Consider the following 57,985-nt stretch of genomic DNA (forward strand, 5'->3'; position numbering starts at 1 on the left):
ACCCATTAAAATTTACGGGGTGAGTCATTTATGAAATAAAAAGTCCTAATACTCAAAACGACCTAACGGGTCGTTACACATGTCCAGAAATAATTATTTTCTGTGTCTACAACTCCATAAGCTAATGAAATTATGCATCCTAATCATAAAAAAGTACGTTAATAATATTGTATTTTTAATCAATAATTAATAGTTAACCAAATGTATCAAATTTGAATCTTTAAAATAAAATTATTCATCCAATAAAGAATAACTCTAACCAACAAAGAATACTTGCTCCATCAAGTGTGCTTGCTGATACAAGGGTTCCTTTGTAGGCTGCACTAAGATGTGCACCATCAACCACAATTATATATTTGCAGAACTCAAACCATCTGATGAAGGGCCTCAATGCTATGAACAAATACATTTTTTTTTTGTCTTGTGCATCCTTATATAAGAATTTGGATACACAGTATTGAGCATGTGTATGTATCTGGACATATTTTTGTAACCATCTTCGTGTTTGCCCCTTACCATCTCAATCCCATAAAATGCTCTAACATCTTTTATTATATCATTAGAAGTATGAATTCTTCTATGATTGAACAACTTAGGAGCAGTTAAACCACTTAAAAAAACTATCTATAGTTTGAACCTTTGTTAACATCCAATCTCTTAATGGATACGTATGTTCACTATTGAAGTACCTAATCTTGAATATCTCTGAATTTTTTCGACAAGATGCTTTCATATTCCAACTACAGCCATCTGACAAACATACTAACACACTAACACAATTATATATCAATGAATTCAATATTATAATTTCATTATTAAAGCACAAATTAATATTTTATCAATCGCATTAAAAAAGATACGTAAAATTTTAACAATGTATCATAACTTTTTACGTGATAGTTGTTTAATAAAACTTATTGTCTGCATTCCTCCACATCTAATACAATACATAATTAAATTTTCCTGTCCTACATATCTTATATAATGTATCAAATACTAAACCCCACATTAACGATTTTTAATATTATCAAAATTTGACGAATTATAATATATCATATACATGCATCGAATAATACAAGTATCTGATAGTAATTTATACTTTATAATTCAATAATTTTTCATGAATCATTGTCAACAATATACACGCAACGCCACAATCATATCTTCGTATCTTATTAAGTATAAACAAATACTTACATACCTTTTAACATTAGATCACTTAACTTTGAAGTTAAAGTTATTATCAATTTTGTATTTCGCCATTACTAATACAAGCGCTCCTTAACCTCTGTGTTTTGTGTATCAGTAATGTAGTTTGTTGTTTCTAATTCAGGAATATAGCATAAATCACCAATTTTTGATTCAATCACTGCAAGAGCTTGTGTATCAAGTCCGGATCCTTCGACACAAATAATTTCACCCGCAATTGCATCAAAACATTGTATCTGTTCATAATTTTTGTCGGACGTACCAATGCATAGTAGATACATAGAGATTTTAGGCTCTGTTTTTCTCACCTCCAAATACAACCTTAACCCCATGTCGTTCCTAATAACCATTGGAGATGTATTTCCTTCGACCATGTATCGTATTTCGATATTTTTCTTCTTCTCGTCGATCTCCAATTCTGTTGCAATGGCAGATTTGAGATTGTTAAATGAAATCGTTTGTCCAACTACAATTCCATCACTCTTTTATCCCGAATAGTTAACTTCACTCTCCCAATTTTCAGAATGCCTCAACATAATAACAATATTCATTTTGTATCAGCAAGAAATTTTAGATTTGATTCTGTTTTTGAAAAATAATCTCTTCGGGAAGCTTTTTGAGAATACAAATCGAATTTTGAATTTTATTTTGAAAAGAATCATTTACGTTTTGATAGGAGAGAGTTCGATTGTCCATTATGTTCCATAATTTTTGGATTTAATAACTGATTCCCATTTTTTTTTTTAAAAAAAATTAAATGAAAGATTTTCGTATGTATCAACAAGCCTATGTTTTGTATTACGAATGAAAACTTTTTAGGGAATTTTTGTAAAATTGAAAACAATAGGGACAAATGGAGATTTGCTCCGAGTGACTCCAAGGCCCAATATCCTTCTAGGTCACACGAAGCCCAAATCCAACCTAGCCGTGCAACGGAGAATGGCGGTCGAATTCGGACCCAAATTCCGATTGGCCTGTTAAGATGAATTGAAATTGGAGTGTCGATTTCTTCAGCCATTTCCATTGAACACTCTTCCTCGCCTACGAACTTCCTCATCCCCATTCTCCTCCTCCTCCCGATCTCTTTCTCCGGCGAAATTCATCTCCGTACGTTCACCTCCGTTTCTCTATCCTTCTCTGTATCTTCCCAATTTTGTCTATGTGGAACAAAAACCCTAATCCCCCTTTTTCATGTAATTCAAATGTGAAATTGTTGTAATGATTTATCTCTTATCTTCCCACTGCTTAATGAAAGCTAAAGTTCCGATTTGTTAATTGTCATAGCTAATTTTATATGCTTACTAGTCTTTTAACATTAGTTTTTTTTAACCATCTGAAACTGCTTCATTGAGCTGCGATAGTCGACTAATTTGTCTTTGTGTAATGCTAATCAGTTTCTGTTACATTTTATCTGAGAAATGAGATTTTTTTTATCCTTAAAAAAGAAGGCGAAGGCTATAGAAGATGAAATTTATGCATATTTATATTTTGAGCTTACAGTTACCAGGACCCTATTGTTTAATTTGCTTCTAGATTTGGGGTTATAGTTTGTGTTGGAATAGAATGGAGAAATTAAGTTTGGATTCCACATGAAAAGAATTTCATTTAGCTTGGTGTGCGGATTTTATGTTTCATACTGCATACAAAATGAATGGAGAGGCGAACGGATCCCGTCTTGTTTTTGTATTTGTGTGATAGGGAGAGAAAGATGCCCTTTAGGGACAAAACAAGAGCATATAATGAGAAATAAACTTACTCTTTGGAAAGAGAGAAAGATAAACTAAATTTACAAGAAACTTGAACTGGATTTTAAAGAACACTGGTATTGTGTTGGCATGAAAGGTCATAATACCTATACTCATTGTAAAACTGGACTAGCTGTGAGATGTAGAAATTAGATTTATGTTTTCTTGCTGTCTGTACGGGTTATAAATTCGTTTCTCCCTTATGGCTTTCTCTTACAGCCTTGTTGAAATGATATACTTCATTTTTTGTTCTCTAGACGTCCTTTGTTTTTTTCTTTTTATTGCATTTAAATCCTTGTGGCCTTATAATTATGAAAAATCGTTTACAGATAAGGAGAGCATTATATGACAGTATAGCATAGAGAAAGGTCATGACTGTAGAGGCTTTTGCCAAAACAAATTTGATGGAAGATATTGATGATGATGACGACATGCCTTTAGTTTTCAAACGAAGTAGTACCACATCAAAGCAGAATCAGTCAAATTCATCATCTCATAAGCAAGATGGACGATCGGGGCGACAAGTTTCTGATGTACGTTCTCCTAATGGCCAGAGCTCTAGTACTCATAAAGTTAAGACGACTGCCTCTTCTAAGGCTTCTCCAGCATTTTCACCTTTAACTAGTCCGAAAGCGTCGCCTTCGTCAAGCAGGACATCTCCTGCACCAAACTCAAGGCCATCATCTTCTGCAGGTAATCAGGCAAAAAATGTTAATCAACAATCCAATATTGCTCCTAAGGAGTCGAAGCAAGCTGTTGAACCAAAATCTGAACCTAATGATGAAGCTGAAGATTCTGAAGACGATAAACCATTGAGTGCTAGGGTCCCTTCTGGGTTATCTAAGAGCAAATCTATTCACGCCAACAAAGTGCCTGGTACTTCAACATCAGTTCAAAAGTTTAGATCTCCCAAAAAAGAGGATTCAGATGATGAAATTCCCTTAGCATCAAGGTTTCAAATGAAATCCACTGCAGGGGCTTCCACTAGCAAGTTTTCTAATTCTGAAGAAGTTAAGCCTAAGATTCGTCAAAATGGTTTGCCATCTGCGACAGTTTTAAGTAAGAGACCCCCTGGTGAGGTCAAGTCTGCTGCCCAGGCTTCAGTTAAAAAGCCTAGACTTTCTGATGCATCTACACCTGTTTCTAGCAAGCAACCGTCTGTTAAAACTGAAAAGAAGACAGAGGACGACGATGACGACGTTCCTATATCTCAGAGGTTAAAAAAGGCAGTTGCTTCAGCTAGTAAAGTGTCATCTGTAAAGAAAGTAACTAAAGTTGTTTCGTCATCGATGAAGAAAACAAAGAAGAAAATGAAAAATAAGTACTCTAGGTCGTCAAAACTGCAGCCAAACTCTGGTGAAGGGCAAAAATGGACTACATTGGAACACAATGGTGTGATTTTTCCACCTCCATACAAACCTCATGGGGTTAATATGCTCTACAAGGGAAAGCCTGTGGATCTTACTCCAGAGCAGGAAGAGGTCTCAATCTGTCTCTGGTTGTATGTGTCTCATTCATGTCTTTGTGAATTTATTCTCAGTACAGCAATTTCTTTCTGCCTGCAGGTCGCAACAATGTATGCCGTGATGTTAGACACTGAGTACTTGACTAAACAGCAGTTCAAAGAGAATTTCATGAATGACTGGAGAAAAATACTTGGAAAAAACCATGTCATTCAAAAGTTAGAAGAGTGTGATTTTACCCCAATATATGAGTGGCATCAGAGGGAGAAGGAGAAGAAGAAGCAAATGAGTACAGAAGTAAGTGAATTAATAAATAATTAAGTTACAAAAAATGGGAATTTGTAGTTATTCTGTGACTTATTCCATCGTTCATTTTGCTTATACTTTTCCATCTTCTAATCGCTGGTTAGCTTTCTTTATGAGTTGCCGAATTGTTAACTTTTAATTTCTGGTCTTTCACTTTGACAAACTTCTGAATTTGTTTGGCAGTTGTATGATCTCACTTGGTAGAGGCCAACATATCCCAGTCACCTTTGGACTAAAAAAACATCTCTGCTTATAGTGTAGAAATGCATAGATTTCCTGTGTGGTGGATTCATGACTTGCTTATCTTATGGTAGTACGTTGTTTGGCGGGTGATCTTTTGTGTAGGCATTTGTTGCATACGTTTGTCTGACAAGCATGAAACTGGCATTTCTATCAACCTTATTAAAATGTTTTAGCTACATTTGTTTAATTGAGTAGATTTGCAGAGACTATGCTTCATAGTATATATTCTACACCATCCTTACAAATGCAAGAGATCCGATCACATTATTGTTATATATATAATCTCTACTTCTTAATGTATGTTGCTCGTACTCTGCAATAATGTTGCTGCACGCGTGTCCGATCCTTCAAATATGTACTGCTTTTGAAGGATCCGACATGTACCTGGCGACATTTTTGATGAGTCCGAGTGACATAGCTCTTCATTGATGTTAATGCTGGATAATCATAGCATTTCATTTTCCATAGCAAGTGGATTTGACCACTACCTTTACTAGAAATCTAATTAGTAATTCTATGAGGGACCAAGTTCCCTTCATTTTGATATTGTAAGTGTTTTCTAGCTCACTTAAAAATGACTCATTTGGCAAAAGGTTTATCTTAAGTTTTGCTTTCTCTGGCTGCTTGTCCCTTTCTCCTTTTGATTTGTTTTTTAATTCTTTTTTCTTCGTGGGTGGGTGGGTGGGGGGCACTTTCCAGAATATTGGTTTTGTTTTCCCCTGCTACATTTGAAAATAAAATAATTAGTGTGTCTTCCACTTCTACTATCACAGACTGATCACTCAAAAGATATGTGACATTTTGTCGAATTGGCTATTATGTTACTAAGTCTGTGACATTTTTGCTTCTCAGTCTGATCAAGGTGGTACCTATGTTTGTGGTTAATCTAATAGCCAAGTACATAAAGCTCATAGATGTTTTAAAGGTTTTCATCTAAAACATTGCCTTGCCTATTTTGCAGGAAAAGAAGGCATTGAGAGAAGAGAAACTTAAGCAAGAAGAGAAATACATGTGGGCTATTGTGGATGGTGTTAAAGAGAAGGTTTGGTTCTGTTCAAATTTAGCTTTTAGCATTGTCTTGCTTTCACACATGGTATTTAAGAGAAATGATGTCGTATTATCTTTTAAATTTATCAAAATGGGATTGTAAGATGGTTTTACATCTTCTTTCTCTTTAAAAAGGTCTTATGTCTTCTTTTTCTGGGGGATTTTTTTTTTTTTATCCAACATCATCTGCTGTTATTCTGGCAATTTCATCTTATATTAGCAATGCATTTATCCAGCTTGCACAATTTTTTTGGTTGGAGGTGTGAAGCAACCAAAATTCTCTTAATGTTTCATTTTTCTGCTCTGGTGCTGTTCCAGTAATAATTTCCCCTTGACTGATCTTAAACAACATTAGGGAGCTTTATTTCCTTTATGTGTTGTGTATAATTCTGAGTAAAGGTTCTTTTTCTTATTAATAAAGTTCTTTTTTAAATTTCATTTAAATGGAGTTTGCAGGGTTTCAAAGTAGATTTTTATGAATGCCTAAATGTTTCCCGTCACATTTCCCTTCAAAGAACATTTCATTTTCAGTTTCTATAATTCTGTTGAGATTTTGGGTAGGGCCTGATGTGTTTTTTACTCCTTGATGTGAAAATAGTGATTGTTTGAATTGATCCATACGTCCTGCTCTTATTTGATGTTTGGTTTGCATGGGATGACTATTCTAGACAGGATTCCTCAGCTCTGTCATGACCCGATTTCTCAGATCATGATGACACCTACTATTAACCCACCAGTAGGTAAGCCTAACCCCATAGTCCGGAACCATATGCAATGGACCATCACAAGCGGAAGAAAAGAACCAAATAATGATAATAATAATAATGAGAAAAGAAGGATAATAACAATACAACAAAATAACCTCCAAGACCTGATATCAGTCGGTAGTCGAGCTACTAAACTAAATGAAGGAGTACAAGATTTATACATATACAATAATAGTAATAATAATACAAACTGTCTTCGAATACCAAATAAAGATTAGTCCAAGCTAAAGTAGAAGGAGATAGACAACTCCGAAGGCCAAGAGCTTACCCAAGTCTCCAAAAATTCAAGAGCTGCTCCGCACGATACCTTAATTAGTAGTGAAAACTCGTACTATGATCTGCAGGCTGTAGAAGTGTAGTATGAGTACCAACAAGTGGCACTCAGTAGGCATCGACCGATTGAGCTCCAAAGATAAAGCAAGTATAAATAACATGTAGTCAAGGAGTATATATCACAAGTAACTAACAAGAATAATACAGAAGCCTGCAATAAGAAACACCTGATATAAGAAAGAGAGAAGATAGGAAACAACGAGGAAATCGAGGACGTACCTGGTGGCGCCAGCCCAAGACCTAAACACGACTACACACTATGAAGGAGGAAAACTAAGCAACAACCTACTAATAGAACTAAACATAGATGTCACATAAAGGCCCAAAGGATCGTATCAACTAAATCCTTGCATAGAAAGTTGGATAAATAAGAACAAGAGCAGTAACTACCTTCAAACAAGAGACCACCCTTTATACCGCCACAGGTTCGCAAATAGTAAGTCAATACCTCCCGAGCCCCTGTGTGCCCAGGAAGTTCACTCACAATCGGGTAAACCCGTACGGCATCCCATACTACCGACAGGTACAAACAACTATGATGGTGATAGGCAATGCATATATGAATGAAAATAATGCAGAAAAACCAGTAGTACCATCTGTGTCAAATGCCTCATACCAAGATATATACATCTACTTCTAGTCCCGACTAGGAAGTAGGACCCATGTGCCTTTATGGGATCGCCATGGGGGGCTCGGGAATGCCCCTATATACCTGCCTGATCCCAATTCAGGTCTTATCTCAATCTGTAAAATGAGCGCATCGTCTCTGTCTCGAATCAATATCATAAGATGAGCGCATCCTCGATGCCTCGAATCAATATAATAAAATGAGCGCATCCTCTATGTCTCAAATTAATATCATAAAATGAGCTCATCCTCGATGCCTCGAATCAATATCATAAAATGAGCGCATCCTCGATACCTCCAGCCCACTGAAAATAGTAGTAGTAAAGGTAGTATGACCCCCTTTCGAAAATCAGTATAAAATAGTTTTGGTTACAACCCAGCTTTCTCAAATCAATGCCAAGAACCAATGCATGCACTGGAGTCGACTACATCCGTGAGAAAACAATGTTCCAATGCAATGCATGCCATCACCAGCACCCAAACAACACACAATCAAATACAATAATAACACCACAAACACTTTACCCTCTAGAGCATGCAAACAGGGCTCACAAATACAATCGACCTCTAATCAAGGCCTAAAGCTCAAATCTACTCCTCTAACTCAACCACAAGGCCCAAAAGGAAACTCAACCCTAACTGGATAATAAGGAGGAGGATATGAGAAACAGGTGCTCCTCTAGTCAATCAAAACCTCCAGATCTAACTGGGAATACAACCTCGAGATTTCAAACACAGCTAGCCCACAAAACGGCAAAAAGAGAATATAGAGGATTCTAGCTCTAAATCCATGAATGGGACCCAATAGTAATTCACAAACCTAATCGGGTGGAAATCACTACACCGAGGCTCCAAGATAGGTGTTATAATGGTAAAGGACACTAAGTCTCATAACTTCAGGCTAACAATGGCTACATCAACTAAGTTTCATTCCAAAATCAATCCTAAGGCGCAACTCCGCCAATCATCATAAACACCGAACAAGCCACCTAAAATAGGCTAACCAAGGCAAAACTAAGGCATAATCATTAATCTTACCAACTAGACTATAAGTCTCATAAGGCAACCTAGCCTAAGGTCCACATTGGGACAAAGAACCAAAAATCTAGGAATCAAGCCTAACCTGTCACATACAATCCAAACTACAAGCTATTTATACTAAACAATACCTAATTAAGCTCAATCAAAAGAAAGGAGACCATAGCCTACCTCGAAACTGAACACGCGCGCTTCAAGTCCACTTTTCGATATCTTTTCGCTCCAAAAACAACTCCAATTGCCTCCACGCTTCAAAATATTGATCACCTCGTCAATACAAATGTTTTTACACTAAAATCATATTTTTCAGAGAGACTAACCCAAAATTGGGTCTAAAATGGGATTGTGGGACCTACGATGGAAATTCCCGAAAACAACTCCATGGAAATCTTCTAAACGCATTGTTGAACTTGTACCCCAAAATGGGGCACAAATCAATGCTCAAAACGTCCTAAATCAACCCAACAATTAAAAACACTATTAAAGCCCTAACTAAGCTTGGGCAGCCCCCTTTGGAGCAAAATTTACCTCAAACGAAGAGCCCCCGATGATCCCCGAACATTTCAATGTGTCGCCACGAACTTCCCGAACATGCTGGGCTTTGAATCACCCAAAACGGAGGTCTAGAGCTCTCACAATCGCATTTTGACAATGGAGAAGAAATCTGAAATCGCAAGGGATTAAGCTTAAAAGGCCTAAATTTGTTCATCGGTATCGCGATGAAGAAAAAGTGATTTTTTCAGAATTTGTTCATCGCTATCGTGAGGCCAAGGGTCGCGATCGCAATGAACAAAATGCTAGGCACCAGCAAAGCCAAAAAAATCAACTAAGGCTCTGATGTTCGATTAGGTGCTTCGGATTCATCTGGGACCCTGTGAACACAAACCATATATGAAATCTGATTGTAAACGACATTCGGACTCTACGGCGCACTTAGAATTTCCATCCGAGGTCATCTCGATAAAAAATTGGGTCCTACACTCATGCACCATTTTTGCCAATTCTACAAAGAGGCTCGAAATGAGACCGAAAGCCTCGACGAAGGGTTGTTCCAGACCAAAATCAACATTTTGGAGCTAACCGCGCTGATGGAATTTCAATCCGAGTACGTTTTCTAAGAATGTTGACCAAAGTCAATCTTAGGCTAAAGCTTAAAGGCTGAAATGTCTAATTGCTCAAACTCGCACCGAAAGGGTTGGGACTCAAGCCGAGCATGCTTCTAGCCTAAAATGACCATTCCGGAGTTGACCGCGCTGACGGAATTTCAATCTGAGCGTGTTTACCAAGCATGTTGACTAAAATCAACCTTAGGCCAAATTTCAAAAACTAAAGCGCCAACTACCCCAAACTCATACTGATTGTCTCGATACTCGTGCCATCCATGCTACTAACCTAATTTGACCATTCTGGAGCTGATAGAATCATCAGAATTCTGATCTGAGGTCGTTTTCTAGATTTTTGATCGAAGTCAATCATTCAAACTCCAAGAGCTCCAAAACAGGGAATCGGGCATAAAACCCAAACAACGATCAGGTGACTGAACTGTCAGTGCCGGCAGGTCATAAATGACTTGGGATCGCTATAGCAAAGCTCTAAACGCTCAAAATATCGGAAAGGACGAAAATGACTGGAGGGTTATTACAGAAAGAGAATAAGAATGCCTTCCCATTGGCATGTATTGCTAAGGTACACAGATTACACTTAAGAAAGAAAAGAGAAGTGGAAAGACATGCAAAAAGAGTCCGAATGTTCATTCCTTGAGTAAGAACAAGGAATGAGGTTCTTTAACTTGGATGAAAGGGCTTTCCCTAGAATGACATGCCCTCTTTTTTACAATTCCAAACTGAAGAATGAATGTACCTGAATGATGGTTTGTTGAATGAGATATCACATTAGAAATATCTCTTCTTTTATATGTATGTGTGGGGGGAGAGAGGATAGTCTTGTTTCTGGAACAGAAGTCTTCTAGCTCTGGTCTGGTGGAGCATGTTTTATTTGTTTCTGTTGGTTAGTGATTTGTGTACCTTTGAGCTCATGGGGAGTTGGATGGAATTTGCAGCCGTGTTGATAGGTGACAATTTCGAAAAATAAATTGATATAAGGAAGAAGTCGTTATCCATTGTTACATATTGTTTTCACACGTTTTTGCCGATTGCTTCATAGTCCTTTTCTGGATGATTCTTTGTTTCCATTGTTGAGCTGTTTCATGTGCCATCAGTACATCCCCTTTTTGCCCCCCCCCCCTTTTTTTTTTTTTTTTGGTTTTCTAGCCCTATGATATTGAGCCCCCTAGCATTATCTAAACGCTCAATCTTGATCTTCTCCTTCCTTTTAGTTTGATGTGCCAACATAGTGTTCTTTTTTCGTTTTTCACCCCATTAGGTATCCACCGTTAAAATCAGAAAGGCCCATGGTATAGGGAGCATAGGAAACTTGCAAACCAACTGCGAATGGTCTGACCATTTAGTTATGTGCAGGTTGGGAACTTTCGGGTTGAGCCACCTGGATTGTTCCGTGGCCGTGGGGAACATCCAAAGGTATGTTGACCTTTTACTTTTTGGATTAAACTGTCAAAAACAATCTACTATGTGCAGAATGGTGTATTTATTTATGTTTAGGTACTTCAATTTTCACTGTGGTATGATGGATGTTGCTTTGAATGGTACAGATGGGAAAGCTAAAGAGACGGATCCGGCCAAATGATATCACAATAAATATAGGAAAGGGTGTTCCAATACCGGAGTGCCCCATCCCTGGCCAAAGGTTCTTTTCGTTCTCTCTCCTGTTATCCTTTTGGAAGAATAGTCTTATCTTTTGGAGGGTGGTAAAGGAAGTAAGAAATATGCTCTTTGCACCATATACAAGGTAGAAAGCTAGAGTTTCACCTTCATTTATTTTTCTTCCCCTTGTTGGCTTGGCAGATGGAAGGAAGTAAGGCATGATAACACAGTAACATGGTTAGCTTTCTGGAATGACCCTATTAATCCAAGAGAATTCAAATATGTTTTCCTGGCAGCCAGTAGTTCCTTGAAAGGGCAAAGCGATAAGGAGAAATATGAGAAAGCAAGGCGTTTGAAGGTACAATGAAGCAGTTGGCAAACTTCTGATCAATGATTTTTTTTTTAAATAAATGGTGACTGGTTGCACATGGATGATTGGTGGCTATAACTGTCTCTCGGTTGCAGGATTACATAGAAGGCATTAGATCTGCATATACAAAAGATTTTACAAGTAAAGATCCTGTGAAGCGCCAGATTGCAGTTGCAACTTATCTTATTGATAAATTAGCTCTGAGGGCAGGGAATGAGAAGGTATCAGGAACACTAGCTTATTATTTTTTCCCAGATATTTAACTAGGGGCAGCATAGATCACACAAGACTCCAAAAATTGCAAAACTGGTTGTCAATGCTGGTTTAGGTCATGTCTCTTTCAGAAGTATTTCCAGTGGTATAGAAGCAGGAACTATAGCAATATATGTTACTCCTCTCTTTCCAATTGACATAAGTTTACCAAGGGGTACTAGCAAACCACATCACTAATAAAACCACAAAGCAAAATAATTAAGCAGAGATCAATTTATCCAAAAAAATGAAGGTGAGAGATCAGTGTTCCAGTTTTTAATATTTTTTTTTATGAAGGACCATGATTTTGCCTGCAGAGGCATGGGACGATGCAAAGGTTGCGTAAGTGTTCTTAGTTATATTTTAATGTGATGCAGGATGACGACGAAGCTGATACAGTTGGTTGCTGTACTTTGAAAGTAGAGAATGTAGAGCCAGTACCTCCAAATATTTTGAAGGTATTGTGGTTTCATTTAACAAAAGCTAAATTGGAAGAGCTCTAGGAAACTTACTCCTCTACAGGTTCTTAGTTTTGTGCAATTGTTGCAATGCATAGAATTGACTTTGCTTTCTTCAGTTCGATTTTCTTGGTAAAGATTCTATCAGGTACCAAAATGAGGTGGCTGTGTATGAGCCTGTTTTTAAAGCAATTCAACAGTTCCGAAGTGGTTAGTAAATGCTGTTTTTGTGCTAGAATGTATTTTTTTCATTTTTTTTCCTTCATGAAATACATGGATACACTTTATTTCAGGAAAAAAAGGCGGTGATGATCTTTTTGACAAGCTTGATACGAGTAAGCTTAATGCCCATCTAAAGGAACTCATGCCAGGCCTCACAGCAAAAGTATTCCGTACATATAATGCATCTTTTACATTGGAGCAGCAAGTAAGTTGCTTTCTGAGACTAGAAGTTTTGTTTGACTACTGTGTTACCCGTGACTAAGCCCCCACACACACAAAAAAAAAGAAGAAGAGAAGAAGTTACTGTTTGTCAACTGGAACTAGTTAGGGTTGTGAAGATTCATCATAAGTTGACGAGTGTTACATTGGCTGTCAACTTACTATAACCCTCTCTCCACATTGGGTATGGGTCCAGCAATCTGAGGCAGAGTTACCCCTCTTCCCCTAAAAAGAGTGAAGGTTGTAGTTCTATATTGGAACTGTCTGGCAGCTTTTTGAATAATATGTTACCTTTTACTGATCAAGAAAAGGGGGAAGGCTGCTTTTTTCCCCATCTTGTTCAGGTAGCACAAATGTTGTAAGAAGGTTGGTCTGAGTTGAATAACTAAGAGAAGAGATCTGCTTATCCATTTATGTTTCTTATATGAGTTTGATTAGATTAGGTTAAAGTAGGATAATGCACTAAGCTAAAGTTGTTTGTGCTTGGTTTAGAATTAACAACCTGCTTGGTTTTCTTAGAAAACATGATGAGCTATACTATGTGATACTCTCTGGCTTTCTTTTAGATATGTTGTCTCGTTTGCCAGGGGAATGGATGATCGATGAAAATGTCACTTAAAGAATTAAATAGGATGGTTGAAATAGGGAAGTGTTTTCGGAGTGATGTGAGTTCTTCTATAGAACTATTGTTAGATGGACCATGTTACGTGAGAGTGAATATTGGAATTGTCTCTAAGGTCAACCTATCTGCGGCATTGGTTTAATATAGTTGCAGATATTAAATGGATGTGTGGTCATACAAGAATAGAGAGAATTAAAAATGATCACATTCGAAGAAAGGTGCAAGTAGCGCATGATAAAATAAGAGGGTCGCTTGAGATGGTTTTGTCATGTCTCAATCTCTAGATGTAGCTGCTTATAGGTTTGAAACAATGGTGATTGAAGGTGTTAAAAAAAGACAAGGTGGGCCTAGAATTAAATTTGAAAGAAGTCCTGAACAACCTACAATCTCTCAGAATTCGTGTAGACTTAGTAAATAATAGGACATAATGGAAAGGAAAAGAAACCCATATAGATGATACCACTTAGTTGGTTGCTAAGTTTTAGTCATGTTGGTATGTTCTTTAGGTCTGAAATGTTTGCTAGGAGTCTTTTGGTCTTGTTAAAATTGTATTTGCCAGTAGGAGTCTTTAAGTCTTGTTAAAATTGTATATGCCAGTAGGAGTCTTTTAGTCATGTTAAAAATGTATATGCCAGTATAAAATGTAAGACATTTCTTTTATAATTATTTTTTAGAGAATTTCTAGTGCTAGAGAACCTACATTGTTGAATATTGGATTGAAACTAATTGCTTGTGGCGACTTGAATAGTGAGAATTCACATAGCCTGACCGAACTAGCTTGGGATTTAGCCATTTAGGTGGTGTTGTTTTGATGTGGCTGCTTTTGAATAGTTTTAGTTAAGTGTAGCAGAAATGGATGTTAAATGTGTGATTTTATACAAAGATTAATATAAGTCAGAAATGATCACATTCATCAATCAGTATAAATAGCATATATAGAGGATAAAAGTTTGTCGGAAATGGTCTGATGGTATTCTATGTAGATCTTCGGATGCATTAGTCATTAGTGGCGAAATCATGATAGTTGAAGGTGTTTAAAGGAGGTAGTCATAAAATCACATGGAAGGAAGTTATTTCAAAGACCCACAATATCTTGGAGTTCATGCAGTGTGAAACAGCAAAAGATAGAGCAAAAATCCATATAAGAAATACCAACTAGTTGAGATTTAGGGTTTAGTCTGGTTGGTTTTCTCAGTCCAATGATTCCTAGAAGCTTTTCTGATCAGTTCGGAGTTTTGTATGTTAGTAGAAAATGCAGAGTACTTCTAGGGCTGGAGGACCACATTCGTTTTTGATGAAGTAAGGAGAATTCGTTCATAGGCATCAAGAAGGTGCAAAAAGTATAGGGTTGGAAACCATTATTGAGTGTTGGAACTAGACAGGTCTGCTTGGAGAGAAATTAATAGTGAGGATTTATATAATTGAGTCTTGGTTGTTGTTGTATGCTTTTGAGTAGTTTTTCATCTTTGATAAATGGATGCTTAGTTTGACTAAAATATTCAGTTTGAGTCTAATGATAGATAATTTCAACTAGAAGTTAAAGAACTAGAAATTAAAGTTTTCTGGATAAGTCATTGTGGTCAATGCAAGGTCCTGCTAAATTCACTAATCAAAGCCCCGAAGACTGGAAAATTTGTTGATGTTGTCTTTTAATAAAATGTACAAAACTATAGATACTGTTCTTGGTTGTCACAAATTAATGGATGTTGTTGCTATTGGTTTTGTGCAAAATTAGAGATTATGTTCAACTCAATGGAGCATTTGTTCAATCTCAACTTGTGAGTTTAATTGGGGGAAAGATGTCTGTCGTCTATTTTTTTTCCTCGTCTTCTGATTGAATTTGAAGAAGTATGCTCTTATCCATGCTTGTTTGCTGGAACTGGAGACGCATTATGCCTTTCACATTACCAATGCACAAAATTTTGTTTTTTTCCTGTGCTGATTTACATTGCTACTGATGGCAGTTGAGTAAGCTCACGCAAGGGGGGGAGCTCGCTGATAAAGTTGCGGTATATAATGTGGCAAATAAAGAGGTAAGACTTCCGTGAAAAATTGTACTAGTTCTTATTGGGACACTGGTAATAAAAATTTCCGTTACTATGTTTATATTTCTTGTTGCAGGTTGCAATAATTTGTAATCACCAGCGTACCGTCTCGAAGTCCCACAGTGTACAAATTTCAAGGTTGAATGAGAAGATAGATGAGTTAAAGGTGATTACTTTTTGTTATCAGTTTTCATTCTCTGTAGTTCCATTTCTTTCTGATAAGTTTCTATAATGTGAGTGGCTAGTTTTTATCATCAAAACAGAAGAGGGTTGCTTATTGATGATATTTTACCTTCAGTTGACTTGTAGCCAAAATATTTGCATTTCCTTAGATTGTGATTGTGTTTTCATCAGGCTATTTTGGAAGAATTCAAAGTAGATTTGGCTCGGGCCAAAAAGGGCAAGCCTCCAGTGAAAGGCGCCGATGGCAAGACGAAGAGGAACTTGACCCCTGAAGCGTACAATTGCTATCCTTAACTCGAGCCTTTCTTCCATTCTTTGTTTTAGTTGTTGACATATAAGAGTAATTGTTTGCAGATTACAGAAAAAAATAGATCAAACGAATGTGAAGATTGAGAACATAGAGAGGCAAATAGAAACGAAAGAAGAGTTGAAAACTGTGGCTTTGGGAACATCAAAAATCAACTATCTGGATCCTAGGATCACTGTGGCATGGTGTAAGCGCCATGAGGTTCCCATTGAAAAGGTAAAATGCCTCTTTTACAATGTCTTATTGGGAAAGTGTACTTCCATGAGTTTCTAATTGACCTCGTGCATTGTGGTTGCCTTTTGATCCTTGTTTATCCATGCAGATGTTCAACAAGTCTCTTCTAGCAAAGTTTGCCTGGGCGATGGATGTTGAACCTTCCTTCACATTCTAAAGTTTTGGTGGCTGATGTAGTGTAGGACATCTCTTCTGAGCCCGTCTCCTTCCTAATACCAATTGTTCCATTTCCCCCTCCCTTCTGGAAAGAGAATAGAAAAAAAAATTCTATTATTTTTTCACTTAAAAAGAAGAAAAAAAGAAAGAGATCTTTGATCGTTGTCTGACAATTTTTTAAACTTGTTTACTGGCTAGCCCCTGACAAATTCCTGTTGTAATTTAAGCTGCTTCTGAATTTATGGGGTAAGTTTTCCTTAATTGCCTCTCTTTTCAGATTTAATTTCCGCTTGTGAATACTTTTACATTCAGCTTTAGATGTTCTAACTTGTTTCAAAATGATCCAAGTGCCATCATGTTCTTCAGGAAGAAATTTCAAGTTTTCTGGGTAAAGTGGGTTCCATCCATGTTTAATGCATCTGCTAAGCATTGACGGATTATTTCTGATAAATTTTTTTTCTGCACCAAGTCTACCAGCTTAAGGGAACACATTTGCTGAAATTCCGAATTTCCATGGACTCTTCACTGAGTAATTGTAGTTGGGTTGATTCTTGAAGATTTTGAATTTGGATCTTAGAGTTGTAACAGTTCCCGTTTAGTGTCAACATCAAAACTTACAATCTATTATTTGCAAATGTTTGTTCCTTTAGATTTATTTTTGCTATCTAGTTAGGTATAAAGCAAGCAGTATGATAGTAGTAGAGTACAAAGAACAAAGCAGGAGTTTGGGGATTTCCATTGATAGTTGAGTGTCAAAAATTGGCAATAAAACTCATCACATGTATGTCGGAGCACGATATCTGTAGTAAGAAAAAACTTAGAAATGGAAGCAAAAGATAACAATGTTATTTACTAAACAATTACCTCGAAAGAAATGCCCAAAAAAATATTACATTTAACTCCTTTGAGGGAGTATTTAAAATATCTCTTTACACTACTTCGAACTTCCTGAACTCGTAAGTGAAGTTTTCTCCATTTTATAGAGAAAATGATAAAAATGGTCCTAGCTTTAGTTCCATTTGATGCTTAAAGCTAATGAAAACGATTCTTAATGTATTGTAGTAAGTGATTTATTTGATCACAATCCAAATAAATAAAGATAATTGTTATTTTTTTATAAAACAACACTATCTTCTAATATCGTTCAATTCGATTATAAAAACCATCTTCCAACCTAACTCGAAGGACACACTTTTTTTGTTTGCGACTGACTTGCATAGATTGATCTTTGATCAGAAAGGGATTTTTGTTAGAAAAGTAATTTTCTCATGCTCTATTTATTTGACTGTAAAAGGATTAGGTGTTAGTTATTGAGTTTTGGATTAAACTAATCGCTACTACTCCCTTCGTCCAATAATACTTGTCCACTATTGACTTTGCACAATTCTTAAAAAACTATAAATAGAAGAGTAATTTTACAATATCACCCTTTGAATATAATAAATACAATGTCTTGAAAAATGTAATAGAAAAATGACCATTAATTAATGATAAGGGTAAATTAAGAACTAAGTTAAAATTATCTCTTAATTTTATAAATTAAACAAGTATTGTTGAATATCTAATTTTTAATATAGTGGACAAGTAAAGATGAAGTATTTTAGAACCATTTTCATTGTATTTACTCCATATATTAAGGACCAAATAAAATCAAAGCCTATTCATTTTGTATCCCGAACTGAAATGACTGGATTACCCCGTTGAAAAGTGAAAATTTCTGAATACTATCCTAAATAATTTGATCACATATTGATCCACCTCAATCCAACTTTGGGATCCAGCTTCTCTCTCTGTTTCTCTCCATAACTGTACGTCTTCCTCTCTATAGTTTTCGTGTATATCAATTTGTGCAGTATATTTACATCTAGTTCATATATTATGTTCAAATTGATTCTTCGATTTAATTTTTTCGAATTTCGGAATTATGTGAATATTGATTAGAGTGCATTGGTGCGCTACCGATCAAAATCCAACATTTTTTTTGGTAATGCAGGGAATTAGAAGAGATTGTTGGTTAGATCGATAGCAAAATGGGATTCCTAGTGACAACTCTAATTTTTGTTGCAATTGGGGTTATTGCATCTCTGTGCGCCAGAATCTGCTGCAATAGAGGGCCTTCTACTAATCTGTATGTGCCTTTTTTGCTTCATAATATTTTCCCAATTTGCTCTGTATGGTATATTAGGCTTTCTCTATCATTTACTATGCCTTGTTCCTCTGTATTGTCTTAATTTTAAACTGCTTGTTATATGTTAGTTGAGCCGAGAGATTTTGGGAAACAACCTCTCTATCTTCACGAGGTAGGGGCAAAGTTTGTGTACTCTCTGCCCTCCCCAAACCCTACCAAAAGGAATACACTGGGTATGTTGTTGTTAACGTTTTCCCAATTAGATTTCAATAGGATGAGGATACTCAACTTTTTCTTCCTCATGGATCTATTTACTTAGAACTACTCATAACAGAATGTTAAACTTTGTTCCCTGATTTTAGTTTTATATGTGTATCTGTAATGGTTGAGCTAATGCTGTTTGGTTGCCTGTCAATTTCTTTGTTACCAATTTATACGTACCTTCTTGAACTGCTAATTCAAAAGGTGAATCGTAATTCTAGATTACTGATTTATTATTTGTATCTGGCTAAAAAATTGTATAAGTAAAGTAGTTTTTCCTTATTCATCAATGGCTTGGGATATTTTGATATTGACTTCTTGGTAAATAATGCTGTGGAAGTATTTGAACTTTTTTCTCCCCTTTAATATGATTGATTGTATTTTATGATGCAGGTTACACCTAACATTGATTATCACGGCGACCGTGTGCTGTTGGATGATGTAAGTGTTATACATAGTTGAATTTTCTGTTACAGCTGCGAAACCAGGTAGAGCAGATTAAAGTAATGTTCCATGAAATTGTTATACTTGAATATGTTTTGATGCCTTTAAGTAGAGTATGAAATTTCACATTTTGTTCCTTTAAAGCTTTGGGTGGATAAAATAGACTGTTTGTTCGAGCCACAGCATGGGCAGAAAGAAAATATTATCTGAACCACTGATCTGTCACTAATGCTAAAAGCTTTCCAAATCTAAAAAAATTATCTGAACCACTGATCTGTCACTAATGCTAAAAGCTTTCCAAATCTAGCAATCAGCGAAGCATGTCAAAGACAATTTGTTTCTAACTCATTGAAATATGTCTAATCCAATGGATCATAATATGAAGCATGGTTAACTGATTCTTTTCTAGAAGAATGAAGTTATCACTTTAGTCTTAGCTTTGGCTGAAGATTCACCTGAGTCTCTCATAGAACAAGGCATGGTAATTTCTAGAGTTAGGCACAATACAAACTAGGACTTTGGATTTCTTAGGTTGTATTTTAGGGAAGATAAGAGGATATTAGGTTGTGCAGCTCAGCAAATTTAATCGACCAGCAGTTTTATAAAAAATTAGGTGAATTTGTGTGACTCTTGGCTTTAGCTTGAAGAGGACAACACCTAAAGGCAAATATAACAGAAAAATGACGTCTTAATCAACAAAACAAGACATTGCAGATGAACACAATATTATGAAGAAATAGAGATAAGTGTCAAAAACATACCTAAACTATCTCCTTTCTTTGAGTTTCATACCGTTTAGTTGGAAGAGTGAGTTTCATACCTAAACTATCACTTATTAGTTTGAGAAACACACCTCAATGGTGTGTGTAATACACTCTCTCTATTTTCTGAAAAAACCTTGCCACATGGCATTCTACATGGATAAAATATTCCACCTTGATAAAAATTAAATAAACTATTAATATTAGTTAAACGTTAAAGACTAAAGTATTTCTATCCCAAAAAAAAAGAAATTATTTTTTTAAAAAATAAAATTTAAAATATTTTGCTCACGCACTCCACCACCTCTCCCCACCACCACAATCCCCGTTCTTTTATTTTTTTAATTTTTTTTATATAATATTTTTTAAAAATTCATACTTCACCCCCTCCCCCACTCCTTCCTAAAACATATTATTTTTATTTTTAAAAAAAATTAATTATACCCACCCATCTAACCCTCCGATCTTACTTTATATATATTTTTTATATTTTTCTTATTTTGTGTTAGATATGTACATATATTTTTAGAAAAATATTTTTTCTACTTGCATATCGAATATAACAGAAATAAAATTTTATTTTAAGAAAAGTCTTGAGGTAAGTAAAAAATACTTTCCTAAAATCATATGTATATATCTAACACAAAACGAGATTTTTTTTTAAAACAGACGAATAGGTGGGGCGGGGTAGAATTTTTCTTAAAAAAATAAAAATAAAAATATCTAAATTATTATTTGATGGGGAAGGGGGGGGGATGAAGTAATAATTTTTTAAAATAAAAATAAAACTAAAAAAATTGGGGTGGCATGGGTGGGTGGGTTGGGGGTATGATGAGAGAAAGTGGTGGAGTGGGTAAGAAAAATATTTATATTTTATTTTATAATTTTTTTGAGCGGAAGATAGTAATACTTTAATCTTTAATTTTAACTAATTTTAATAATTTATTTAATTTTTGTTAAGGTGGAATGTTTTATCCATGTGGAGTGTGATGTGATAATTTTTTTAAATGAAAGAGAGTGTAGTACACACACCATGATGAGAGTGGAATAAAAGAGAGAATTGTGTTTCTCAAACTAATAATAGTTTAGATATGAAACTCACGCTTCCAATAGTTTAGGTATGAAACTCAAAAAAAGAGAATAGTTCAGGTGTGTTTTTGACACTTATCTCTAAGAAATACTGTTTCAAAATGAAGTTATTAATAAGGGATAGGATATTAGAATTTGTTTAAGAAACACTACAACAACAATAACAACAACTATACCTCAATCCCAAGCAAGTTGGGGTTGGCTATAAGAATCCTCATTGTCCATGTCGATCATTGAAACTCATCTCAGTCCAAAAATTTAAAGTACATGTTTGCTTCTGCATTAAGATGTCTGTTAACTCAATTAATGGTTGCTACTCAATATTTTCGTAGTAATTTTTTTTTCAATTATCTATTCATAAAATCGTCGTTTCATTATTATCGTTATTGTTTCTAGCTTTTCATTTTTTCTTCATTATGTGCATTTCTACACTAAAGCATGCATCTTGCTTAAGTTTTTCCTAAAAGCTCCAGCAGACCTGTAACATTTAACAGTTAAAAACTTAATCAGCGTAAACCAAACAACAGTGAGAGAGAGAGAGAGGGAGAGAGCAGATGATATATACCAAGTGAACAATGTCCAACTTGAGCTAAGGCTCAGTTGGAAGAAAATTAATAGATACCTTGATTACATTTTCTTGACTAAGAAGAGACTTCTAGAATTGAGATAGAGAATGCAATATTTCAAGAAGATTCAGGGGTGCTGGATTTTTGATGTTAAGATGCTGTGGAAAGGTTGAAAAAATAGAAGACTCGAGAACTGATGTATAATTTCCCATGAATTTATTTACTTGTAAAGTAACCAAATAAGACAATGTGAAGCAGGGAAAAAGGATCAATAAAACCTTTCTCATGTTAGAAAATGATTTCTCTTAGCAATGTGTTGTAATAATTCAAGGAGAGTAGAGTCAGTAAACTAAGGGAGCTCATCTTCTTGTTACCTAATAGGCCACTAGGTTTGAAGTGCAAGCATGCATCAAATTGAACTAACAATTTAAATTTATGAAATTACTCATTCAACTTTTATCACATGAAATACTCCACAAGTTTTCTGGTGGACTCATAAAGAAAATTACTTGAAAATTTACTTTCAAATAGGAAAAGCCGAATCAGGTTTAACTGCAAACATAAAAAATCCTTCCGACATAGTCTATTTGACGTAATATGACTTTTATGGTCAAATTTCTGATATGATCAGGATGTTTTAACACATTGTGAATAATTATCTCCGATAGGATATTTAATCTACTCTCTAAATATTCACGGTTCAATTTCAAAGTTCGTCTTATCTTTAACTTATTGATAATTTTTACATAATCATATTATAAAGAGAGTGACATAAGTTTGATTAGCAGCTGTCTCCAAGGGGATGGTTGGATTGTAGAGGTACAAGTGTTCAATCTCAGTTGGAACACTCCTTGAGTCTATCTTGTTAGCCATGGTGGCATGTTTACCCAACACATGTGCTTGTAGGTTGTAACAGGTTGCAAAAGTGAATTAGTCAAGGTGTGTGCCAATTGGCCTAGACACTATCATCATGAAGAAAAAGTTTGATTAGAAACTTAAAACACAATTTGAAGCTCGGAACTTTCTTCCCTTGATAGTTGTCTCAGGAAGGAAGAAGGAAATGCAAATAGTATGATTAGAATAGCAAATTCCATCTAACTAGAGGCTTGTGAACCAGATGTATTAGTGAATTTCTAAAAAATGTGGTTTTGACTTTTGTCTCACTTTCCCCACCTTTGCTTTAAGTTGTTCAATCTCTTTTAGGTCCGAATCTTCTGAGTTCTGAACAACTTGAATCCAACTTCTTTGTCTTCTTCCTTCGCTTCTATAATTTTTCTAATTGCTTCATCAAATCTAAGTTTTTTCTGTAGTAATTTCCTTTCGCGAATAGCACAGCTTCATCTTGTGAATTCTTGCCAAAGGAATCTGAAGAATACCACTGTTGGCAAATATTAAGGCCTTCACTCTGATTGATTCACTTGTATTGGGGGAAAAATCCTGTCCATCTATCAATATATTCTGCTAATCTTTCCAAAGGAAACCCTCTCAAATGGTTGGGTAATCTCATAATTAGGGGCTTTCTATGTTAGCAGCCAGGTACATAATATGATAGTTTTCATTAATCCTGAAGATAATTAGGAGTCAATATTCTTTAAGAAGCTACATTTTCGTGTCATTTTACATAGCCATTGGTGGATAATGAAATGCTTTGGTGTTGCTCTCCCATTGAGTTGTATCTTAGTGCACATAGCCTGAGGGGATCATAGAACTCGTGGTGACGAGAAAGTTTGTCTAGGTAATTTGATATCCAATTTAGATCTATAAGCCATTGAGATTTTAATTCTGTTCAGGGGCTGTGATTACTGTCTGAACAGCTGAGAAAAGAGTGAACGTCAAGTAGTGTAGAGTCTAGAAATCCCAAGTATAACTTTTCAGACTCCTAATGCAGCATCCGGCCGGGCAACTGACTTTAACAGTGCGGTAATTGTCTTACTTCCAAATTTGGTCAACTCCTCGGTCTAGAACTATAATGATATATAATAGCTCTTTGTTGTATCTTGACAGACAGCTCTCCCATATTAAACTTTGACAAGTACGGTGGTCTTTTCTTTTACTTCTGCCCTTTTTAAAATGCCTCAACAAGGTTTTTAGAAACATACAGCTTTATTATGCTGCCGACAGATATCTAAATGACTAAATCTTTGAGCTTGCGGATTTTCTGTCCAACTTATGATTGGGCATCTGTTATCCCGGTTAGGGAAGGCAGCAAATTTACTGGAAGGTCTTAGCCCTATATTTTTCCAATCATTGAGGTTTACCTACACGCGCGCACAAGCGTACCTGTCTTATTTATAAATTAGTGCTTGAATGAAATTCATTTTTGTTTTATTAGAACATATGAACATTTCCTTTATTTTCCTTTTTTCTTAAAATAGGTGGGCGATTGTATATCTTGCACAGCTGAAACCACTCATCGTTCCAGTTTTGAGTGAAGGGGAGTGAGTGCATTGTACGTCGAATTTTGGAGGGTGTTGATAGTTACTGGAGATTGCTGGACCCTAAGTATTCTTCTCTCAGGCTCTGTAAACTTTTCATCTGCTGTGAATACCTTGAAAATTTAATTTGTATATTGTTCACCTCTTATAAAATGGTTCTTTAAGAACCACCATTATAATATCCTCAGCCAATTCTGGGCTGAGGGCGAGGAATATGTATTTTCGATTGAACTGAGTGTTGGATCAAGGGTGATAAATAACGAAATGGCTGTATGTTTCTGTATTACTTTTTTTAATGAGTTATGCATTGCTAACATAATGCAATTAGTCATGAAAATTAGTTTTACTTTTGGATAAACCAAGGTTTTAGATAGGACTTCAATAACTGAAGATTTGTTATAATGGTTTCCTGATATGAACGTTTTTTTTAACTACCGATTGCAAATGAAACATCCTATGTAGAAAATAATTGTCTAGAGATTTTTGTGTTCAAGAGAAGCACTACAATTGATACCACTAAAGATTGTGAGAGGTCTCGGTTTGAGATCTAAGCAGTGGCGGATCTAAGATTAAACTTTATTGATTTAATTTTTGGGTTCAAATAAACTCGGTATTGTAACACATGATCTGCCCCAGGCCTTGAGAATTGTTTTGCGTTTGATAGGGAACAAACTAGCTGTAGAAACATACATTTTTTCTGAATCGTCGATCCCAACATACATTTTTTCTGAAGAAAAAATCTTTTGGCCGAAGCCAAAAAGAGGGTGACCCACTTTATAGCAAGAAAATAAAGAGGTTAAGAAATTATTACCTAGTCACAACACTTAAAATAGTGGTGGAGGAAGCATCATCTACAGATCGAACAATGTTAATGAAAAGTCTTTAGATTGAACATGTTAACAACCTTCTAACCCTACGCTTTGCAATCACCTTGGTCACATTTAAGTCTCTATTTAATTGGTCTATTCAGAACGTAAAAAAAAACGATAAAATCAGGAAAAGAGGACTCTTTTTTTCCTTCTCCCTTCCGTCCAATTTGAATCCATCAAAATAATTAATGTAACTTTTGTAACCTCACCGTCACTTTCTTTCCTAGAGCTCACAGACAATATGGCAATAAGGAACTGTTGGTTAAACATCAAAAATCCTGCCAAACTGGTAATTAAAGACATAAATAGCATTTTTATGTTGTAAAATAGTTTGTGGGATTATGACTGTCCATTATCACTTTCCCCTACCCATTAATGTTTCTTCTTCTTTTTTCCTACACAATGATGTTCTCACTTAATGACCATCATTGTGTTTCTATTATTATAGCTTTCTCCTTTAACACATTTGGATATAAATAGTCTTATGTGTTATAAAATTAATACACAGTGATATCTTCTCAACTCTTTCTTTCTCTTACTGTCTCCCTTTCTTATTTTGATAAGTTAATTTATTTTATAACATTTTGAACATTATTTTAATTGCGTAGATTTATCATATTTATAGCTTTTTGCTTCTGGGAATTAAAGGCAAGGTTGGTGGAGAATTAAATTAGTAGCTGTACAGTTGTAATAGTCTAGTGGATTGCATTGTCAACAAACCAGTTGGCAATCCATTGACTAGAAAACAACATTACATTTGATGAGTACTACTTCTTCTTCCGTCCCAATTTTTTGTCAAACTTTAACTAGATACAAAAGCTTAAGAAGTAAATAGAGATTTTTGAATCTTATGGTCTTAAACTTACTTCATAGAATATTGGAATTAAAAAACGTACTAAACATAGAAAGAGACCCTCTTTTTGAGATAGACCAAAATGGAAAGTAAAACACTTAAATTGAGACGTGGGAATTATTTTGTTTGGTTAGGAGAAAATGATTTTATAAGAAAAGTCAAATTGTGTTGGAGGTAGTACTTTATTCATGTGGTTCACCTTCTTGACTGTTTCATGGTTTCATATATTTTTGTCTAATAAAGAAAGAAATTAAAGAAACATAAAACTCAAGAGGAAAAAAGAAAGCAAAGAAACATAAAACTCAAGAGGAAAAAAATGGCTTATGCTGCTCTTTCTTCACTTATACATACACTGCAACAACTCCTTCAACCTAAATCACCTTTGATTTGTACTGAAAACACCTCTATACAACAACAACTTGTTGAATCTCTTTATCAAGATCTATGTGATGTTCAAGTTTTTCTTGAGAACACCACAATGGAAGTCAAAGATATTGAAGATGTCAAGGTTTTAGAAAAGAGGATCAAAGATGTAGTCTACAAAGCAGAAGATAGAATTGATTCAAGCTTGAGAAGCATCATTTTACTAGATAATGGAGACGAAATGGCTTATAAAGCCTTCAATGAAGAATTGCAACAAGTGGAAAAAGAAGTTTGTTTTCTCAAAAAAGAGGTGATGATGATCAAGTTTAACAAGCATATTGGATTTAGCAAATCACCAGAATCAGCAACAACTTTCCCTTCATCACGAAAAAGTACAATCGATGAAAAGACGGTTGTTGGGATGAAGGATGACTACAACACCATACTAAATTGCATCAATGCTCAAACAAAAGAGCTAATAGTCATATCAGTTGTTGGTATGGGTGGCATTGGTAAGACCACTCTTGCCAAAAAAGTTTTTGATGATTCAACGATTCGTTCTCAATTTGATAAACATGCATGGGTCACCATCTCTGGAGATTATGATAAGAGACGAATGCTTCTTGAAGTTGTGTATTTAATTACTGGAATCAATCAAGAAATGAGCAATGATAAGCTAGTAGAGATTGTGTACAGAGGTCTAAAGCGTAAAAGATTTCTAATTGTCATCGATGATCTTTGGAGTACTGAGGCTTGGGATCTAATGCGAAGAATATTTCCAAATGATAACAATAGAAGCCGAATTATATTAACCACTCGTCTCAAAAATGTTGCTGATTATGCTAGCTCCCCTGATTTTCCTCCTCATGATATGTCTTTTCTAAGTTTAGATGATAGTTGGAATCTATTTACCGAAAGATTATTCAGAGAAGATCCTTGTCCACCACAACTAGAAAAAGTAGGGAAGCGTATCATAAAACAATGTCAAGGATTACCTCTATCCATTATTGTCATTGCTGGACTTCTTGGCAACATAATACGGACACACGATAATTGGAAGAAAATTGAGGAAAATTTGAACTCATTCTTTGGTACGGCTTCAGAACAGTGTGAAGCAATTCTTTCTTTGAGCTACAATTGCTTGCCCCAATACTTGAAGGCATGTTTTCTCTATATAGGAAGTTTTCCTGAAGATATGGAGATTCGTGTTTCGAAGTTGATTAGCTCATGGATTGCTGAGCAATTCATAATGGCAAGAAGCAATAAAAGGTTAGAAGTGGTGGCAGAGGAGTATCTACAAGAGTTAAGTGATAGGTGTCTAATTTTGGTTGGTGGACGACGGGCTAATGGAAGGATCAGAACTTGTAAAATTCACGATCTTCTAAGGCAGCTGTGCATAAGAGAAGCTCAAATTGAAAATGTTGTGCATTTCACGAACAATTATGTCTCAGGTGGCATAAATGATCATCGTCGAGTGGTCATTCCATATCCTATTCAGGATTATTTTCGTGATCATCCAGAGCATAGGAATGGTAAGATTACAACCCGCAGCTTGATCTTTATGGGACGTAATTCTTATAGAGTTACTGGAATATATTACTGGCCAAATAGTATTTCAGATTTCAAGCTTCTTAAGGTGTTGGATGCACGTGAACTTCTCTATGATTTCTCTTATATAATAGCTCACCTTGTACATTTGAGATACGTTGATGCAAATATAGAGGATCCTTCTTCACTAGCCAAATTATTCAATCTACAAACCATAATTATTTATTCACGAAAGAAGAATGTGCAGCTCCCACCGGAGATTTGGACAATGTCCGAGATAAAACATGTGGATATTATAAATGTGGATATGCCTAATCCTCCTCTTGGAGAACAGCCTTTGTTTCTGAATAACTTGCAAACACTTTCTGCCAAATCCTCTGATGTTGTGTTGGAAATCTTGAGAAGAATTCCCAATCTGAATAAGTTAAAGATAAACGATGTACGAAGTACTGAGTGGAATGCTTTTCTTGATTGTCTCCTTGTTCTACAGGGGCTTGTGACACTAAATATACAAGCAGCAGCGTCACTCAATAGTCCATTCTTTCTCTCTAGAGATATTTTGTTGCCTAATCTCAACAAGTTGAGTTTAGATTCTACATTTTTTCCATGGGAAGTTATGGCAGTGTTGGCTAATTTACCAAATCTTGAGGTGCTCAAAGCAAGTAATGCATTCTGGGGAACAGATTGGAAACTGGATGAAGATGTTGTGTTTCCTAAATTAAATTGTCTAGCAGTTCGTCACGGAAATCTGGAAAGATGGGAAGCAATAAGTGATAATTTTCCGATGCTTGAGCAACTAAGCCTGTCTTTGTTGCCTTTCTTAGAGGAGATTCCCGAGAGTATTGGAGAAATAATGACGCTAAAATTAATCGTAATAGGAGGTTGCAATGCTGCAGTCATCACTAGTGCAAAGCAAATTCGACAAGATCAAGAAAGCTATGGTAACTATGAGCTTCAAGTTCGATTTGAGAGATATTGAAATTAGGTACGTTAAAGCACTCTTTGATTTTTAGCCAATTCTTAATATGTTCATTATGTGATTTTCTGTTTTCTTTGGTGACTCGAACCCACAACCTTAGTGTTGAAGGTTCACTGAGATTTTATCCTAGGTGCCTCAGTCAATTCTTTTTTTATATGTAGAGGCACTGGGGAAGGAAAGGATGATCAAAGATCTTCATTTTTTGGTTGTTTGTGGTGTTAACAGAGAGTAAATCACATGTAGCTGTATTTTGAATCTTTGATCCAAACAACTGATCTTTGAGAGTTTAAGCATGCTTTTATATATATATAGCCTTGAAAGTGAAATTAAATTTCTATAATTAGAACTTAGATTCATGTTCAACTTTATTTGTATTAAGAGGGATAAGACAATATCAGAAGTCAGAACAGAAAATAAGCACACTCTTGTTGAACTTTTATTGTGAAATTTATATTACAAATACCAATAGGAGGAGAGAAAAAAGGCTCTGATGACTTAATTTCAACATGTCCATCAAGCTGCCACACAGCCCAAAACTCAATTGGCTTTTTTCACAGATGTGAGTGAACCAGATGAGAAACTCACAGAATCATACTTTTGGAAAATGTAAGCCACAATCAAAGAAGCAGTTAGAGTAACAATATCTTTAGCAGCACATTGCTTGTTTGATTCAGTAGGTCTCCCAGTCTGTGGACCATTAGACCAAAACAAATAATTCAGCAATTCTTTCCCTTTTTCCTTTGTAAATCTCTCCAACACAAACTTTTCAGGTTCATCAAACACCTTTGGATCTTTCATCACTAATGGCTGATAACCACAAAGAAGTTCCCCTTTCTTGATTTCATAAACTGAATCATGTGAACTCAGCTTAAAATCTTTTCTTGCCCTTGCATATTGACTTGGCACTGGTGGGCTAAGCCTAAGTGATTCATAAACAAAAGACTGAACAAGTTCCATTTCTTTCACGCTTTCAAAACTCAAATTTTCTGAATTTACGCCAACTTTCTCTCTCACTTCTTTCCTTAGTTTCTCTTGCATCTCTGCATTTTTCTCATCTCCAAGATTTCCCAAAAGGGTTGGCAAGAAAATGGAAAAACCACCAAAAGCATTGAACCCAAGAATGAACAAAAGGTTATGAATGGCTTCTTGTTCTGTGAGCTGAAACTCTGTTTGTGCCCTGTTTAACACTTCCTTAGCTTCAGTTTTGACAAATTGAATGAGTTTTTCATAATTACCTTTGACAAGGAAAAAAGGGTATGAAAAAGAGTGAACAAAGATTTCTTCAAGGGGTTGAAGAACACCAATGCTAATAGTAGGTGCTAATTGAATAGCTAGCCATGAATCAAGAAAGATGTAGCCAGAATTGGCGATTTCCAGGGAGGCTGATGGATCAGCGCCGAGGAGAGTGAGGGAGAAGAAATTGAAGAGGAATTTTTGGAGTGTAGGAAGAAGAGAGGCTGAATTGGATTTTGAAAGATCTGCTTCAAAAGTTGTAAAAATTGCATCAAGCTCTTTAACCAGCGTAGGCACCCATGTTTTTGAGCTTCTTTTTAGGATGTCTAGTGAAAAGTTCTTAATCTGCAAATTAACATTCCACAAATTATATTTTGTGTAAGAATTTCTCATTCCATTTTCTCTATAACAAAAGAAGAAAAGCAATCAGAACAGAGGAGTCACTGATCAAGTTGCTAGTCAAGAATGTAGTCAAGTGCATGAATTGTTTTGCTATCATGCAGGGCTAAGGATGTGATGTACATAACATATATTGAGCCTAGTCTAGGTTGATCCGGTGATTAATTTTATGGTTCGAATCTGTAATGATGTGATCGTATATAAGTTATATTAAGATAAATTTAACTCGATGCATGAGCGTAAGCTTCAAAAATATTTAATTTATAATAGTAAAATTAGTATGTTAAATAGATTACGCTATGAAATTGTAGAAGATACTTTACACTTGTATAAAATTCAAAAGAAATAAAAGTATCAAGATTGTTTAACTACCCATACATAATGCATGTATACTTTTGTTCTAAATCGCCAAATTCTTTATTTATAGGAAGACATACTTTTATTATATAGTACCCCTTTGTTTTAAATTTGTTTGTCGTATTTTTTTTTAGTCTATTTTAAAAAATGTCTATTTTTCATATAATATATTTAAAGCCACAAGATTAAAAGATATTTTGATATATTCTACTTACTTAAATTCCATGTCAAATTAATACAAGGCAATAAAATTGAAACAGAGAGAGTCAATAATAATAGTTACTAAATGAATAAAATAAATGGTAAAGGGTCAAAATACCCTCGAACTATTTGAAATAGACCACATATACCCTTCATTTATTTTTGGTCTGAAATATATCCTCACCATTACCAAAGGAGACTACTGATATCCCTCCACTTAACGATTGGCCATTTAAGCTGATGTAGCAGTGCCACATGAAAAAGAATATCCACATGGACAGCCATGTCAGTCTCTCTCTCTCATCCTCTTTAGTTCAGGGGTATTTTTGACACTATTTTATAATTTTTAATTTTTTTTCTAAATTTTCTACACCACCACATTTTTTTTCTGAATTTTCTAAGTTTTAAAAGTTACTTTTTGGGATTTTTACACCCAATGATCCCCCCTCCCACACCCCAGCACCCCCTCCAAAATTTTTGATTTTTAACCACTCAAAATTTTAATTTTTATAATTTTTTATAAAAAATAAATTAAATATGAAGCAGAATGAAATTGTTTTTACCTCATGACCCCGTCTCTACGATCGACACCTCACCATCCCTCCAAAACAAGTGTTGAAAAGTTTTCTTTTTTGATTCTCTCCACCCCCAACCCTGCACACACCCCTGATCCCTCCCAAATTTTTTATTTCATATTTAATTAATTTTATAAAAAAATTATAAAAATTGAAAGTTAGCGTGGCGTGATTAAATTTTTTTTTTTTTGAGGGGGTTGGTGGGGGGAGGGGGTCATAGGGATGGGTGGTGGATATGGGATCGTGTAGAAAATCTAGTAAAAAATTAAAAACTTTGTGGGGGCGGGGGCGGGGGCGGGGGAGTGGGTTGAGGCGATAGTGGTGGGAGGACGGGGAGTATATGAATAAATTCTCACAATTGGCGTACTAATTAATAGCTTGAGCTACACAATTAAATTTTGAAATTAGGGACCGATGATTTTGCATGTCACCAGATACAGAAAATCCAAGAAAAATTTAAAACTATAAAAGAGGGGAGTGTTGAGGGTATGTGGTGGTGTAGAAAATTCAAAAAAATTATAATTAACAATTACAAGAAAAATATTAGTTGGTGGAGGGAGGGTGTATGTGGTTGTGTAGAAAATTTTAAAAAATAATTAAAAATAAAAAAAAAGTCAAAAATACTACTGAATTAAAAAAAAAGACGAAGAGAGGTTGACACGACCATGTGGATATTTTTTACATGTGACATTGCTACATCAGCTTAAATAGTCAATCATTAAGTGAAGGGGTATTAGTAATCTCCTCTGATAATAGCAAGGATATATTTGAAATCAAAAATAAATAAAAAATATATATGATATATTTGAAATAGTTCAAAAATATTTTAATCCTTTTCCGTAAAATAAAACTTAAAACACAAGATATTCTTAGACAAGTGCTGGTCCTATCAAGGCATAAGCTAGCCACACGAGTCAAATCATGCACAAGTAGCAGTTTTGTTTTTTTAAAACATTAGACATATTCACGTTCTTGAAAAAAATGAAGAATTTTTTTTTTATCTAAATACATATTTTATTTTATTATAATTTTTTTAAAAAATATTATTTAAAAAAAATAATCAAAAATCACCTTTCGAATTATCACTCTCTCTTGCTGATACATCCTATCCTCCTCTAGGATACATCCTTCTCCTCTAGGATACCTTTCTCCCTTATATATTCAAATGTTCTATCCCCTCTGATGCATCTATATCCCCTCTCTGATATATCCCTCTCCTCTAGGATACCTTCCTCCCTTATATATTCAAATGTCTTATCCCTTCTGATACATCTCTATCCCCTCTCTAATACATTCCTAAATGTCATATCCCCTCTGATTTATCTCTATCCCCTTTCTGATAGATCTCTCTCTTCTCGAATATATCCATTTCTTATCTATTCAAATGTCTGCTCATGTATCCGAAAGTCCAGTGATATAATTAAAATAATAAAAAATAAAAAAATAATATAATTAGCTTTTAACACTATAAAATTTATATAAATTATGCTAAAAAAATCTCCTAGTGATATAAGGTGGATATTTTCACATTAATAGCAGCCATGTGTAAAATGTGGATGCCTAGACAGGTTGTTTCAATGAAATGTCAACTCACTTGTCATCTACTCCCCAATAATGTCTGAGGACATATTTAAGATAGATCACCAGACAAATTTGTGAGTTGGCCCAATAAACAATATGCACATGATCCTGTGGTCGATGTAATTTAATAACTACTAAAATGAAAGTGATTTCTCCTAGAGTTACAAAAACAAGGCTTACCCAACTCAGAACCATCGAGGATTATGGTGGATGGCTAAAAAAAAATTACTTTTAATTGGTGATTTTGAATTTGAGCTCTAATCTTGATATGAGCGTTGAGAATAGAAAAATCTTGATAGAAAACGCTTCTCCAATTTTATATGGTGTGAATCTAATATGAAAGTCTGAAAATGGGTAAACATCTGGTGGGAACCAATTCAGACCCCACATTGTAGAATTATACTGAGTTTGTTGTTGTTATTGTATCTGGTGGGAACCAAAAAAACTACCCTAATCCAAACTTTGCATTTAGATTGGCCAATTCAAAAGCTTAATAACTTGCCAAGATTAGGGGTGTCAAATAGGAGGGTTGGATTGAATTTAGAATGATCAAATAGACAGAGCTAATAAATGACCGTCTAATAAATGCCCCAATCAATGAAATGAGTTAAAAAATGGATCATAACTCAACTTATCTAATTTGTACCAAATTTTAATTTGTTTGTTCTTTTATAATTTTTTAAGTATCTAAACTATTTTTTCTTTATTATAAATATATATAACAAGAACAACAACAACAACAACAACAACAACAAACCCAGTATAGTCCCACCATGTGGGGTATGGGGAGGGTAGTGTGTACGCAGACCTAACCCCCACCTTGAAAGGTAGGACGGCTGTTTCCGAAAGACCCTCGGCTTAAGAGAGAAGAACAAGGGAGGAGAAACAAGAAAAACAAGGAAAACAAAGAAAACAAGACATAGGTCAGTAGAACCAAGCATATAGAAAACAATATAAAAATATGAATAATGAGAGCGATAAAGTCAGGGTAGGAAAGATCGGGGATAAAGGAGCATTAACTACTATAGATAAAATAGGATACCCAAAGTAAACTGGGCCAACAAATATAAGCAGTAATCCCATGTAAAAATCAAATGTTAATAAACAAATGAGCTCAACTACGACTACTATGGAGAAAAAATAGGCCACCTAGCGCACTATCTTAGTCTGAATCCTCCACAGCCTCCTATCTAAGGTCATGTCCTCAGTGACCTGCAATTGTGCTATATCATGTCTAATCACCTCTTCCCAATACTTCTTCGGCCTCCCTTTGCCCCTCCTGAAACCGTCCATAGCCAACTTCTCGCACCTCCGCACTGGAGCATTTGTGTCTTTCATCTTCACATGCCCAAACCATCTCAGTCTCACTTTCCGCATCTTGTCCTCTACCGATGCCACTCCCACCTTGTCTCAGATATCTTCATTCCTAATTCTATCCATCCTAGTGTGCCCACACATCCACCGCAGCATTCACATTTCCGCAACTTTCATCTTCTGAACATGAAGTTTCTTGATTGGCCAACACTCCGCCCCGTACAATAGAATCGGTCTAACCACCACTTTGTAGAACTTGCCTTTGAATTTTGGTGGCACTTTCTTGTCACACAGCACTCCGGAGGCGAGCCTCTATTTCATCCACCCTGCACCGATTCGGTGTGAAACATCGTCGTCGATATCCCCATCTTCCTGTATAATAGACCCAAGGTACTTGAAGCTTCTTTTCTTTTGAATGGCCTAGGTACCAAGCCTCACTTCCCCGTCAGCCTCACGCGGCAGGCCACTGAAACTGCACTCCAAGTATTCTGTCTTGGTCCTACTCAATTTAAATCCTTTAGACTCCAACGTCTGTCTCCAGCCCTCTAGCTTGTCGTTAACTCCGTTGTGAGTCTCGTCAATCAGGACTATGTCATCCACGAACAACATACACCAAGGCACCTCACCTTGTATTTGTCTTGTCAATTGATCCATCACCAGGGCGAATATGAACGGGCTAAGAGTCGATCCCTGGTGCAACCCCATCATAACAGGAAAGTTCTCCGAGTCCCCTCCTACCGTCCTTACCCTGGTCTTAGCTCCATCATACATGTCTTTAATCGCTTTAATGTACGCCACAGGTATACATTTCGCCTCCAAGCATCTCCATAGGACCTCTGTTGGAACTTTGTCATAGGCCTTTTCTAGGTCAATGAATATCATGTGTAAGTCCTTTTTTCGCTCCCTATACTGCTCCACCAATCTCCTTACAATATAAATGGCTTCTGTAGTCGAGCGCCCCGGCATGAATCCAAACTGATTCTCTGAAATAGACACACTACTCCTCACCCTCATTTCCATCACCCTTTCCCACACTTTTATAGTGTGACTTAGCAGCTTGATACCTCTATAGTTGGTGCAGCTTTGAATGTCTCCCTTGTTCTTGTACACGGAAATGATTATACTCCACCTCCATTCTTACGGCACCTTCGATGTCCTGAAAATGACATTAAACAGCCCAGTCAGCCACTCCAATCCTACCCTACCTGCATTCTTCCAAAATTTCCTAGGGATCTCATCAGGTCCGATCGTTTTTCCCCTCCTCATCCTACGAACAGCTCCCTTAACCTCCTCAACCTTTATTCTCCTACAATACCCAAAGTCGCGACACCTATCCAAGTGCTCCAAGTCTCCCAACATAAAGTCTCTGTCCCCTCCTTCGTTCAAGAGTTCGTGAAAGTATGACTGTCATCTCTGTCTAATGCGGGATTCCTGTACCAGTACTTGACCATCCTCGTCCTTGATGAACTTCACTTAATCCAAGTCGCGTGCCTTCCTCTCTCTCGCCTTGGCAAGCTTAAATAGCTTTTTATCCCCGCCTTTGTCCTCTAGTTCTGCATAAAGGCGTTCAAATGCTGCCGTTTTAGCCACCGAAACTGCCATCTTCGCCTCCTTATTCGCCATCTTATACTTTTTCCTGTTCGTTCGCTTCTCTTCATCATCCTTGCTATCTACCAACTTTACCTAAGCCTGCTTCTTTGCTTCTACCTTTCCCTGGACTTCTCCATTCCACCACTAATCCCCTTGGTGCCCACCATGGCGGCCTCGTGAGACCCCCAGCACCTCTCTAGCTGTTTCCCTAATGCAGCTGGCCGTCCTATCCCAAATACTGCTCGCATCCCCCCTACTATCCCACGCCCCCATAGCCATCAGCTTCTCCCTCATCTCTAGGGAACTGGACGGAGTCAAACGACCCCACCTAATCCTCGATCGGTCATCCACGACCCTCTTCTTCTTCTTCCTTCTTATCTCCAAGTCCATGACCAATAATTTATGTTGGGTCGTAAGATTCTCACTTGGTATGACCTTGCAGTCCTTACAGAGGCTCTTATCATCTTTTCTAAGGAGCCAGAAGTCTATTTGCGTTGCCGCCCTCGAGCTACGAAAGGTTACCAAGTGCTCCTCCTTCTTTGGGAAACTCGAGTTGGTCACCCTTAAACCAAAAGCTTTTGCGAAATCCAGGAGTGAGGCTCCTCCACTATTCCTGCACCCGAAGCCAAATCCTCCATGCACCTCGTCATAGCTCGTCGAAACAGACCCAATGTGCCCATTGAAATCTCCTCCTATGAATAGCTTCTCAGTATATAATATATCAAAATAAAAAAAATATCTTATAAAATTTATTTTGACAAGGTTTTTATGAATCAATTGTGTTAGATATCAATTCAAATTTTGGGTAGATTAAAATGGATTGACCAAAATTAACTGAGCTAATTAATGTGCGGATTATTTGACCCACCCAAACATAAACAGATTAAAAGGATCATATTTTCATTGACCAATTTTGCCAACCCAACCAAGACATTTTTTCAATTATTATCAGTTGTGATTAGGTTGAGATATTGTATACCTCCTCCTAGCCACTAATAAAAGGGAAAGGGCAACTCTTAAACTGAAGGAACAAGCCAAAATATACATTACTAATAAATAGTAGGCATTTGTTGGCTATAGAAAAGATGTGAAACGTAATGGGCCAAACTGTCGCTGTACCTATATACATGCCAAAATGACGGTAAAGGATTACATAAATCTCGTTAAGAATTAATTATATTTTATTTTTATTTTTTTAAAATTATAAAAAAATTCTTAAATTTGATGAAATTCGAATATATTTTAAAATATATTGATAAATCACATAAAATGATGTATTCGAGAATAGGAGAGATTAGAGATTTTTGTAATTTTTTTAAATGATAAAAAAATTTAAAAAATATGATAAAATAAATTATATATTTAGATAATGATAATGGTCCTTCATCGATAAACGTTCATTCCGAGCCACAAAAGGAAAAAAAAACAAATTATAACTTCCTTCTCTTTTCGTTATTATAATGAAATGCAAAAGATCAGAATTCTAAATTACTTTTATAATGATAACAATTTTTATCTTATGTGAAATTTATGTAAATATATTAAAATTATATATAGGAATAATATGAGCGAAGAAATTTGGTAAGATTATATAAAAATTGAATTCTTTCTTTTTTTTTGGATAGTTTTCACAATTTGTAGGATTATCATGTTTATGAAGAAAAAAAATACAACTTAAGAGATTCAAATTGCATATTCAAAGTCCAAATAAAACTTTAACTTTATATAAATTTAATTTCATAATATAATTTTGTATCGCATGTTCAAACGAGTCCTAAGTCATGCAGATTGAGAGGAAGACAGCGAATTTTATTTAAAAATTTATAAATCTGATATCTAAATTTATAGGCATATTTTAAAAGTGCGTTCAGGAACAAGGGGTGTACTATAGAAACGATGTGAAAGACTGAAAGGAGTTATTTTCAATGTCATGACTAGTAAAATGTTGACACCTGGACTAATATTTTCAAATATTTGATTGTCGCTTGGTTCATAAAGATAAGATCTCACGATTATATTTAAAATCAAATTTATATTTTATTTAATTAAAGATATAATTAAATTCAGAAAAAATTTATACCTCAAAATTGATATTATTTTATCTCATCTGAACGATGAAATAAATTAATCTCAAAATCATAATCTCAAGACTATAATTTCGACTTCTAGATAAATTTGTTTGTGAACCAATCGACTTGGAGTATCGAAGTCAATTGCCATATCGTTCCATTCATGACTGGTCTTTCTACATATACATATGAAATGATATGTTTGGATATAAGTATGTATTTTTACGCACATTTAAAGATTGTTTTTTTTCATTTTAATTTATACATGACCAATAAAATCCTATTTTCTTTCATATTGTAGGACAAAATGTAAAAGGAATGAGTTATTACACTAACTTACAAGAACTGTTGTTTTTATATCTTCTTTTTAATTCTTAAAATATCTTTCACATTTAAATTTTTTAAAAATATTTATCAAATTCTTATTATTAAATAAGAGATAAGTGTCAAAAACACAAATAAATTATTCCTCTTTTTTGAGTTTCATACCTAAACTATTGGGAATGTGAGTTTCATACCTAAACTATCACTTCTCAGTTTGAAAACACAGCTCAGTGGTGTGTGTAATACACTCTCTCTACTTTTTCTACTCTCTCTATTTTTTTAATTTTTTTATCACATGGCTAAAATATTTTATATTGATAAAAATTAAATAAACTATTAATATTAGTTAAAAGTTAAAACTACAGTATTTCTATCCCCAAAAAAGAAATTATTTTTTTTAAAAAGTTTAAAATATTTTTCTCACTCATGTGTACGTATCTAACACAAAACGAGAAAAAAATTGAAAGCGGAAAGTTAGGTGTGGTGAGATAGAATTTTTTTTAAAATATATATATAAAAATAATATTATTTAAATTATTATTTGAAGGGGGGAGGGAAGATGAAGTAAGAAAAAATTAAAAAAACTTTCTTTAAAAAATAAAAATAAAACAAAAAAAATGTGGGGGAGAGGGGGAGGGAGAGTATGGTGAGAAAAAGTGGTGGATTGGGTGATAAAAATATTTTATATTTTATTTTATATTTTTTTTTAGGGTAGGAGAGTAATACTTTAATATTTAATTTAAATTAATTATAAGAATTTATTTAATTTTTGTCTAGGTGAAATACTTTTTTATGTGGAGTATAATGTGACAAATATTTTAAAATGAAAAAGAGAGCGTAGTGCACACACTATGATAAAAATATAATCAAAGAAAGATGTATGTTTCTCGAACTAAAAAGTGATAGTTTATTTGTGTTTTTATCAATTATCTCATTAAATAACAAAATTGTGAAAATAAAAATAAAAAATGATCAAATATACGCCTCTATTTATATCTATTTGCTAAATTTATCCATAATTATACTATAAGATCAAATATACACTTGTCATTACCAAAATATTCAAAAAGCGCCTCTTATTTGGATGGAATCCCCAAATCAACCATAATAACACCATTCAATTTAAATTTATCCATTTTGAATGAATCCTCAAGTCACAAATTTTTCCTTGTAAAAACATTTAGCCTACAGTCGAGGAAATTATAATTTATTTTTGTCACAGAAGCTTTAGTCCCCATTTAAATTATCTAATCATTCATAATACTAGGACTCTCAACTACCAAAAGGGAAACAACTTTTTGGGCTTTGGAATGGATTTGGAATATGCCAAGCCACGATTTTACTCAAGGGGATTCAGAAATATCATATAAATTTAAATTTGTGATCTAAATTAATTTTTAAACGCGGATCACTTTATTAGAATCTTTATTTTTATCATAGAGATTATATTTTATCATAGAGATTAAATAATTTATATATAAATTTTAAAATTTAATTTTTGAGATTCAATTTAACCCCCTTTCTTTAAGTTAACCCACCTTGAGCACGAGGGTTAAAACTTAAAACACTTAATTTTTGGTATGAATTCGAGTAGATTCTTCAAATTCTTTTTTGAACAAAATGAGCCTTTAAACATAAAAATAATAAAATTTGAAAGGAATATATAGTATGTGAAAAAAATTGAAAATGATATTTGGAGATGGAAGTCGTGTTCAGACATGAATACAATTTTTTTGTCAGTGATTTGAAGTGAAACTTTTGAATATATCTTTTTTCCGAATTTCGAAATTCAACTTCCAGAAAATTGTAATAATTCTATGTCCAAACAATTTTCACGGCTAAAAGGAGAAAAAATAAAGAGGGAGATGAAAAAGTGTATGTATGTATGTTTGTATGTACCTGGGTATGTTTAGGTTCAGAAGTATCGAGATAGGCACAAACACGCATATCCCCAGTATAAACAACACTAGGCATGAAATCCCCAACAAGCACATTAGCTTTCTCTACAATCTCCATATCAAACAGATGCGAAAACGATTTCACATCCAGAACCGCAACCACATTCGGATTCACACCGCCGAAAAACGGAAAACAGGGCGGCACGTTCGTTCTGAAAACCGTGCTCTTGTGCTGTTCCATTCTCTTGCTGAAGAAATTTTCGGGTTTTTGGAACCAGAAATAGTCTAATCGATCGACGATCGGACCTAATAATGGCAAGCCGTAGCTTCCCGGAATTGTACGGACGGGCAGAGAAACCGGCGTCGGAGTTGATAGAGGAGCAGAGCTCATTATCGGTATCATTTTTCAATTTCCAAAAGGGAATGGGATTGCACGTTTATGTCTTTGCCGTGTAACGTCTGCTACTTCAGAAATATCATAGCGCAGCGCCAATTTAGGCGTGTGGTAAGTAGGAAAATATTTTTTTCAAAAATAATATGTATTTGATAAATAAATAAAAATATATTATTTTAAAAATATTTATATGAAATCTAATAAAATACTATAAGTGTGAAAAGGAGATTATAAATTTAAAACGTTATTTATAAAAATATATTTTGTTTGCTTTCGTTAGGAGAGATATTTTTCTTTTTTTTCAAAAAATGTATTTCTCCATAGCGCCACACCCTATATTACATATTTATCATGTGTTGTTTTTTTGTAGTGCCCTGCTACTTTTCCCAATATATCTAAAGGGGTCTAAAAGTCAAAGAGTTTTAGGATTAAAAATACTTAAGGGGCTTTGGCCATAAAATTTATGAGCATTTGAGAAATTGAAAAAAAATATATATTTAATTATAAATATAAATTGAAGTTATTTTTGAATTTAATGAGTAGTTTTGAGGGTAAAAGTAAAAACATTTAGAAAAAAGTTCAAAATGTCATGGCCAAAACCTCAACTTCAACCTGAAATATTGATCAATTCCAAGTTTGTGGTTTAATTTTTATAAAAAATCAAACTTGACCCGCAAGTTCATATTTTACAAAAAAAAAATAATATAAAATACCTATAATTTTAAATTTACAAAAAAAAAAAAACTCATATAATTGACATGAAGAGACTGTTTGTACAATGTGAGAGGACCTTATTAAAGAATAACTAGTTACTATTGTTGGTGATTTATTGGACAAGAAGATCTTTATCAAATTATGGATATTTAAAAGTTGGTAATAGCATGAAATCGCATTATAAAATAAACATGCAGATATGTGATTTATTAATGCGACACCTTATGATACTTTGATACCTTCTTATAAACTATGATTTGCTCATTTAGTAAGATTGTATAATAGTTGTAGAAGTTTTGATAGATTTCATAAATTATGAAATTCGTGTTTATGAAAATAAATATAACTTTTAAAATTCAAATCGTATATTCAAACAAAATTTCATCTTTCAAATCAACTTGATTTCAAAGTCAAGTCCAAACATCTACTTAACATGATTATGAATTTGGGTAGAGAATGTTCAAATTTTTTAAAATAAAATTTCATATATTTTGAAAATTATAAAAAAAAAATCACTACAAATCAACCTAATTAAATAACTAATGGTTCAAAATATTTTTTAAAAATTATTTAACTCCTCAAACAGTAATATCTTCGCCTCAAATGGGACGGAGTGAGTATAATTTACAACTCCCTCTTTTTTGTTTGGATGGCTGTTACTTTTATTTTATTATATATTGTATCATCAAATGCATAGTAAGGTAATGAGCAATGATGAATTTGGTGTGATTGGGTCCTTAGCTTATTTTATTATATTATTTTTATTAATTGCCGTTTAATATTAGATTTTGAAAAATAATTTAGAAATAAGTAATTAATATTAAAGGTAAAATGTTAAAAAAAAAATAATATATATATATATATATATATTTTAATATATTAAAAATGATAAGTAAAAATGAAAATTTATTTTTAAAATGACGAACCAGGAAAAATGGATGGAATGGGTGATATATAATCACAACTTTCAAAGATGGTAGGGAGACCTGCTTCTTTTGTGTTCAAATTTCAATACAATGTGCAAAAATTTGCAAATTTTTTTCGGTTCAAACTCTAGACTAATGTGCATTTAAATTCAGTTTTTTTTAGTCAAATCTCAGTACACTTTATCATGAAGTTCAGTTTGTTTGTTTGTTTTTTGCTCAAAAGTTCATGCTAGCTATTGGAGAAGAAAAAAGAGAGGATAAAAAGAAGCAACAAAATAATGTCCAATTTAATGTAATTTGTTTATAAGATGTGAATAAAACTTTAATTTTAATTTCAAATATTTAAAATCGTAAATTCTTTAAAAAGTAGAATTTCAAATTTCAAGTTGTAATTTTAATTTTTTTTTTAAATGTAAAGCTTGATTTATAAATTTATATTTTACCAAAAAAAAAAGACTGTTTGACTTGAATAGATTGTTCATATCATTTGAAAAGATTATATTAAGAATAGTTAGTTATTCCTGTTATTTAAGACATTTAATTTATATATTCATCCAAAATTTCAAGTTCAATTTCAAACCAATCTAATGTTCAAACGGGCCTTGGACGAATTAATTTGGATTTTATCGAATTGATCGATTATGTAATAGTTGTTGTACAAAGGGGCGGAGCCACATTGTGGTTAGGGGATTCGGATGATTTTCGGCAAAAAATTATACTATTTATATATGATTAAAATAATTTTTTATATATAAATAATAAATGTCGAACCCCCTTCAAAGAGTTTATGTGTCTATTTCTTTTAGATTTTAAACGCTCTTATTAAAAATTCTGACTTCGCCATGGATCGGACATATTACACTTCTCATTATGGATTTGACTCAATCCACACCTTACACTTCGAGATCAGCAAGATTTGTCGATTGCAATTATTGGGGTGTGTGTCATGTGTCTCACTGCACTGAATTATTGCACAAATCACAATCATATGCATGTGGTTAAGAATTTACTAAAATATTAAGATTCACTATTAAATTAAGAAATGTAGAAAATTTCATTAGAAAATTCGATATTTTTTCCTTTTTTGTTTTCACACAGCTCAAGGTCTTGAAATCATGCATATATAACTGATTGACTTAATACAAGTTTTACTTAGTACTATATTAACTTTTTTAATTTGTCATTAAATTTTATTTAGATATTTACATTAATGTTTATTTTAATTGAGCACTTGAACATATATACTTTTGGTCTAAATTTTGAAAAATCTTTTGTATGTGTTCTCAAACTTCTATAGTAGACAAGTTAATGACATTTAATATACCATCTTCTTTAATTATATACATCGGTCTCAATTGAAATACACTTAAGATTTTATAGTTTATTGAGACTAATATTTATTATTAAAAGAAGTAACATATTTTAAGTGGTTAACTTAAATACGAAATAAGCACTTGAGAAATGTATGGGGCTAAATGCATGGCTTCATCAACGGTTTGTAATATTTGCTAGTGATTCTTGCTCTATTTGGGCCTATAAAAAATTATATCAAAAGATCAACAAAAATTTATCTGATTTTGCCACATCTACATTGAAAAGATTCGGTTATCTATATTTTATTTAGACTAAATTTCCATGTTGATGCTAATTAGCAAAATGAAAGGAAAATTAAAAAATGTCTCTACGTGACAAGCTGGAAGGTACTATTTAGCAAAAGATTGAAAATTGACAACAATTCTAAAGCTAACGGTTGACAATATCTAATAATTTACACGAATTAACTAACCTATAAAGCAATACAGAAGAAGGGATCCATAAGCAGCATTTGCAATGCTTGAATGGCCAATCTACAAGTGATATACATTACAGTAGAAAACAAAAACATGAAAAGATGACTTAGGCCACAGCATTAGGGAGACCGTTATTGTGAGTTTCGAGCTGTATACTGAGATCATCCAAGCTGAGACAACCTTGTATCTGTAATCCATGTTCATTTGCAAGATGCAACAAGCAAATAAAGCATAGATGAGGAGATATAGCATCAACCGATGCTGATGCTCTGCATTCGTTTGGAAAAGCAGCCAAGATGTGCTTGAAAGATACACCTTCTTCCTGCACATTATAATGTGAATCATTCAGGATATAGATGTCTGATAAACAAGCTAAAAAGTAAATGGATAAAACCCCGTCGATTAGAATGTCATGCTGGTCAATGATAAGAGAACAACCCTGGAGGAACTGCTTAACAAAAGGAGTCTTGAATCACATCTATTAAATAAGATAAGCTAAAGAAATTGTTAGAAAGTCAGACAATTTAGTAGTTCATTTATAATCTCGCATTAATGACTATGCAGTTATATTCATTTGCTTTACACCTTCCCACGCTTCTGAGGGATTTAAGCCGGATCCTGGGGGTAAATCAAGTATGTAAATTTTCTAGATATTTGACCAATCAAAATTTAGGCCTTAGCAGACTTTCTTACTATTTGCTTTAACACACCTTTTATTATTTAAATGATATACAAGTCGATCTAATATCGGATGCTAAATCGATTGCTGCCATATAAAATGTAATCATTTAGTTTCAAACTACATATCCAACTAAGATAAACGAATATCCACTTGTCAACTATATTATACTACAGAAAGAGGGGGGAAAAAAGATGAATCATTTACTCATCTCCTTACAACTTTTTTCACTAGATAACTTAAGAAGAGCAAAAATGTTAAATGTTGAACTTTATGATCCCTGGTAAATACTAAGTAGGCATTTGAACATGATTTGATTTGAGATTATAAAAAAAGTAATATTTGAAATTGAAGTTGAAAAAAGGTATTTGGAAGTTAGAAGTTTTGTTTGGGCATGAAAACAAGTTGTGAGCCAATTTGATAAACAAACAGTTACTTGAAATAATCTCCACATATTATTTTAAATTTTGGAACCAAAATCTATGGAAAAAATAAAATAAAATAATACTCTCCGTATCATTTGATGTGGCATCAACACTCGGCACGGTGATAACTGAGAAGAACAAATTCTAAATTATGTTGTATATTAGAGGATATTCTACATGGGATAAATGCATAAAATCACTACCAGTGAAGTAAGAAGTTTGAACTTACCTCAACTGATGTTTGATTCAATTGGTCCCAAAGTGTTTCCTTAAGCACTTGAACATCTACTTGTTTGGATGTTTTATCATACTGGACTTCAATCTTGTTTACCTGTTAATTCAGAAAAGGTCACTAGACGTTTCAGTTTGCTTCAAAAGAAGCCTTCATCATGCAAATTCTACACAGAGGAACAAACGTAATTTCTCCTAGCAACTGCAAAGAAAGATTTCTGTTGGAATTAAGTTTCCATTAAGCAAGCAAAATAAATATTTGACATTTTTCCTCCCACATATTAAGTGACAGATAACACAATTTGAAGTTTCTTCTCTTACGTTTGCCTAAAAAAATAAAGGAACTAATACTCATTAGTTCTGCAAAAGTACTCAATGAAGTATATTTTCTTTTCAACATAAACAATGACTCATTACAGATAGTACCAAACATCCACAAGAAAAAAGAAAGAAAGAAAGAAAGAAAGAAAGAAAGAAAGAAAGAAACAGGTACAGCAAGACATTAAAAGAACAGCTAAAGTTGCAGAATTCTTAGAAGTAGAAACCAGTGACAGGGTTTTTGAAGTGCCTGGTACTCATAAGATAATATTTGGTAGTAACTAGTTTAGTACAAGTTGATAAAATGTTTAGATCATAGTTCTGCAGGAGATCTCACTCAATCTGTATAAATCATACTTGATCAATTATTGGCCTAAGCATTGAAAGTTACACTTGGAGGAATCTAGATTGCAGAACCACAAACATAAATAGTCAAGATTTGAGAACAGGAACAAACCTGGCGGGGTTGAGAGACAAGTGTACTTGATTCCTCCACATCACTAAATGCGTTGCCATCATCAAAAGCCCCAGGATATCCACCATCATCATCCCAAGATGGCATAGCTCCAAAATCTTCATTTTGTTGACCAGCTTCATCTAACCAAAGAACCAGCCAACTCAAGTCACATAATAACAATTGTTTCATCTGTCACAATAAGTAACACTCCTATTTCTTATGAAAACTAGTAAATATACAGCAACAAGAGTACGCTATTACGATAGGCAGTAGAAGACAGAACCTATGAAATAGTCGAGAATCCAATAGAGAGCATTCATATATAGGGAAGTAGGGTTTACAAAAGACATCATTGCAAGCACACTTCTAGATCCAACTCAAAAGCAGATAAAATCATTTAAAGCATTTAATTGTCAGTTTTGCTAAGCCACACTAGTGTCACTGCTCTAGTAGACAAGATGACCTAGCAAAAAATATATTTGAATCAAAATTCAACATTTGCAGTTAAAAATCAACCACAAAAACAGAATCTTTTTTTTGATGACCTAAAAATCAACTGCAAAAACAGAATCTATCACTCATAAATGTTATACATTTCCATAATTATGTCAAAGTACAAAGTTTTAACAGTTGATGGCCATCAAAATTATCTCACCTGGGATTTGCTTTCCTCTCCTTGCAAGGCACTAAGGCAAGAGAATACAGGCAATCAGAATGTATTTTTAAGGTAGTAAGCAAATTACAAACTCATCAAAGTGACTAGAGTTACCGTGACATTGGGTCGGAGAAACAGTTTCACAAGATTCTCAGGTTGATAATGACAATCTTCTGGAAGTAATCTGTTACACGGTGTTCTATTTGCTGGAAGAAGTAGTAACTTGAGATTCTTTGGAGGAGCAAAGACATGCGATAGATCAGTGTCCAATGCTTTTGTGAAATCAATTTCAGGTTCTGCTTTTCTGTTCTTCGTTTTCTTAGTCTTTACTGGTGATCCATCTTCATTGGAAGGCTCCTCTGAGACTGTGAATGTTGATGAGACATCAAACACCAAAGAAACTTCAAACTGCTACAGATTTCTCCCATGACTGGAGAGAAGAGGATTGGAAAAGTTAAAGTTCCTTCCAGAAGTCCTAAGGAAGCTTACCTTTCACCTTCCGATACTTCCAATGATCAGGACCAGCCCAGGAATTATGCTTTGAAGAAAATCCTAAACTTAAAAACAAGTAGCCATCAACTCTCTCAGATCTGTCATCATCCTCAGCATCAGGAAAAGTAAATGGCTGGCTGTCCTGCAAGACAAAGCACAAAGAAATACAAAATTTCAATGCTCTCTTTTCAAGGGCCTCAATTAAAATTAGTGTTGAAGGCGACAATAAATAAGTGTGTGACACCTCCTGTTGGTTTGATGAAATTTGATCAACATCGTGAGGGCCTTGTTCCGACAAACCTATTCCATCATCATGATCCATCGGCCAGGCTCCACAATTGTCAAATGCATCAACATCCACATCTAGGCCAAACGATTCAGAATTTTGTTCTGGTGGAATCTGGTCAGAAAAATCTGTTTCAGCTAGCTCCGGCATCTCTCCATTCATCTCTCCACTAAATTGACAAATTATATGCCTCAGACTGGGTGATATCTCGTCCTTCTTCGGCATATTCAACAACATTTCTTCAACACAATCTATACCAATAGAAAAGGTTTATAACAATCAATTGATAGTAGTTCACATCCAAAGAAGCTTCCAGCATCTAAATGGAAAAAGAACCCAAAACCACATATAATTCCAAAGCCACAAACCTTTAGCAAAAGATATATCAATGGAATCTGTTCTATCATGCCGAATTGCTTCTGGTACTGACTTCCCAGGTATCTCGAACGAATCAAAAAGGACATGGCATTTACCATAGATTCCTAGGTTATTCAACAAAAGACCCTTCGCACCACCTTCATCAAACTGAGCTGATGTCTGATGATACAGAGGATCTACAGCAAAAGCGGCTGCAAAATAGACAATTTAACCGTTTACAAAGTGTAAAGGATAAACTCAGATGAAGAGGCAAGTATCAAAGATAAGAAGCATGTATACCATCAAATTTCTTCACATTGAGAGAATCAAATGATGACTCCAGTGTTGATAAAGGTGATAACTGCAATTGCCACTCAAATTAGTTTAGGAACAGGAACTTATTCTGTATTTGTTATCTCTTAGAGAGAGGAAGAGTTAAACCTTTCTATCTTGCTCTTTTCTGATACGGCCTTCCTCCTGGTCATTTTCAGCATTGGCATCCTCTACAACAGGATCTGGCATACAAGAAAAATATCAAAGAGGCAGAAGTATTAATACATTAAGTGTGTGTGCAGCTCAGAAAACAGTCAGCACACACCCAAGAAGAAGCAAATAGGAAGAGGGGAGAGTAAACAAGGTTCAGAAATATTTGGAATCATAAAATAATTAGATTCAAAAAAGAAAAAGATAAAGAGTCATTCCAATATTTTGAATCTCTTGGCTTGATAAAGCACGGAATTTTAAAATAAAAAATAAAAGAGGAAACAAATTCTGATAGACAGCGTATTCTTCGGGGATGATTCAAACTAGAAAGAGACGTAATTATGGATCAAATGTCTAAATGAAATTATTTTGAAGATAACAAACACAACACCACAACAATTAAGTTTAAAGAAAGCTCACAATGGCATATAATTGTTTTGACAAGGCATTACCTTGCTAGAAATCGAACAAAGAGTTCATTGTTTACACAAATCAAAACCTACCTTGTTCATTTGCATTACCAACACGATTGATTCCTCCAAGAACTTTATATGCCTCTGAATGTACTGAGTCCACCCTCATTGAATAAATCTTAACTCCAGCCTCAAGAGTACAACTTGCCTAAAATCATGAAATCACAAGTAGCAACAAATATGTAAGTATAGGATGTTTGTGACTGCAACATCAGAATGAGCTATGATTTTAAGGTTAGCACGGTTTGCATTTTCTATGTTACACGTGCAACGGGATGACATCATATTCATTGATCTTTTATTGTTCGTGTAGGAGATTCAAGGGAGCATTGTAGAAACATATTTAAGCCTACATTCATACATAAGTTTGAAGGTTTAAACCCAACCCCATGAGTTTCCAATGATATCATCAAGAGACTATGCTTCATAAACATTGCTTAATTGGTTCATGAATTAAGAGGAAGATCAATCTGAAACAAAGTCTCCAACGTAAACAAGCTTCAAGAAAATTCTAAAACAGTTAAACGCTGATGAATATCAGTAACCAGAAATTTAAATTTTAAAAAAAAAATAGTGTCTGCCATAAGATAAAAAAATTACCTTCTGGAAGTTGGTCTCGGAATCATTCTCTTGTTCAACTTTAACTATTTCGCAGAGATGATCAATTAGACCGAGCTCCCAAGTATTCTTCTGATTAATTTTCTGTATCCAATAGTAGTTCCAAATTAATTCAAAATCTCACCAACAGCACTATAAAATCAAATTAATATTCACATATAAGAAACTTTAAACCAAGTGAAAACCAGCAGAAATGATACATTTTCACTGGCGAGTTTGATGCAATTCTGGAAGAGTTCGAGAATCTGCTCCTTGTCAAGACAAGGATCTGCAGATGGAGGAGGCGCGACAGGGATAGGCTTGCGACGGATGACGGCAGCACGGGCGGCGCGTGCTTGAGCACGTTCAAGCTTGTCGTCATTGGAGCCCAAGACGAATTTCGTCGGAGAAAATGGGCCTTTCAGTTTGGAATTAGGGCTTAGGATTTCGGCCATTACTGTCGTCAATTTATAGATCTAGTAGACTTGCACGTCACGGAAAGTGAACCGGAGTATTGGTACGTGCGCCGGTTTCCGGTGGGAGAGGGGCGTGAAAATGGGAGCTTCTGGTTGTCGTTCAGATTGGGAAAGTGATTTGTGTTTTCCCACCTTTTTGAATTTTGAATTTGGGACGCTGGCAGGAAAGCAATTTGCTCTCCTTTTTTTTTTTTTTTCAAAAGAGTGTCATATTATTAATGCTTGTAGGGCATTTATCATATTATATCAAAAATTTTGATACAGTAATTTTGATATTATGGTATATGGTATATTTTTAAATTTTTTTGCTATTCGATACGTTATTTGATATTTAAAATTAATATATCGAAATACTAAATACCGAAATATATAGTTATATAAATAGCATATATATATTATTAAAATACTAACAAATATGCAACCTCATATTAGTATAAACTATATGTTTAAAAGTTTAAACTTTGACTACTCTCTTTGGTTAAAATGTATATTAAATGTAATTGATTAAGAAAAGGAGTTGTTTGTACTTTCTTTTGAATGTATATATTTCTACATGTGTAATTTGTTAGTATGATTCAATTGAGATTTATTTTTGAATTGTTGAAGTCTTAATACTCTATTATACTAGTATATATTAGTCAAAATTGAACAAACTATGATTACTGATTTACGATACCGCAAAATACTGAAATAGAACTTCAAACTACCAAATCATACCGAATTAAATTGGTATGATAAATGGTATAATAGTTTTAAAACCTGAATTTTGAAATTACCGTATCGAAGTTTCAAATACCATACAATACCGTACCATGCCCAACCCTAAACTTGGTGCACATATTTGTACTTCAACTGTTAGGGGGTCATTTGGTTTGAATACAAGTTATGATGAGATTAGTTATGATGGATAAGTTATGTTGGGATTAGTTATGATGGATAAGTTATGTTAAGATTATTTTTATTGAAAGTTTGGTTTGTTGTATTCAAAATAATATACATTGCATAAATTTTAAGAATAGGTTGTTTGTTTACAAAAATACTTTCACTTTATCTAGTTTTTTATATTTTCTTTGCAAGCTTTAATTATTCATTCTAAAACTAAAATTTCCATTTTATTTAACTTAAATATTTTTATTTATGCATTTCTATGATAGTGTCATGTGTTTTTATCATCTTATTTAACTTAAAAATAAAATTTTCTTAAAAATAAAACGTTCATCTTATTTAGCTTTAAATAAAATTTTCATCTTAAGTTGTTAAAAATTATGTTAATATATATGAATGTAAAAGAGGTGTATAAAATAGAGTTTAAGGGAGTATTTTTGCTATTTTACCTTGAAAACCATTGATTTTATACATTGCAGCATAAGAAAGGTCAGTAGGAGCACTTTTCGCACAAGAAAATATTGAAGGAAAAGAAAATGCCCTGAATTACTTGAGTAAGATGATGACACAAAACGATATCAAATATTCACCTATTGAGAAGTTATGTGTGGCACTCGTATTCTCGATTCAGAAGATGAAGCCTTACTTTCAAGCTCATATTGTACAACTTGTCTCTAAAGCGAATCCTATCAAGTTTGTCATGTCCAAGTCTGTCTTAAGTGATCGACTGGTAAGGTGGTACCTCCAATTTCAACAATTTGAAATTGTGTATATATCTCAGAAGGCAGTAAAAGGACAAGTGCTAGCAGATTTCTTGGCCAATCACCTAATTTCGAATGATTGGGAGTTATCTGATGAATTGCCTGACGAAGACGCAATGCTAGTGAAAATTCAGCCACCTTGGAATGTATTTTGATGGTGGTGCACATCGTGAAAGAGCCGGTGCTGAAGTGGTATTTGTCACTTTCCATGGAGAAGTTTTGTCATACTCCTTCACTCTAACACAACACTGCTCCAATAATGTTGCTGAATATCAAGCACTCTTACTTGGGTTTGAAATTGTTGTTGATATGAAACAATTGCAACTACAAGTTTTTGGAGATTCCAAGTTGGTGATAAATCAAGTCTTGAATAATTATGAAGTAAAGAAGCCTGAGTTACTCCCATACTGCAATTATGCTCAAAAGATGATAGGATGGCTTGGAGAGGTGACTATTTAACATGTCCCTAGAAAGAAAAATAAGAAGGCTGATGCATTGGCAGCTTTAGCTTCTGCATTAGTATCGCCTGATGAAATGCAAATTGTGGTTTGCCAAAGATGGATAACTCCGCCTCCAGATGAGCATGAAGAAGAATTTTGACAAGTTATCACCACTTCGAAGGCTGAAATTGAAGATTGGCGACAACCAATAATAGATTACTTGTGTTATGGAATATTGCTAGAAAATCTTTGAAGAAGGATAGAAATCCGACGACGAGCCCCTCATTTTTTTAGTATAAAAATACACTTTACAGGCGGTCGTTCGATGGAGTTCTTTTACGATGTGTGGGGGCAGATGAATCTACTCAAGCTATGCAAGAAACACATTCTGGAGTATGTGGAGCGCATCAATCTGGGCCAAAACTTTATTTTCACATAAAAAAGATGGGATATTACTGGCAAACCATAGTGAAAGATTGTCTGAATTTCGTTCGAAGATGTAAAGCTTGCCAATTTCATGCGAATTTTATACATCAACCTTCAGAAGTATTGCACCCAACTATTGCCTCATGGCTATTTGAAGCTTAGGGTTTGGATGTTCTTGGACCATTACCTAAGTCCTCTGGTGGACATTTGTACAACCTGGCTGCAACTGACTACTTCTTAAAATGGGCAGAAGCTGTTTCTCTTAGAGAAATGAAGAAAGAGAATGTCGCTAACTTCATTCGAGTCAATATTATCTACCATTTGGGTATTCCTCGATATATATTGAGAGATAATAATAAGTCATTTGATAATAAGTTAATGACAAAGATATGTGATCTTTTTGGCTTCAAGCAACGCAATTCCTTTATGTATTATGCAGCTGCTAAAGGTATCGCTGAAACATTTAACAAGACTCTTTGCAACTTGTTTAAGAAAATTGTTTCCAAGTCTAGGAGAGATTGGCATGAAAGAATGGAAGAGGCTCTTTGGAAATATAGGACTACGTATCGCACGCCAACACAAGCGACTCCTTATTCTCTTATTTATGGAGTTGAAGCAGTCCTTCCACTTGAACGTCAAATCTCATCATTGCGCTTTGCCATTCAAGAAAGACTCACTAATGAAGAAAATGCTCGGTTACGCCTTGAAGAATTGGAGGCTCTTGATGAAAAAAGACTAGAGGCCCAACAAAGTCTGAAATATTATCAAGCTCGTCTAACTCGATCTTTTAATAAGAAGGTTCGTCTTAGATGCTTCTGAGTGGGTGATCAAATTCTTATTGTAAAAAGGCCTATTATTACTTCTCGTTGGTCTGGAAGCAAGTTCTCCGCTAAATGGAATGGACCATATGTGGTACAAGAAGTATACACAAGTGGCGCTTACAAACTGGTTGACTCAAAAGGATTGCGCATTGGCCCCAATAATGAAAAGTTCATAAAGAGATACTATCCTTGAAGAAAAAAAACATGCTCCTTAAGGTACGAGCATAAACTGCATATTACTCCTAGCCCACAAGAGTATAAACTGTGCACGATATCAAAAAAAAATATCCGCTAGATTGAAAATCTTGAAAGAGGCGGCCTAGGCAAAAGTTAGGACACCAAAAAAAATCACTCTTTCAGAACTACGTTATGACTTGATCCTCTTCACTGAGGTACGTAGGCGCTTGGAATTATATTCTGAGTTCAGTCGCATGGGTATCCAAAAAACATATAGTCTCTTTTGACCCTCTTCGCCGAGGTCCGTGGTACTTAGAGTTACATCCTAAGTTTAGTCTCATAAGTTTAAAAGAAATGGGGCACGCTATTATTTAAGCATCACAATGTTCTTGTAGATTGTCATATATAACGTGTGAATTAAAGAAGGCCAATCAAGATAGAATTTGAATTGACTTTAAAAATATATTTGTACAAATCCGTAAAGTTATTAGCTGTGATTATTATACACAATGTAGTTTTATGAATCTTCTTTTTGGCTTCTCTACGCTGAGATATGAGTATTTTTAATAAGATCATGCGAATATGAATCTGTCAGTTTTCCTGCATGTGAAGTCCATTTTTAAAGTTTGTTTAGAGCGATCCTGAGGGACCTAAGATATAAATTTTGGATATGTTTTAGATTAAGAAGTTTTGTTTCTGATAAATTAAGTCTCTCCTGGCTTTGGTGCTCTCATGCAATGATATATCTCTTGTACTATCAAAACACACAAGGTGATAAACAACGATGTTTAGGGAAAAGTCCAAGCTTAATGCGATTACGTCAATGTATCAATATGAGTAAATAACTTTTGAAGATGAAACGTAAAATAAATGCTTAAAGAAATGTGCAATATTTTTGGTATGATGATTAGGAGTGAAAAGTACCCATGTCTTGGGAGGACAACTGTTACATTCAAAAGTCCAATCATCTAAACCAGAAAGTTCCCCTAATGATGGACACAGAGCAGCATATTGGCCAGCTAATGGCGTACCTACAAACAATTTGGTCTCCACCTCATTGTCCTTATGATCTGATACCACAAGGTATCGCAACTCTGAAGAAGAGAAAGTCAAATTTCTAAAGTAAGCCATAATTCAATCTGTAAAAAAAAATGTTTTATTAGCGCTTAAATTAGTAATTCAATAATCATGGTCATGAATCTCAATAATGAACGATTATATTCTTTGAGCATGAACTATGCCTAATCTAAATGGTGTAACGTCTTTATCGATCATGTAAAGTCTTTGCTTTAGATGGTGTAAAGTCCTTGGCTCGGACGACATGATACCTTCAACTCAAAGCATGTAAAGTATTTGCCTTAGACGGTGTAAAATCTTTGGCTTGGACTATGGGATGCCTTTGACTCAGACGGTGTAAAGTCTTTGCCACAAATCATATAAATTCTTTGCCTCAGACGGTGTAAAGTCTTTGGCTTGAACTATGTGATGTCTTTTACTCAGATGGTGTAAAGTATTTGCCACAAATCATATAAAGTCTTGCCTCAGATGGTGTAAAGTCTTTGGCTTAGACTATGTGATGTTTTTGACTCAGACGGTGTAAAATCTTTGGCTTAGACTATGTGATGTCTTTGACTCAGACGGTGTAAAGTCTTTGCCACAAATCATATAAAGTCTTTGCCACAAATCATATAAAGTATTTGCCTTAGACGGTGTAAAGTCTTTGGTTTGGACTATGTGATGCCTTTGACTCAGACGGTGTAAAGTCTTTTGCTTAGACTATGTGATGTATTTAATTCAATCGGTCTAAAGTCTTCATCAAAGGGCAAGGGCTGCCCGGTGCACTAAAGCTCCTACTATGCGTAGGGTTCGGGAAAGGGCCCGACCACAAGGGGTCTATTGTACGCAACCTTACCTTGCATTTCTGCCAAAGGCTGTTTCCAAGGCTTGAACCCGTGACCTCTTGGTCACATGGCAGTAACTTTACCAGTTATTCCAAGGCTCCCCTTCAAAGTCTTCGTCAAAGATAATGTAAAATTATTATCTCAAACAATGCAGCACCTTTGACTCCAATAGAATAAAAATTTATTGAATATGAAGTAATATTTTCACTTGTAAAAAAAATGGTCTAAACAAAAAAAACGTACCTCATATCTTGATGAACTCAAGAGTGTATGCAAAAAGGAGCATCAAAATTGTCAATGTCAATAATAAAAATAAATAAAAGGAGAGAGTCTATTTATAGACAAATATTGATGGTGATGGAATTCTTCTCCCAAAGTAACTAAATTACTTTTTGGGTTAAGACTCTAGTGGAATGGTACAAATTTATTCTCTCAAAATCCTAATTGGTTATGAAATTGTGAAATTGAGAAAATTTGGGTTATTCGTATTCTAAAAGGAGTGTGTCTTTTCTGAATTCTAATTGGATTATTATTATTATTATTATTATTATTATTATTATTATTATTATTATTATTATTATTATTATTTTATTTTATTTTATTTGGTTAGCAAATGCCTACCCTTTATTTTATTGATCTATATCCTATTCTAATTGTTTAATAATAATAATAAAAAAATAGCCACGTGATCAAGTCCAATTGGAGTCTCATTATTTACTCCAACTATGTCACTCTAATTGGAGGAACGTATTAATTTAATATGTTCATGGTGCATATTAAATTGCACGACATACTATTATCGTTTAGTTAATATTTCAAGCCCAGTCTTTGTATAAAATATTTCGACAAGACTTGAAATAGGGGGCATTTGTAAACATTAGAATTATATTGAATTTAAATTCATAAATTAATTTAGACTATATTAAATTTTAGAAAATAGTCCAAATGATATGCAATCCAAGTCAAATAAATGATCCACTAAAAGCACACCATGTGTCAAAGTTATGTGGCAATCCAAGTCAAATTAAATGAGCAACTAAAATCACACCACGTGTTAAAGTTATATGACAATCCAAGTCAAATTAAATGAGCCATTAGAATCATGTCATGTGTCAAAATTATGTGGCAATCCAAGTCAAATTAAATAAGCCACTAAAATCATGTCACGTGTCGAAGTTACGTGGCAATCTAAGTCAAATTAAATGAGTCACTAGAATAATGCCACGTGTATATGTGATATGTTCTAACTAATCAAATTAAAACTTTTCACCAAAGAAATCTGATTGGTCTGTTCAAACCAACCAATCAAATCACATCCTCATACCATTCCCTACAACTATAAGTAGGGGTCCTCATTATTCTCAGAGGACAATTTGAAAAAAGCAAGAAGCAAGAAGAGAGCTCGTGGATCAAATGCCACAAATTTTCTACAAAGCTACAAAATTCAAGTAATCAAATTCAAGCTCAAGTTCAAGATCAAGAACGAAGGAAAATATCAAGAAGTTCAAGATCAAGTTACTTGTTCATATTTATTATTCGTCATAAACATACAAGTGTTCGTGACGAATAACTCAAATCCAAAGACGAAGATTCAAGATCAAGCTATTCAAGCCCTTGACTCTAAATCAAATTCAAGTTCAACATATTTCATATCATTTGAAGAATCAGAGGATTATCATAGAGATTGTAACACACACTACATTTTGAAATCAAATATTACTCTTTCTTACTCCAATTTTCTGATATTGATTATTTATTTTTCTCGATCCGAAAATTTGTTGTTTACATTATTTTTCTATTCGATCCATACATGCAACCCAATAAAGCAGAATTAACATAGATGCTTGTGAATTGGCTGCCTGAAGCTGCTGGTAAAGTGACGAAGGAAAAAATACTAAGAATGAGATTATTGGGTTATTTGGGTCGGGTATTACATATTTGGTCCAATTTGACCCTCATTCCATATCAAATTTGTCCTATGCTTGCTTGTTTTATTAAAAAATGTTCTTAATGTTAGGTTATAATAATGGATGTCCACTTTATAATAGTGGAATCCTTTTGTATGAGCAATAATTATAGTGGTCCAATTGCCACTACAATTCATCTCTCAATTTGGCTATAAATTGTCAATGTTGACAATGAAATAATACACGAAAGATAGAAGAAAAGATAGAACACAGATACATACACACGATTTTCCTCTCTGTCTCTCTTCATTAACTTTTCTGTTACTATTTTTCTCTTTTTGTTGTCAAACTAGTATATTTCACAACACTTAATGTATTATAAATTATCAAAAATGCCATTCTTTCGTTTATTGAATCAGATTTGTGCCTAACATTATTTTCATACTCAAACTTATCTCTCCATTAATGACACAACTATATAATATTTAATTAAACAAGTGATCTTTATTTA

General features: G+C 34.3%; 5 protein-coding genes across 6 annotated transcripts; 3 read left to right on the plus strand and 2 right to left on the minus strand.

Annotated features, from left to right (window-relative positions):
* Positions 1-2,153: 2,153 nt before the first annotated feature.
* Positions 2,154-16,827, plus strand: LOC129891838 (DNA topoisomerase 1 alpha-like). Its single transcript, XM_055967319.1, has 16 exons — positions 2,154-2,316; positions 3,284-4,435; positions 4,520-4,714; positions 5,928-6,008; positions 11,256-11,315; positions 11,447-11,541; positions 11,700-11,856; positions 11,964-12,089; positions 12,498-12,578; positions 12,698-12,788; positions 12,872-13,005; positions 15,606-15,674; positions 15,763-15,852; positions 16,041-16,144; positions 16,224-16,392; positions 16,499-16,827. Exons 2-16 carry the CDS (start codon positions 3,326-3,328, stop codon positions 16,565-16,567), a joined length of 2,631 nt encoding a protein of 876 aa, XP_055823294.1. The 5' UTR covers positions 2,154-2,316; positions 3,284-3,325; the 3' UTR covers positions 16,568-16,827.
* Positions 16,828-18,229: 1,402 nt separating this feature from the next.
* On the plus strand, positions 18,230-24,536 carry LOC129892833 (V-type proton ATPase subunit e1-like). 2 transcript variants are annotated; one of them, XM_055968374.1, is made up of 4 exons: positions 18,230-18,374; positions 18,560-18,694; positions 19,349-19,396; positions 24,191-24,536. In XM_055968374.1, the coding sequence occupies exons 2-4, from the start codon at positions 18,597-18,599 to the stop codon at positions 24,255-24,257; spliced, it is 213 nt and encodes a 70-aa protein (XP_055824349.1). In that variant the 5' UTR covers positions 18,230-18,374; positions 18,560-18,596; the 3' UTR covers positions 24,258-24,536. The 2 variants fall into 2 exon arrangements, with proteins under 2 accessions (XP_055824349.1, XP_055824350.1); XM_055968375.1 differs by having other exon boundaries at positions 18,346-18,418.
* Positions 24,537-26,130: 1,594 nt separating this feature from the next.
* On the plus strand, positions 26,131-29,334 carry LOC129891840 (putative late blight resistance protein homolog R1A-4). The gene is made up of 2 exons (XM_055967321.1): positions 26,131-28,868; positions 29,024-29,334. The coding sequence occupies exon 1, from the start codon at positions 26,289-26,291 to the stop codon at positions 28,860-28,862; it is 2,574 nt and encodes an 857-aa protein (XP_055823296.1). The 5' UTR covers positions 26,131-26,288; the 3' UTR covers positions 28,863-28,868; positions 29,024-29,334.
* LOC129891841 (fatty acid hydroperoxide lyase, chloroplastic) lies at positions 29,264-40,924 on the minus strand. The gene is made up of 2 exons (XM_055967322.1): positions 40,405-40,924; positions 29,264-30,440 (listed from the first exon to the last, which is right to left on the minus strand). The coding sequence occupies exons 1-2, from the start codon at positions 40,804-40,806 to the stop codon at positions 29,400-29,402; spliced, it is 1,443 nt and encodes a 480-aa protein (XP_055823297.1). The 5' UTR covers positions 40,807-40,924; the 3' UTR covers positions 29,264-29,399.
* Positions 40,925-44,123: 3,199 nt separating this feature from the next.
* LOC129893073 (condensin complex subunit 2) lies at positions 44,124-50,342 on the minus strand. The gene is made up of 13 exons (XM_055968565.1): positions 49,902-50,342; positions 49,684-49,785; positions 49,114-49,231; positions 48,569-48,642; positions 48,428-48,488; positions 48,139-48,339; positions 47,729-48,021; positions 47,482-47,626; positions 47,107-47,357; positions 46,993-47,023; positions 46,338-46,477; positions 45,561-45,662; positions 44,124-44,549 (listed from the first exon to the last, which is right to left on the minus strand). The coding sequence occupies exons 1-13, from the start codon at positions 50,133-50,135 to the stop codon at positions 44,334-44,336; spliced, it is 1,968 nt and encodes a 655-aa protein (XP_055824540.1). The 5' UTR covers positions 50,136-50,342; the 3' UTR covers positions 44,124-44,333.
* Positions 50,343-57,985: the final 7,643 nt, after the last annotated feature.

The sequence above is a fragment of the Solanum dulcamara genome, chromosome 6 (assembly GCF_947179165.1).
Source record: "Solanum dulcamara chromosome 6, daSolDulc1.2, whole genome shotgun sequence".
In the NCBI taxonomy this organism is placed as follows: domain Eukaryota; kingdom Viridiplantae; phylum Streptophyta; class Magnoliopsida; order Solanales; family Solanaceae; genus Solanum; species Solanum dulcamara.

Coding starts and splice junctions, on each gene's coding strand:
- LOC129891838 (XM_055967319.1), top strand. CDS start 3,326: ATGACTGTAGAGGCTTTTGCCAAAACAAATTTGATGGAAGATATTGAT. Junction 4,715..5,927: donor AGAAGCAAATGAGTACAGAA/GTAAGTGAATTA, acceptor CCTATTTTGCAG/GAAAAGAAGGCATTGAGAGA. Junction 15,675..15,762: donor ATAATGTGGCAAATAAAGAG/GTAAGACTTCCG, acceptor TTCTTGTTGCAG/GTTGCAATAATTTGTAATCA.
- LOC129892833 (XM_055968374.1), top strand. CDS start 18,597: ATGGGATTCCTAGTGACAACTCTAATTTTTGTTGCAATTGGGGTTATT. Junction 18,695..19,348: donor AGAGGGCCTTCTACTAATCT/GTATGTGCCTTT, acceptor TTTATGATGCAG/GTTACACCTAACATTGATTA. Junction 19,397..24,190: donor ACCGTGTGCTGTTGGATGAT/GTAAGTGTTATA, acceptor TTCTTAAAATAG/GTGGGCGATTGTATATCTTG.
- LOC129891840 (XM_055967321.1), top strand. CDS start 26,289: ATGGCTTATGCTGCTCTTTCTTCACTTATACATACACTGCAACAACTC.
- LOC129891841 (XM_055967322.1), bottom strand. CDS start 40,806: ATGATACCGATAATGAGCTCTGCTCCTCTATCAACTCCGACGCCGGTT. Junction 30,441..40,404: donor CTGAACCTAAACATACCCAG/GTACATACAAAC, acceptor GTTAATTTGCAG/ATTAAGAACTTTTCACTAGA.
- LOC129893073 (XM_055968565.1), bottom strand. CDS start 50,135: ATGGCCGAAATCCTAAGCCCTAATTCCAAACTGAAAGGCCCATTTTCT. Junction 47,627..47,728: donor TTTCATCAAACCAACAGGAG/GTGTCACACACT, acceptor TTTGTCTTGCAG/GACAGCCAGCCATTTACTTT. Junction 46,478..46,992: donor GAGAGGAAAGCAAATCCCAG/GTGAGATAATTT, acceptor TTCTTTGGTTAG/ATGAAGCTGGTCAACAAAAT.